This window comes from Eptesicus fuscus, chromosome 16, assembly GCF_027574615.1.
Source record: "Eptesicus fuscus isolate TK198812 chromosome 16, DD_ASM_mEF_20220401, whole genome shotgun sequence".
NCBI classification, from domain to species: domain Eukaryota; kingdom Metazoa; phylum Chordata; class Mammalia; order Chiroptera; family Vespertilionidae; genus Eptesicus; species Eptesicus fuscus.
Window position 1 is genome coordinate 14,071,481 of NC_072488.1, and position 71,026 is coordinate 14,142,506.

A 71,026-nucleotide genomic window follows, 5' to 3' on the forward strand; every position below is an offset into this window, starting at 1 on the left:
GCCCTTCCCTGACGTCAATCACAACTTCATTCTTTGTCGAGATAGTGATGCTCCAGAAAGATTGGGCTCAGGCTGATGAGAGAGAGAATAGGGTTTGAGACCCAAGACCCAGGTGCTATTCCTGGCTTGGGGACTTGCTCTGTCACCTTGAAATTTGCATCCAGGGAGGAATAACACTACCACCTCGGCTACAAAAGGCATTAATAAAAATGGATGAGTTTTTAAAAAATAAAACACAAACTGGTTTAGCTATAGATACAAGGGGAAATTTGGATCCAGCTCCTAGAGTAGATGAAAGACAGAATTCTCTCCTTCTTGTATGCATCCATCAAATATTTTTTGAACAATTGCTAGGATTGGAGGACACAAAGAGAGCAAGGCATAGGTCCCCGTCCTCATGGCCTCACAGTCTGGTGTGGAAGATGGAGTGTTGTAGGCTCACGAGCTCATGAGAGCCCTCAGTAGCTGTGATCCTGCTGAGAAGACCTGGGAGTTTCTGCAGCTGGAGACAGCAGGAAGGAAGTTCAAGGGAAGCCTTGTAGAGGAGGAAATTCTATGTCATCTTTTCACTGCCAGGTGTAAACAGTGATTCTGGCCTCCAGATTTCCAGGAAGGGTATCACAAATTATGGATTCACCTCCCATTCGTTCACAACACACGAAAGACCCTTTATCTCCTTCTTTGCCTTGTGCTTTCTTTAAAATGAGGTGCCCGGAAAACTTATGCCTGCATTAAAAACCTGCACACGGATGTTTATAGCAGTGTTATTCAGAATTGCTAAAACTCAGAAGCAATCATAATGTTTTTTGGTAGGCGAATGGCTAAGCTGTGGCACATCCAAACAATGGAATGTTATTCAGCATTAAGAAGAAATGAGCTATCATCAAGCCATGAAAAGACATGGAGGAGCCTTAACTCCATATTACTTAGTGAAAGCAGCCAATCTGAAAAGGCAACATCCTGCATGGTTTGGACTCTATGACTTTCTGGAAAAGGCAAAATGATGGAGACAGTAACAAGGACAGTGGTTGCCAGGGGTTAAGGTCGGGGAGAAGGATGAATAGGTGAAGCACGGAGGATTTTTAAGGCTGGGAAAATACTCTATGTCAGTGGTCGGCAAACTCATTAGTCAACAGAGCCAAATATCAACAGTACAACGATTGAAATTTCTTTTGAGAGCCAAATTTTTTAAACTTAAACTTCTTCTAATGCCACTTCTTCAAAATAGACTCGCCCAGGCCGTGGTATTTTGTGGAAGAGCCACACTCAAGGGGCCAAAGAGCGGTATGTGGCTCACGAGCCGCAGTTTGCCTACTACTGCTCTATGTGATATCTTTACAATAGATATGAGTCATTATGTGTTTGTCCAAACCCATAGAACACACCAAGAGTGAACCCTAAAGTAAACGGTGGACCCTGGGTGATAATGACGTGTCAAGGCAGGTTCATTGGTCGTAGCAGATGTACCACTTGGGGGAGGGCTGTTGATATGGGGGAGGCTATGCCTCTGTGGACAGAAGGATATGGGAAATCTCTGTACCTTCTGCTCATTTTTTTTAAATTTCTTTATTGATTAAGGTGTCACATATTTGTCCTCATCCCCCCATTCCCATCCCACATCCCTCCCCACGGATGCCCCAACCCCCTGTTGAACTTAGCCATTGGTTAGGCTCATATGCATGCACACAAGTCCTTTGGTTGGTCTCTCCCCCCTCCCCCCACCCCCCCCTATCCTCCCTCTGAGGCCCGATAGTCCGATCGATGCCTCCTTGTTTCTGGTTCTGTTCTTGTTCATCAGTCTATGTTGTTCATCATTTCCCCTAGATGAGCGAGATCATGTGTCACTAGAGATATACTTATAAGAACTGAATGTGAGAAGAGCAATAATAGTTATGCTGACAGGCAAATGAATCAGTCTAGTGAGTTTCTTTCTGGACCAACAGTTCTTTTGAGACCCAATATCAATGTCCACCAGTTCCTTATGTGTACATGTCGGCACTGACCCCTCAGCTCTGGATGGTGGACAAATGGTGGTAATGGAGGTCCGACTCCCTCTGGTTTGGTCTCGGCCGGACCCAGGAGCACGGCTTCACCCGGACTCAGGGGCGTGTGGCCTCACCCGGACCCGGGACCCAGCCTCACCCAGATCCAGGGGCACATGGCCTCACCCGGACCCAGGATCTAGCTTCACCCGGACCCAGGGGCACGTGGCCTCACCGGGACCCAGGGGTGCGTGGCCTCTCCCAGACCCAGGGTCCCTTCTGCTCATTTTTGCTGTGAACCTAAAACTACTCTAAAATTTATACTCTGTTTTTATTTTTGTGTGTGTGTTGTGTGTGTTTTCTTAATGAGATGCCAGCGCTCATCTCTCAATAAATTGAAAAACGCCTGTCCCGACCCTCCCTTCTCAGGTCACCAAACTGTTTCCTGTTCACAGTGGCCGTCGGGTGGGGCTGCAGTGAGGCCAGGTTAGGGAAAGAGCTGTCCACATAAGAGAGAAGAAATGCTGGCTGCCTTCCGGTGCTTGTTACCTTGAAATCACAGATAGGCTCTCCCTGTGTCTTGTTTGAGGAGGGGCCAGGAGGGGGCGCTTGTTAGCATGAGCACATATCACTGGATGCTTCCGTGAACTTATTTTTTAGCTGATCTGTGTCACTGTCACCCTGAAATGAAAGGGCCTGGATGGTGGCAGAACACCCTGCTGAGGGTAAAGGGGTCAGTAATTCAGGGCTGTGGGCTGGACAGCAAAGAGTGATGCAGAGAGGAGGGAGGGGAAACGTCGAGGTGGCCCCAGTGAACCAAACCCTGCGTCTTGGAGGTGGTAGCACCAGAGGAGGGAGGCAGCTGCGGCAGAGAAGGGTTGCTTCCTCTCCTCCCCACCTCCCCCACCTCCTCCTCGTCCTTTATGGGGCCGTGGCGCGCACTTCACGTGCATTTCTTAGTTTTTGACTCAGCCTGAAGATGACTCCACTCCTTTCTGGAGTTGTGGGGCCCTGAAATGGGGACAACTCAGCTTCGAGTGGGGCACGCTGCGCGTGGCTTCTGACCTTCTACTCCGCAGATCCCTCGGTCTCCTGGAGTTAGCAAACAGAGATGATCGGACCTCTTGCACACGGCTTGGGGGACATTTAAGGGGCTTAATAAAGAGCTTCCGTTTGATAGTCTGCGGCCATAACACCAGTGCTCTAACACACGCCATCTCACTTAACACCCAACACCCGACGACCACCTGTGAGAGGTTACACTCTTCCCATTTCATAATGAGGAAACTGGAGGGCAGAGAGGTTAGGTCTTCGAGTTCTCTCTTCCTGTCCTTTGGTAAGCACCAAGGTCCCAAGTTTGGTTCCATTCTTTTTCTGCCTCCTGGGACAACCCACTGTCCTTTGCCTGCCTGCCTCCTGTTCATTCAGAGCTCTACTGAGATCCCACCTCTGCCCCACCCCACAGCGTGCCTTTCCTTTCTCCACCTACCGCACTTAGTGCATTCTATGCCACCTGCTCTGGCTCTGGGCCTTGTACTCTTGCCCTCTTCGGGCCTCAGTTTCCTCCTTGTAACGGGGGAGGGAGAGTTGGTGAGCCCCGGGAAGCCCCTTCCAGCTCTGCCTTCCAATCTGTGATTCCACACGCACGGGTCTGGTGCCCCAACGAGGGTGTGAGCACATTGAAGGACAAGACCCAGGCTTTCTCTGGCAGGTGCCTCGGTTCCTCGTGCTCGGTCGGCATGTGGCAAACCCTTGCTAAATGTGTGTGCATGACTGTAAAGCACTCGATTCCTTACAACGAAGGTGCGTTTGTATAGATCTGAATCCCACTTGCTCTCTTGACATGATTCCTGTATCTTCCCAGTCATTAAATTCTAAGAAAACATCACTTTTAATGGGTATTGTTGTCCATTATAAAGCTACATCGTAATTTATTTAACCATTTCCCTATTGTTGAATATTTACGTTATTTTCAATTTTTTACTATCTTAAGTGGTGATATCATGAATGTCTGTATATAACTTTGTTTATATCCCTGGATCTGTTCTCAGAAAGATGAAACTACTGGTTAAAGAGCACCAACACTTAAAGTTTTACTCCCCAAAGAAACCATAACCCCAACATCTAGAACAAATATCCTAAAGGAAGAAAGTGCTTCGTTCTACTCTCAACCCCCAAGCCAGGAATGCATCCAATTTTGATTGTTTGGCTGCTATTGGGTAGGAAATGAATAGTTGCTCAGGTATACCCAGCTCTTCTCCTTAACTCAGTGGTCGGCAAACTCATTAGTCAACAGAGCCATATATCAACAGTACAATGATTAAAATTTCTTTTGAGAGCCAAATTTTTTAAACTTAAACTTCTTCTAACGCCACTTCTTCAAAATAGACCCGCCCAGGCCATGGTATTTTGTGGAAGAGCCACACTCAAGGGGCCAAAGAGCCGCATGTGGCTCGCGAGCTGCAGTTTGCCGACGACGGTGTTAACTAATTCAGGCAGGGCCCAGGCGGTGATGAGCGCCTGGCGTAGGGTGACGGGGGACTCTGGCTCAGGGCCACTGGCTACGGAATTGCTCCCAGCCCTCCCCTACTGTGCACAACATGTCGTTTCCCCACTGTGGGGAGAACACCTCATGGCAGAGCACGGGGACTGCTCTAGGCCTGGCTCCCAGCACCCTCCTCCCAGGAGCCCTCCAGGCTGGGAGCACTGCCAGGGGCCGAGGAGCGATCGATGTTCCTGCGGCCAGTGCATCTGAGGTTTTCTCTTGGCCGGAATTCAGAGCAGGGAGAAGGAACTGCATCTGGGCCAAGGTGAGCCTGTCTGGTTGGAAGTCCCTGGGCCTCCAGGAGGAGAAGGGCACACAGAGCTGCCAGCAGGTGTGGTGGTGGAGGAGAGAGGAGCTATACCTGCTGACCACATGGAACGCTGCCCTCTGCCTGAGGTGCCCTTCAATCCGAGATAGTAGCCCTGGCCCGAGGACGGTCAGTCACACAGCCTTCAACCTCCACGGTCTGCTCCTCAAGTGCCAAGGCCACCCCTTCATTGGAAAAGGAAGAGGAAAGAAAACCAGTTTCCCCCGGAGGAGTTGCTGTGTGCCGTGCTCTTTACAACACATGGGAGACTTGTTAATATTCCCCTTGTTACAAATGAGAGCACCAAGGCCAAGAGAAACAAGAGGCCTTGCTTAAGGTGACCGGGCCAATAAATTAAAGAGTCTGGACTAGAGCTGGCTGCCTTTCAATCCCGGCTTCAGAGGCAGGTGCCGTAGGGGAAGGTCACAGGCCGTGGGCTCCCATTCAGCTCTGCTCTGCATCAATTCTTTGAACCTAGGGCTGATGCCACGTTCCCCGAGCTTCGGCTTTCCTCCTCTGTGAACGGGGCTACCTGCCTCGTATGGCTCCTCCTCCTGGAGGCACAGCGATAAGGCTCGCAAGGCCCTGGTGTCATGTTGGGCCCACAGGAGGAGCTCGCTACCGCCAGTTACAAATTCACCTCCTTGGCTCCGCCACCTCTGCTGCAGGCCCTGCTGGGGAAGCCCATCCAGGTAAGGAGCCTGGGGATCAGTCTCTGAGACTATGCCCTCGCTCCCCAACACTAAGTGGCTTCCAAGGGCTCACCAACCCTCTCTTCCCCCATTACAAAGAGGAGACTGGGCCCCACATTTGCCCCCAGCCCGGCACCCCGGCTGTGGGACTACTTAGCAGCGTTTTGGCTTTTCTCTTAGAGCCGTGGTCAGCAAACTGCGGCTCATGAGCCACATGCGGCTCTTTGGCCACTTGAGTGTGGCTCTTCCACAAAATACCACGGCCTGGGCAAGTCTACTTTGAAGAAGTGGCGTTAGAAGAAGTTTAAGTTCAAAAAATTTGGCTCTCAAAAGAAATTTCAATCGTTGTACTGTTGATAATTGGCTCTGTTGACTAATGAGTTTGCCAACCACTGTCTTAGAGCAACACCTTGACAGGAAGACCAGAGAGAAGGCTCGGGACTGTGCACAACTCTCCTGCTTCCCAGATACACCTGATCCCAGATGAAGGAAGGACAAGGCGCTGGCTCAGAGTCAGGGTGAGGAGGAGGTAACTGGACGTGTCCTTCACCCGGGTGACAGTCCATCCTACTCCTTCTTAGGGATCTCCAGAGAGCGCAAGAGCTGACGGTGCCCAGCTCCGCTGGTACCCAGGCCTTCTCGGACCCAGGAGTGTGGCTGAGCACGCCCACCGCTCCATGGTGTCAGCCCTGGGGTTCCCTTTAAAAACTCTGGATTGAGCACAGCCACCTCGGATAGGACCACATCACGGAGGAGCAGCCAAGCCCTGAGAGCCGCTTCCCAGCCCGCCTGGGCAATGTTTCTTTTTCTATTTGCAGAATCACAGATGTTGACTTTTGATCTCTTCCTCTCCCTCTGGGCCTCCCATCAGTGATGATAGCGACTTCATTTCTTTTTTTCTTTCCCCTATAAAGCGGGAAAGCCAGGAGCGCTCAGCAAGGCTGTTAAGAGATCGGAAGGGTTATTACACACTGGCTCCTGGGTGACAATAAAGACCTAGCCCTCGCCGTGGGAAGCTGGCGGCAGTCATCAGGAGGCCGAGCGGGGCACCCTTTAACGCAGTGTTTCCTCCTCTTTCGTGTGTTTGTAAACCGTCCCAGGATCCTGTGACCAGGCAGATTCAGATTCAGTAGGTCCAAGGAGCCCCCAGGTGAGGACCACACCTAGAGAAGCAGGTGCGGAGGTTCTTCCTGTCTGCCTTGCTCCAGTCCTGAAGTGCTCTGATCGATCACTCCTTCATGCAGCTGGATCTGTGTAGGCAAGATGCTGCCAAGCAAGCTTCTCTTAGCAGACACTTGAATGGAATTAAAACCCACACTCAGATTGTTATCACTCCTGCTCTGTTGAAACCAGAGGACATTCAGATATGCACAGATTTCCAAAGAAGGTGTCTTTGAACCAGAATCTGTCCCAACAGGGCACCAGAAGACTCTTATTGGAGTGGGTGGGTTTGGGGGGCGGGGTTCTTCCTTCTCTCACTCCATTTCATCCCTTCAGCTCATTTGTGTGTGTGTGTGTGTGTGTGTGTGTGTTTTAATGAAATTCAGCCCAATCATTGTGATATGATAATTTTTTTTTTTTGCCATTCCACGGATGGGCAAGTCTCTGAATACCCAATGAAACGTACTTTTTTCCTTATATATATTTCTAGTTATTTTTAAAATTAAGTTCTATTTATTTCATGTACATGGGCTTAACTTTAAGAAAATGCATTACATGATAATTCAAACATAAGACAGTAGATAATTATCATGCATTAGAAAATAATCTCTGGTTTATAAAAGGATTCACTGTAACATGGCTTCAGGTGATGAGCTCTTTCTGGGCATTTAACTATGAAAATCTTGCTATCAGAGATTCTGATGTGATTGGTCTGAGGAGGGACGAGGGCACTAATTTTTTTCTAAAGCTCCCAAGATGATTCTAATGCACTTCCGGATGTGAGAACTACTGGACTAAATGATGTCACGTTTCCCACGTTGAACTATTCAGATGACTTGCTCATTTAACATCAACACCCATGTTTGCACCCCGTTGTATGCCAGGTACCATGTGAGGCTCCAGAGACAGGAGGAAATCAGCCCCAGTTCCTATCTTGAAGGCTCCCACAGTCTAGCAAGGGAGATAAAACGTGCAGCATTCATTTCCTCTGGAGGCCCCACAACCAGTGAAACGGAAATGTTGCCTGGATCTTACAAATAAAAGGGGAGGCAGAGGCAGGCATGCAGGAACCTGTGTCTATCTCCTCCCTCACCATTACTTCCCCTCTCCCTTCCCCTCAGAGGGAGTAGGACCCGGATCAAATAGAAACACAGTGGTGTGGCAGGGCGGCCGCCTGGCTCTCAGATTGGAATTCTGGGGGGAATGGGGAGGGCTCTTGGGGGCTGCGGTGTGGCCTTCCAGATGAGGTGAATATTGGTGCAGGAATGCACACCCTTCTCACAAGTTGCAAAGGCTGAGCTGGGATGATTTTCAGCAGCTCCACTGCCACACTGTCAAGTAACTGAAGTCACCTTCTGCACCCTCCTCCCACCTCTTCTTCTGAACACTTCTCCAGCCCCCACCTTTGGGTGCGCTTCCCAGATGGCCTCAGCTGGTCCCCTCACTACTCTATGTCCTTCACCCCATCTAGGCTTGACTGTCCCCACATTACCTCTCACCAATGGTGGTTTTGACTGTGCTGCAGGCAACAGTGAGCTGGGCTGGACTCCATGTGGAGGGAGGAATGGCCAAGAGACCTGCTCCACAGCACTTTAGACCTCTGTTCCTACAAAAGCCAGGGGGATCCAAGAATGAGATATTTTAATCAATGCAAAGCCAGGCAGCCCCAACTTAAATGGATGCACTAAAGAGAATCTGGTAAATAAGATTTTGGCAAAAAACAGCATATGCCCTAAGTCTGCCCTTGACCTCGATTCTGGGCCTCAGCAAGTGTGGTCAAGTGGGGGGGGGGGGTCCTCTCCCCACTGCACCCAGCAGAGATGGCCAAAGAGGAGCTGGACTGCTTCATGAGATGGTGTTTTGGCACTGGAACCCTTTTGTAAGGATGTAAAGTGAGGTGTGAGAGCAGGACTATTTGAACAATGGATAGGGTGTTGGACACTTTGAAAGTGCCTTACAGGGAACCTCTAAAACCCATGTTGTGACCTGCTTTTAACTGCCTTGCAATTTCACAGTTCTTTGAAGTATTTGGATTGAATTCAGGAGGTCTCCTGCAAGGGGAGGAGCAATGATAATCCTGCAAAACAGTAAGTATGAACAAACGTTAACTAGAACTGTCCTCAAATCCTCTCTGGGACACAAGCACTCCAAGAGTTAGACATTATACCTGTTTTACCAATACGGAAACTGGGGCTCAAAGAAGATGAATGTCCCACAAAAGGTAAGTGGTTCGAGCCCAGGTTTCCAGGCTCTGCGTATGATGCTCATAGTACAATATCATGATTTGTATTCTGTTCGGACACTCTTATGAGTATTTATCTTCAAGAAAGAAAATGATCTCAAAGAAGAAAGGGGGAATTGAATGGGTGAGTTAGCTGTCAGGGCAGTGCTCTTGAGTCACCAGGAGGGGGCAGGAGTCTGCCTTTTTACTAGTAGATGCTTACATCCTTTGAAGGCCATCCCTTTCACTGAGAGGGAGCCCAGAGAAAGCAGGGAAATGCCAGTGTGGACTGTGCTGGAGGCCGGCTTCAGGCAGCGTGCATCTGAGAGCCAGGTGCATGGAAGAAAAGCCCTCCGCTTGGGGCCTGCACCCAGAAGGCCAACAGCAGCACACCACATGAGCAAGCACAGGATTTAAACACACAAAAAAGCCAAGATTTGGGTACTCCATCGGCCATTGTCTAGCCTGTGTCATTTTCTCTCTCTGATTCTCTTCTGCATCCATGAAAAGAAGATAATAACAATTGCCTCGCAGGAGTATTGGAATAACCAGGTAAAAGCACTTTACAAACTATGAGATATGCCCACAGGTTAGTTGAGGTGCGTTTGAATGCTGCCCCCCCCCCCCCCCCCCCCCCCCCGTGTCTCTCAGTAGCACATGAGTTGGTGACAAGGTGGCCAAGTGCAGCCTATGCTGGGAGGCTGGGGGATGGGGGAGAGGCTTGGGCTGGCACTGAGGTGGTACGCTAGGAAGAGGGAGATGCCACTGCCCCCACTCTCTGGTCAGGGTCACCTGACCTCAGGACCTCAGGACGCTCCATCCCAGTGTGGTGTGCTTCAAGTAGACTGCCTGCCCCCTGGGGTCCCATGTCCTCCAAGGAGAGCCCTAAACGCAGGAGCTGAGAGCCCGAGTTTTAGCAACGTGACCCAGCTCCCTCAGCCCCAGGGATCATGGTCAGAGTTCCTTCCCAGCTGGATGGCTCAGAATGAAATGCTGCTGGTGAGGCTCAGCAAGAGAGTCCGCATACCCCACCCACACATACCACTTGTTACAGTAACAGCAGTTTGCAGTTCTGCCCAGGAGCACAGCTTTCTGTCCCATTCGTGGTTTGGTTCATCAGACCAACAATTCTGAGAGGCAGGTAAAACAAATACAGCTTTATCCTCCCTCCCCCACCTCCCCACCCCGCCTTTTTTTCTTTTTTTTTTTTTTTAAGATGAAGAAGTCAGCAAGCTTAACTGATTTTCCCAAAGTCACAGTGGTTAAAAACAAAACAAACTAAAACTCAGAACCCAGTTTGTGGCTTTAAAACATCACCTTGCAGTAATGTTTTCACCAACAGAGATTTTCCATCTCTCTCTCTCTTTAAACTTCTCAGATAGATATATAAAGTCATCACTTTCAATTTAGGATACATTGTCATTATTGAAGCTATGCAAAGACCCTCTCTTGTTTTGTTTGATTTAATTTTATTTCATTTTTTCTATTATTCCCAATTTGTATTTCTACTCCTCTATACACCTACCCCCCCCCCCTCACAAATGGGTTCTCCCTCCAATTTGGTTGGTTGGCTAGTTCATTCATTTGTTCATTCATTCATTCATTCATTCGATCAGAGGCTTGAGACAGATAACATTTCTGACCAATAATGTGTTTATGATTTTTTTTAAACAAGTATTTTTTGTTATTGCTGTTCACAACTCCTGAGACCTCTGGTAATTTCCCATCTTATATTTATATGCTGTCTCCCACTCTTGCCATTCCTAAATATATTACTTGCTACTTATGCTTACTTTGTTTTATTTTATTGGCTTCTAACTTGTTTTATATTATTCTAGACTTTAATGATCACCTTGGAGCTTGTTTCCCTGCTTGTTTTGTATTATTTGTTTATCTACTGTACATGCTTTTGAGTCCTTCATCCAAGTCGGTGACAATGATGTCCAGAATTAATCATTTTAGGTCAGTTCTCAACCGGCACATAGAACTCCTTATAAAGCTGCCAGTAAATCATCGATACTCTTGCTTTGATCTGGATCCTCTGACAACTTTCACATACTCTAATAGTTGAATGATGAAGCAGTGGTGTCCAACAGAACTTCCGCCGAATGGAAACGCTTTATTTTTTTGTGGCAACCACTAGCAAAATGTGCGTGGCAACCACTAGCAAAATGTGCTACTGAGAAGTTGCCATGCAGCTTGTGTGACTGAGGAGCTAACTTGTTAAAATTAAATTTATTGGGGCCTTGGCCAGTGTGGCTCAGTTGGTTGAGGGTTGTCCTATGCACCAAAAGGTTGTTGGTTCCATTCCTGGTCAGGGCACCTACCCAGGTTGTAGGTTCAATCCCCATTTGGGGTTCATACAGGAGGCAACTCATCTCTCTCTCTTTCCCTCTCCCTTCATCTCTAAAATCAGTAAAAACATATTTAAGAAAAAAAATTAAATTTATTGGGGTGGCATTGGTTAATAAGATTATATAGGTTTCAAGTGTTAGGTTTCTGTGAAATATGATCTGTATATCGCATTGTGTGCCCACCACCCAAAGTCAAATCATCTTCCATCACCAAATATTTGGCTCTCTTTACCTTTTACCACTCTCCACCTCCCTTCCCTCTGGTAGCCGCCATGTTGGTGTCAGTGTCATGAGTTTCAGGTTCCTATCCCACATATGAGTGAAATCATATGGTTCTTAGCTTTTTTAAAAAGTTTAATTAAGTAAAACTTAATGCTTTAAAAAAATCTTGAGGTACTCATGAAAATTATTTTTCAGTTCATTAATGGTAAAATTTATTTTCTCACATTAAACTTTCCCATATTCTAAAATAAGCCTTATTTGGTCACATGTTTTTAAATACACTGTTGGATACAGTTAGCTAATATTTTATTTATAATTTTTTATACCTATATTCAAACATGAAATAGCCTTATAGTGTGTTTTTTTAACCATTCTTATCTGACTTTGTAATAAAGTTTACACCAATCTTATAACAAAGAAGAAACTGATTTCTGTTTTCCAGAACAATTTATACCTATCAGGGCATTATCTTTTCCTTGCAAGTGGGTGGAACTTATCTATAAAACCATATGACATGTGAGCCTAGGGCTTTTCAGGAAGTGTGGGTCTTGGATTATATTGTAATTTTTAATTAAACTAGGTTTGCCATTCTTCCAATTTTGCAATTCCATATTTTTCCAGAATTCCATCAATTTTAGTAAGTCTCCAAATTACAATTCTTCATCATATTGTTAGTTTAAAACTTTTTGTTGTGTTTGTTTCTTTCCATATTAATTGCATGTTTACGTCTTCTCTTTCTTCCTTTCCTCCATTTGTCCTGTATTTGTATGTTTTATAACCTTTAAAAACACCCAGATTGTTTAATGTCTTATTGCTGTACTCTATTTCTCTACTGAAGAATTCAATTTAAGGGTCTCCTGGAGGATAGATGATTTGGGCTTACTCCTCATACGTTATATATATATTTTTTCAATAGGGCACCCACAGTCTTACTTCAAAGGAGCACCAGTGGTGGAAATGCCAGGTTCCTTTGCAGCCTGGTGTCAGGGAGGGGCAAGGAGATGTTCTAAGCCCTTCATACAGCCCAGTGAAGCAGTGATGTAGACTCTTGAGAAATACTCCCTTGGTTTCCAAGGTGCAGACATTTTCCTGGATGAGATTCTTGTGGATGGAGGCTATCAACTCTCACTTTTAGAACCACCCCTCATTTTCAGCCTTTCTTAATGGCCACTCCCAGTGACCTTTGAACCTTTATTGAGTCATGCTTTTTCTACCATCTCCTCAGTTTTATTTTTTTAAAGTAGATCGCATGCCCTCTCAATATTCCTGACTTCCTGATCTTCTTTCATAAAAGTCTTCCTTTTCTATAGCATTTTTGTTTGTTTGTTTGTTTGTTTGTTTTCAGAGCTTTTTTAAAAAGAGGTTTCAAGCATGAGGTGGGAGATCGGATTGGGTTACCTTGGGCACCATCCTACCCTGAACTCATTGGTTCTATGAAATTTAAAACGTGGTTAACACTAAACTAGCTCCATTGAGGATCACTAATGATTAAACCTTCAACTATGTGGGTGATGCCCTTTTGCCTAATGAGAAGATAAAGCACTAACCAGCAAGTTCTTAGGTGGTGTTAAGATTAGGGATTTACTCTGACATCATCTAGTTTGAACATTGCCAGCGTGCCACGAAAATCCTATCTTAGTAATGACAGGGATAGATAACATGCAATATACCAGCTACTGTCCCAAGTACTTTACATACATTAACTTATTAATTTCTCACAGTAATGCTATGAGATAATTAATATTTTCATCCCTACATTACAGAAGGGAAAACTGAGTCACAGAGAGTTTAAGTAATTTGCCCTGAATTGGAGTTGATAAATGATAGAGCTGGAATTCAAACTCGGCAGTCTGGCCTCTTAACCACTCTCCATACTACCTCCTGAAGCTCAGCAAAGATTATTGTGTATCCCCCAACCCCCATATAGAATTATGCTGTCATAGCTCCTCACAGGAGACTACCAAACCTTCTCCCTTATCTCATTATCATTATAACTTGTGTCTTGGTTTTATCTTTTGCACACCGACAAGAGTTGGATTTAGGAGACCTTAGGATTTAGGATTTAGGAGATAATTACTCCTGCATGCCCCCCACCCCCTCCCCGGCCCCCAATGGGGATCAAGCCCACAACCCAGGCATGTACTCTGACTGGGAATCGAACCATGACCTCCTGGTTCATGCATCGACGCTCAATCACTGAGCCACGCTGGCTAGGCAATAAAAATATATTTAAAAAAAGAAAGAAAGACTGAGATAACTACTATCAGTAAAGAAACTGAAGGCTCTCTCCTGGGAGCATGCCTGCATCTTTCCCTTCTTCCCTTCTTCTCCCACAGGCATGCCCTAAACTCTAAGGGACCCCATGAGACTTGCCACCAAGGGAGCAAAGGGCAGCAGCAGCTCATCCAGGCTAACCCCCTAAACCTGTCCCCAAGGCCCCCTTTTCTCTGACTCCCCCGTGAGCCGACAGCAGCCTCTCCGAGGCTCACTTCTTTCCCATAACATAGCTAAAGAGCCAAAGCAGCCCCGCCTAGGCTCTTTCCTATTGCTGCTTCTATTCTAGGTCCTTCCTTGTTTCACTGTCCTCAGCTTTAATAAACATACTCTCAAAACAAAATATTTTTTTAAAAGAAAAGAAACTGAAGCCACAATAAAAAAAAAAAAAAAGGAAGTAAGCAATGTTTGAGTCAAAGTACTAGTAAGTAAGGTTGGCGAGGAGAGCAAAGGAGGAAATGAGGGTCTTATGGAGGGCTTGGAAATATATGTGCATGCCATACAAAAGGAAAGGAATAGAATGAAACATTCAAAATCATAAAGATGTCAATTTTATCTATAGAATTTTAATGGAAGTCCAACAGGGTGTTGTGTTTGGTTTTATTTGGTTTGGAACTAGACCATCTGATCTCAAAATTGATTTGGAAAGGCAAAGGGCCAAGAAAAACTGAGAAGCAATCTTGAAAAAGTACAAGGTGGAAGAACTTGCCCTGTCAGGACTTATTATGAAAATATTTAGTAGTGAAGACAATAGGGTTAGGGCAAGAGGATAGATCAATAGAGCAGAACAGAGAGTTGAGCCACTGCTCACCCATGCTTTGGAACACACAAGGCAGAGATGATGTTACAAAGCAGGGTGACAGGGTGGCTGTTTAATAAATGAGTCCTAGGAACAACTTTTATCCATATGGAAAATACGAAATCAGATTTCTACCTTAAATATGGTAGATTTAATCCAGGTGGATTAAAGAGCTAAAAGCAAAAAGCAAAACTTTGAAACACAAGATGAAAATAAAGAAAAATTCTTTATGACTTTAAGATGAAGGAGTGCTTTTAAAACACACACACAAAATGGAAACCATAAAAATTGATCATTTTGACTACATTAAAATTAGCTTCTACACCACAAAAGTCTATAACAAGGTGAAAAACAAGCCATAGCCTGGGATGAATATAACATGTAAAGAAATCACTCAAGTTAATTTTAAAAAGATAGCACAACAGGGAGATGGACAGAGAACATAAACTATTGATTCATAGAAGAGGAACCCCAGAAACTCAATAGAAGTACAGAAACATGCTAGCTCTCACTATTAATCACAGAAACACAAATCAAAATAATAATAAAATACCATTCACACCCACCAGATCTGCAGAAATTTATGTCAGCCAATGCCAATGTTAGCAAAGATCTGGTTAATCACAGAGCCTCGTTCACTGCTGGTGGGACTGTAAGTTGATACCAGTACTTTGGAGAGCAATTTAGCAATAACTAATAAACCCGTAGGTGGTCAGGTCCAGAAATTGTACTCTGAAGCATATATCCTTGTATATGTGCACAGGAAACATGGATTGAGATTGTTTGCTGCAGCATGGAAACAACCTAAATGTCCATTGACAAGAGAGTGAATGCCTAAATTGTGTTATATAATGAAATGCCACAAGCATGTGTTAGCACAGATAAATATCTCATCATTGCAATGCTGAAGAGGAAATGCTCATTACTGAAGATTTTAATACTATATATACACTTATAGTTTAAAAGCCAGCATAATAATACTTTAAGCTGTTTATGGATACATATCCTATCTAATAAAGATGGAATATGCAAATTGACCATAGCTCAGCGACAAAGATGGCAGCACCCACAGCCAATAAGGAGGGAATATGCAAATTGACGTGACAAGACGAGAGGCAGAAGGCGGCTCTGGGCCAGAGCAAAGGTGGAAAAGCAGCTCTGGGCTAGAGTGAAGGCGGAAAGGCGGCTCCAGCCGGAGCGAGGGTGGTGCCGGCAGCCAGGGGAAGGAAGGCCTATTCTTGCATGACTCTTCGTGCATCGGGCATCTAGTCTATATATATAAAAGCCTAAGCGACCAGCCAACTGGCTGACTGGCTGATAGCTATGATGTACACTGACCACCAGGGGGCAGATGCTCAATGCAGGAGCAGAAACCACAGGCATAGAAACATGGAACAGACTGATGAATCTCAGACGGAAGGGGGGAGGAAAGAGGGTGGGAAGAGATTAACCGAAGATCTTATATGCATACTAGAGGCCCAGTGCATGGATTTGTGCACTGGTGGGGTCCCTCGGCCTGGTCTGTGGGGATAGGGCCAAAACTGGCTCTCTGACATCCCCCGAGGGGTCCTGGATTGCAAGAGGGTGCAGGCCAGGACAAGGGACCCCACCGGTGCATGAATCTGTGCACCGGGCCTCTAATACATTTATAAAGATATATAAAAACATTCATAAGAATGATGGACACTGAGTTCAAAACAGTACTTATCTATGGGAAATGAGGGAGGAGTATGGGATAGGGAGGAATACAGGGAGAAACCCAGTTGTATCTTTAATATTTACTCTCTTTAAAGTAGAAAGACCTGAAGCAAATAAGACAATCTGCTAATATTTGCCCGTGGTAGGATTGCATTTTCCATCCATTTTGAAATTAGGGGTGGCCTAGAGATTTACTTTGGCCATTGAACTGGAATGGAAGGGACTTATGTTTCTGGCCTCATGAGCCAGTGCACAAGAGTTTTGGTCAACATGGCAGTGCAGAGACAGAGCTTTGTCCTCCAGTCCCTGAGCAGGCACACTATCCCCAGGCAACCCATAGAGGACAGGTAGATGAATGAGAAATGAACCTTTGTTGCTTTAAGCTACTGAAATTTGGGGATGTTTGTTACCACAGCACAACCAAGTTCATCCTGACTGATACACCTGGAAGTGAGTCCTCAAGGGTCCACTGTATTAGTCTGTGGTTTTTATCTACGTGTTAAGATATTACAAATAAAATTTTAAAACAGTTTTAAAATTGTACTGGCTTAATCACATTTCTCAGTTCATGGCACATTATCTTCACTGGTCTGTGCAAGGGCCCCCTCTTATTTTATTAATTCTTATTTTTTTTTAATAAGTACTTTAGACTTGGGATGGAAGCAAAGCTGAACTACAGGACATCTTCATCAGAGGAATGAATGATGAGTTCACACTCCCAGCATGAGAGTTGAGTTCACACTCCCAGGTTTCCTCCGCGGCTCTCTGCTAGCCATTAGCTTGTGGCAGCCAGAAGAAACCCAATTGTAAAGTCTTAGCTCTTCTTCAGAGAAATGCAAACAAGAATTGTGAGAAATGCAATGGCCCCGACGATTGCTGACCCTTTGTATGGCTTTTAGAAAAATTGTTTCCCCCTTTGCTCCCAATTCTCTGATGTGTCTGAGAGCAGTAGGCTTGTCCCCAGGGAGCCCCTTCCCTGCCCCCTTGGAGCCAGCACCTGCCCTCCACCAGGAACTGTTTCCCCAGATTTAAGTCACCTTTGTAAGAAATGCTAATAAAACTTTCCCACACCTCTTGCATTCCAGGTTCCTTTTTTGGGGGGGCTGCTTGCAAAACCCTTGGGGAGTAAAACCCCCCAGGAAGAGTGAGGGGAGAGGGGCAGAGTGCTGGGAGAAGGAAGAGGAACTCCTTGCTCTTGGCCAGTTCTGTTCCGTACTGTGCAGCGAAACACAAGCGGTGCCTTAAGTCACCGTGAAATGCGATGCCTTTGAGAAGTTCCGTGGAAAGAATGACATCATGACCAACCACTCCCCCACCCCACCTTTTTTCCAGTGGGAGTGAGAAATAAATAGACTGACACATTTTCCAGTCAGGGAGCAATTCTGGAGAGCAAGTTTACCTTGGCACCGGCACTCAGGTGGGGCTGTGAGAAACCTTATCTGTACTTGCCCAGTAAACAAGGAGCCTTCAATCTCCCTGGAGCCTTGGCCACTGAGCAGGTGACCGCAGGAGGCAGGTGAGCAGGGTGAGCTGAGGGCTGCCAGAGCCACTGCAGAGCCAGCCTGGCCCAGGAGCAGGCTGTTTGGGGGTAAATATCGCCTAAAGTTGATCGGCTGACTCGTTTACCGACGGTTGGTTGCCAAGAGAAATGCCATCAGATCTACCAGATTCACAGGTAAAGTTGCCATCCCTTCATTCGATGATTCTCAGACTGCATATGGTCACCTGGGGATCTCGTTAAAACGCAGCTTCTGACTCAGGAGACTGGGCCAGGGTGGAGAAATTGCATTTCTAGCAAGCTGCCTGGTGATGCCGATGAAGCGTGGTCCAAGGACCACACTGTGAGCTAGCAAAATCTTAGTGCTCAGATGACCGTGTGCACTTTACGCAGTTGAAATAGTTACCGCGTAAGGGTCTCCATCTGCCTCTGTGACAGGTGCTGTACCAGGTGTTTTCTGTCATCTAGCTCTTGTACCCTTCACACCAACTCTGCAAGGTGGGCGTTCTTGTCCCTGCCCTCTCCTTGGCAGGCAAGGAAATGGAAGCTAAGAGAGGTTAATTTGTGCTACGTATGTGCCATTTCCAAGAGATGTTATTACTACCTTTCCTTCCCTTCCCAGTGATCTGAAATAACCCAAAGACAAAGGATAATAAACACCCCATGATAGGGCTGGGTATTGTCTGCTTGTGGCAATTGGCCCTCTTGACACCTGAGGATGAGTAATTCCTTTTGTACAGAATTATCAGGTCCAAGCACAGGAATTCAGGAATCCTAGAATCAGCGTTTGACCTAGTAAGCCCCAGCCTCAACAGGTTCTCAGAAAGGTGGACAAGTGTGGCTTTCAAACCCCTCCAGTGCTGATGTGTTCATCTGTAGGACATGCTGCTTGAGGTTCCTTTTTAAAAATATATATATTTTATTAATATTTTACAGAGAGGAAGGTAGAGGGATAGAGAGTTAGAAACATCAATGAGAGAGAAACATCGATCAGCTGCCTCCTGCACACTCCCAACTGGGTATGTGCCTGCAACCAAGGTACATGCCCTTGACCGGAATCGAACCTGGGACCCTTGAGTCTGCAGGCCGATGCTCTATCCACTGAGCCAAACCCGTTAGGGCTCGTTTGAGGTTCTTCATACCAGGAGGAGATGCTTTGATGAGTCAGCTTGGAAAGAATGCCCCTTAAGGGCCATTCAGGACTGCAGGAGGGGGGGAAATGCCCCAGCTTGTGGAAACACCAAAGTGAAGGCGATTATAACCCACTGACCCACCCAGGGATAAATAATTAAATGCCTCGGAGAACCGCGATGTGCCCTTGCAAAACCCAGACAGCTTCCAGGTATGAACTTGCATCATGTCTGGATCTCAAGGAGCAAGGTGGCCCGACTGGCTGTACACTGCACTCAGGGCCACGTGGGGAAAGCCCAGGAGTTGCCCCTGAGACCCTGGAAGACCTGGGTTGTGGTGACCATTCTACATGTCAGGACTCCATTCGCACTAGAACCTCATTCACAGTGGTTCCAAGATGAGACCGTGATTTGCACAGCGGGAGAGGAAGGACCAGGCCCTCCTGGAGTCCCATCACAACTCCCTCCCGGGATGTTGTGACACAGAAGAACCTGCTCAGAGAGGCAAGTCCCAAGACAAACTGAAGACCTGCAAAGATGTCATGTTATTTACATATTACATCGTTCTAGAAAGTATTTGAGGGAGTTTACAGAAACCACATAAATAGAGCAAGGTAAAAGACTAAGAAGAGAGCCTGGCCGTGTGGCTCAGTGGTTGAATGTCAACCTATGAACCAGGAAGTCACGATTTGATTCCCAGTCAGGGCACCTGCCCGGGTTGTGGGCTCAATCCCCAGTGGGGGTTGGGAGTGTGTGCAAGAGGCAGCTGATCAATGATTCTCTCTTATCATTGATGTTTCTACTTCTCTCTCCCTCTCCCTTCCTCTCTGAAATCAATAAAAATACATTTTTAACAAATAAGAAAAGATTGAGAGGAGGGTAAATAAAAGGTGAAAGAGAACAAAGTCTGATGTGGTCAGAATCTTCTCAAATATGGTAAGGTCCATGCACTTGGACTAAGGTACCTTCAACTCAAGCCCCGACTTCTTAACCTAAAAACGAAAAGTGCAAGAAAAGCACATACAGTGCTCCCTGTACCTCTGATGTAAAAGAATGAAGCAGCTGCTTCAGAGAAGCACATCCGTTCCTGACGTGGAGCCCGCCCTGGGCCTCAAAGGGGCAAGCAGAGGACACCGTGGAATGTCATGGAGTGTCCTCGGCACCCGCTCTGTGGGCACCCTCAGAGGTCGTCTCATGGGGAGGTTTCCTATAACACCCCCATGCATGCCGGTGGCCATGCCAATGCCTCGCCCATCAAGAGAAATCATGGAAGACTCCAGAATGACCCCTGCTGAGCTGACTTAGTCCCAGGCTAGAAACCAGAGGCAGGGAACTGCTTTGGTAATCCGCCGATTTCTAAGCACCCCATCCTGCCCTTTCTCTCTGGGAATCTGAATTTAGTCTTCTCCCCAGGCCTGGTGCACCCCCACTCAGTGCATGAATCCCTGGCACCCGCAGCAAAACTGAAGACGTTGAAGGGCAAGACAAGAGGACACAGCATGGAGCCCCTTTACAGCCTGGGAGCAATGATCTTCCCACTGTGACATGTGGCTCACGTAGCCATCTTCTCCCTTAGGGCAAGTGCAGGCCGGCCAGCCGGAGGGCCAAGCGCTGGCCCTGAGTTCACCACTCACTGTCAGACCTGAGAAAAGGCAACCCCTCTCTCTGGACCCTAATGTTGTTGCCCGCGAAATGGGGAAGATGGACCAGCCTCTAATCTGTCCCTTCCCTGCGGGTCCCCCCAGCTGCACCCTCTGCGATGCATGGCAAACGGAAGAGAGGCCATGAAGGAGCCTTGTGGACTTGGAGGTCTGTGATGGGAATAAAAACGTGTCCCCTGGAGCCCCTTTCAGCGGAGGACCTGCTGCCCAGCTGTGGTGAGTGGGGTCAGCAAACGGCCTCCAGCTGTCAGCTCCTTCCAGGTCGGCCTCTGTGGCAAAGAGCCCCTCTCCCAAGCCATGCCCTTCCCCAGGACAGCCCACGGGTAAGACTGAGAGAGGCAGGGGAACAAAGGCCCAGGCATTTTGTCGCGATGCAGGACCCTTTGGAGCAATATTTGCTCCAAAGCTGCGCAGAGGCTTGGCTGGGATTTGTGGAGCCCTCATCTCAATTAGACTTCTCTCTCGGCCCAGCCTGCGACTCCCCTCTTCCTTCTATCCATGCTGGTCCCAAACCCCATCTCCGCATCTGCCACCGAAGAACCCAATCTGCAACAGGGCCTGGCACCCAGGGCTCCGAGGCTACCCGCACCCAAACAGCTGCTACTAGTAAGTTCTGAAGCCTCATCTTCGCATCGCCCCCCCACATCATCCACTCTTCCCACGGACACTGCCTCCCTGGTGGGCCATGGCAGCAGCCCCTTGCTGACCCCCCTCTCTCCCGTTCACCCCTCCTCTCTTACTATCAGGTTATCCTCGCGGATGCCTCCCGCGGCTCCCTGCCATTGCTCTGAGAAGGAGGGGAAGGCCGGGCATCCTGGAATCGCACCCGTCCCTCACACCTGTTTCCCCTGAAGTCACTGGGAGGTGTTCGTTGCTGCTTGTGACAAATCCCCAAACACAAACAAAGGTGGTAAAACAAAGCGAATGGGACGAGAGGCTTCTGTTTCTATTTGGATTGAGGTCAGTGTTAGTTCCCCAACTTGGATCCAGAAAACAGAGCACTTGTTCAGCTGCCGCGACGGCCCTGGCACGCAAGGGAATGTGCTTGTGTGGACACGCGGAGGTCCCGAGGACAAAAGGCCGGGCGACTTGCTGGCAGCCGCCACCACGCTGTTTCTTAATGTTCCTTGTTGCACAAATAGCTTTAAGATGCCCGTGTCCCCACGTGTGGAAGGGCGGGCTGTGAAGGTGGGAGACGGCGAGCCTGCCCGTGAGGGCTAGCGTAACCATCCTGGGCAGCCACCGAGGGCGGCCACTCTCACACCTGCGTGCTTCCAGCCAAGGCCTTGGCTGGTGTGAGACCCGGTGCAAATGCTCTAAAAATGTGCTGCAAACAGGGAGCGTCGGGATAGCAATCATGTCTGGCATCCTTCTCTCCTGAGATAACTGGCTTGGCCTCTCTTTCTCAGCAAACAAGAGGGGGTTGCTGACTCTGCTAAGTTTTCCTGTTAACCAGCTGAAATGAAATCGTTGATGTGGCTTTCATTTTCCCTTCTTTACTGTTCATCTTCAAGCAGATCCAACGGAGGATAATTTGATACCGCCCCTTTCTGCCAAGGCGGACCAGCGCTTGCCACTGTGGCTCCCCTATTGAGCGAGGAGCTGAGGGCAGGGATGTCAGGCCCATTTTACAGAAGAGTAAACTGAGGCCGGACCAGTGAAGAGACCCGTTTGTTCTCTTATGACGCATGTCAGACGACATTATATGTGGTGTATAATTCACCAGTGTTTATATTTTCTTCTTTTTACATGGCGACGAGGCAATGCCATGAGAATGACCCTGGTGCGTTTGTGGGAAGGGGGCCCTGTCTAGCGTGGAACTGGGAGTGAGTGAGCCAGGACTTTGATTGGTGCGCTCTCCCACCAGCCCCAAATGAAAGAGAGCATGTGGCCAGGAGTGGGGAACGCCACCCCAAAGACTCAAACACACAAAATGCTCTGGCTTTTTTCAATAGTGACATCAAGGAATTAAAGAATTAACGTGGAAAACAGTCTCAGGAGAATTGCCTTCCACCTTTCTGGTTTCCTTTCCTGAGCTGAGGCCTGGCTACGAAGGAACAAGACAGCCGGGCGCTGGCTGAGAGGCCGCTGGGGAGTCCTCAGGCTCCAGGAGTCGGGGCAGAAGGGGCGGGAAGCCAGCTGCCCTGCGGTCCTCAGTAGCTGACAGACAGTCACATCACTGGCTCTCCAGGCCTGTCATGTGCCACCCTGTCGCTCACTGGGCTTAGACACCCTTCAGGAAAGCCCCACTGCCCGCCGGCCTCGTTAAGCCGGTGAAAAGGCATTTGGCCTCTCTTACCATCACTTGTCATCGGCTTTGCTCCGGCTGGCGCAGGACCTCGCCGTGGGTCAGGGCTACCTCTCCGGTGCACACCTGGACTTCCGGGCCTGGCCTGGCCTGGGCAAGGGCACTGGGTGCCCGGGGCCCACTTGTAGGAGTCCCCTTCAGCCTGAAGCTCTGTCCCTTCTTAAGCAGGGAGGAAGAAAAGGGTCTGCTGAGACCATTTTTACTCCCTTCCCATGGGTCACTGCAGGTAATTCATTAAAATGTTGGCGCCATATCCCAGCTGAGGGCAAGGATTCTAACCAGATCCTCCACAGGGCTGTGACCAATAGGGAAAGCCATTCTAGATGGGTGCCCACTGCTTGCACCCAGCCAGCCCTTCCGAGGGATTCACTTCCTTCTCCGTCTTACCCTGGCTTGGTTTCCCCTCAGACTTGGTACATTAGCCATTAACCATTGGTTGCCTCGGAGACCACAGAGATCTTGCCTCTCACTCACCCACCCCGCCTGAATGCCGCTATTTGACCCAGGCCTGAGAGGTATTAGGAGCTGGTCATTCTCACCATAGTGTGAATTGATTTGTCAGATCAAGTTCTCTTGCCTGGCAGCTGCCTGAGATTATGGAGCTGAAGGGTGAACAGAGGAGCGTGTCAATGGAAAAGAAAAGGATGGTTTTGGAGTTGGGGAAGCTGTAATGTTGTTGTTGTTTTTGAGAGCAGTGGGTGCGTGGGGCGGGCCGAAGAGAAGTGTGAAACAAGAGGGAATGGAAAGGGGAAGTCTCAGAACACACATTTCACATAAACCCAATTTGACCTATTTAACACTTCTGCTTGGGCCCCACCCACCACAGAAGACATGCTGATATTCGCTCAAATAATGCACAGGTGACGGAAACTGGATTGGTTTGGCTAATAGAAGTGACAGAAGTGTTTGCCTGCTAGACATTCTGTGCACGGTCCATTCTGCAGAGCACACGGCCCTTGACTAACAAATAAGAATTCCAGTTAGCATGCGGACTGGAAGTGGTGGGGACTCCAGTGCCCCCTCCCACGATCTAGATTCTTTTGCTCACTTCCCAGCACACCCCTGGCACTTCCTCAACCCTGTGCCTTTGTTTGTGGTGTTCCTGTTGCTAGGATGGCCCTTCTCTGGCTCCTACTCATCCTCTGAGGCCAGCTCGGTGGCATCCTTTCCCTTGAGCTTCTCCTGATGCCATTCATTCGTTCATTCAACAAACGTTTCCTGAGTGCCTACTATGTGCCAGGCACTCTCCCAGGTGATGGAGGTACAGCAGTAAAGAAGACAGACTCAATCCTTACCTTTCCAGAGTTTATAATCTGGTGGTCAGCACCCTCTCCCCAAGACGAGAGTAATCACAGGACCCCTCCCCCCCAACAAGGTCACATGCCTCTACTGCTGCAGTTATCATAGGTCGATCTTACAGGAGGCTGGCCTCTGGTCCTTCCAGTCTCCCCAGTGACTGACACCATGCCCTGCTCCAGAGGCAGCTCCTGATTTATTTAGAAAAGGAACTTGGGAGCAGCAAATCTGGAAGGAAGGATGGAGACTCGGGGTGCCCTAACCGGTTTGGCTCAGTGGATAAAGTGTCGGTCTGCAGACTGAAAGGTCCTAGGTTCGATTCCAGTCAAGGGCATGTACCTTGGTTGCTGGCACATTCCCAGTAGGAGGTGTGCAGGAGGCAGCTGATCGATGTTTCTAACTCCCTATCCCTCTCCCTTCCTTTCTGTAAAAAAAAAAAATCAATAAAATATATATTTTTAAAAAGCTGTGTTGGCCTATCAGCATGTGTGTTGTTTGGAATGGTTGGGGGTGATGGAGACGGGAGGGAACAGAAGTCCTCCTAAAGCGATTCTTGGAAGCACCACCTCTGGTCCGTACTGGGTGCTTACTACCCGCCAGGTGAATTGTTGAAAGGGCACGAAGGTGTAACAGGGACCCAGCTATCTGATCTCAAGGTTGGGCGCCGTGTGGGTGTGAAGCACACCTGGAACTCCAGCGAGCCGGGTGGGAGCTCGGGTTGCAGGCCGGGGAGCTGGCAGAGGCACTCAGAGGAGCTGCTCCTCGCTGCATAATTCACGCGGGCTCCTCTGAGGAGGAGCAGTGGGCGTGAAATCGGCAGGGACACAGCCGCCCTGGAGGAAGCTAGCCGACATCCTGTCGATTTGAAAAGAAAACTGAAAGTGCTTTTCTTCACAAGAAACTATTGTAAGTGTATTCCTCTTTTTCCATCGCCGCCCCTCCCTGCCCCCCCCGCCCCCCCCTCCAGGTACAGTGGAGTTTCTCGGGCCCAGAGCTGTGGGTGAAATGTCATGGGGGTGGGGTGGAGGGGCCGAGAGGAATGAGGGAAATGTGGATTGTTCCGTGGCCCGTGCTCTTTGTCTAATCTGGGGAAGGTATCTGCCCGCGGGAGCCCGCCCCAGGAGCCCGGCTATATGACATGTGTCCTGGCGATAGCAACCTCTCCTCTGGCTGTTGGCGTGCATTCCTGGGGAGCTGTGGCGAGAGAGAAAGCATGCTCGGGTCAGAGCTGGGACAGGAATGTGAGTATTTCCTTAATTGGACACGAGAGCCTTGAACTGGTTCCAGGTTTAGTGTTTTCTTTTAAGAGCCTGGACCCTAAAGATTCCATAGAGTTTTCTTTCTCTGAAAAATCCCTTTGGTTCAAAGGCCCCTTGAGAGACATAAAGAAAAAGCCAGGGCTCAAGCTCTTTGATATTTGGGAAGGCAAGAGTTCATGAGCTGCCAGATCCCAGGCTTCTTCTGGGGGCGAGAGCGTCCTGGGTTGAAAGAAGGAGGCTCCCGCTGAGGTGGCACATGGCGGGGGTACCCACGGGCTTTATATTGGGCCGCAGAGCTCTGATGATAGGCTGCAAAGCACTTTCCTCTGGAGCATTTATAGAAGCAATTTCTCTCAGCCTTATTAGCACCCCCGGAGCTAAAAAGAGACGTCTATTGCCTGCTTTATTGCTTTAGGAGTCTGAGACACTGAGGTCCCGCAACTCGCCTGAGGACGTCCAGCAAAGCCAATGAAAGGCTGGAGGGTTTTGTGCGGCGGGTTTGGGTTGCTCTGTGCTGTGGACTACTAATTCCCTAACAGCCAAGATGGGAACGCATGCTCACACCCTCAGGCCTCGCCCCTCCATCCTGTGTCCAGAACCCAGCTGGACACTTGCTGGGAGGCACCAAAGACTGGAGGAACTTGGAGGGGGTGCTAGGGGAAGGTGCTGGGACACCAGGACCACAGCAGTGCCCATCAGGCAAAGCTTCACTATTGGCCTCTGTCCCCCCAAAGCTGGAAACTTCAGTCAAGGGGCTGCAGGGGAAAATGGGGCGGTCTGTGGTTAAAATGAGTGAAAATCTGAAGCAGATGCAATCATCTCTGCTGAACCCCCTCTTTCCCCCCAAACACCTTAAAAACAAGCTATGTGTCTGCTCAGTGCTTTCCAACTCACCAAGTGTTTTCATAACATTATCTCATTTCAGCCTCACATCAACCCACACACATTCTTGCCTTTCAGATTTCTTATGTACTCAAACAAGTTTCACCGAAAAATTGGCTAGAAACTCCCCTTCTCCTAATCACCTTCTTCTTCTTCTTCTTCTTCTTCTTCTTCTTCTTCTTCTTCTTCTTCTTCTTCAACCCCAGGCCTTTGACTGATATCTTTAAGAAGCTCCCAGATTCCCCGGGTGGGAAATTTGTTTAGTATTTTGCTAGCTGGTCCCCAATAATGGACACCAGTAGTTCTGGAATTTGCTATTGGAACCCACACTTTTGTATCTAGTTTATAGTTCAGCCGTTAAAACAAACAAATAAAACCACAGAGGCCAGAGTCAAATACTGGTTCAGCCATTTGAGAGCCTTGCAGTCTTGCCCAAGTTACTTAACATCTCAGAGCCTCTCTTCCTCCATCTGTAAAATGGGGCAATGGTGCTTATGTCTTCAAGTTGTCGTCAGGCATAAATATGCTAACAGCTATAGGTGTGCCTCACTCAGCAAACAGTTACTCAGTGAAGTTCCTTATAGCTAGCCAAAGGACCAGTTGCCCCACGACTCGGCAAATTAAATGCAATGCTGTCTTTTTGCAAGGCAGAGGGGAGAAAAGGTGTGGGGATATGTTGCTAAATGAATTTTAATGGGGACATTTTTACTCGAGGAATAATTAGCTACACGTCCTGCATACATGGCACAGTGGCACCAGAGATAACTCTAATCCTATACAATAAAAGGCTAATATGAAAATGACCGAATGGTGGAATGACCGGTCACTATGATGCGCACTGACCACCAGGGGGCAGACACTCAGTGCAGGAGCTGCCCCCTGATGGTCAGTGTGGTCCCACAGGGGGAGCGCTGCTCAGCCATAAGCCGGGTTCACAGCTGGCAAGCATAGCAGCAGTGGTGGGAGCCTCTCCTGCCTCCATGGCAATGCCAAGGATGTCCGACTGACAGCTTAGGCCCACTAAGCCGTCAGTCGGACATTCCCCCAGGGCTCCCGGACTGTGAGAGGGGGCAGGCCAGGCTGAGTAATTAGCTACACTAGGTGGCACATGGCGGGGGTACCCACGGGCTTTATATTGGGCCGCAGAGCTCTGATGATAGGCTGCAAAGCACTTTCCTCTGGAGCATTTATATGCTAACAGCTTGGAAACCCCCAAGTGCATGAATTTCGTGCACCAGGCCTCTAGTAAGACATAAAGCTCGGTACCTTTATTATTTTTTAAATCCTAATTTTAGGTGTTGGAAAACAAAGCAGTTCTGATTACACTTGGGTTTTTTATTGAAGCAGAATTGCAATTCAACCCTTTAGTTCCTGGGACAAAGGTGGGAGGCAGGAGGGGGTGCAGAGGGCTTTAGCTGAGTATTTAGTTCATTGATCTGCACATAGTAGATGCTCATTAATTGTTGGTGGTTGGCTGAGGTGGTTGAGAGAGTCCAGATCGTGTACTTGACTTCTGCTGCTGACTTCTTGGCAAGTGCAATGCGAGATGTAGGGTGGTGGTGGAAAGAACATTTGACCATCCCCGTGAAGGCCTGCGTTCAGGTTCCATCTACACCACTTAATAGCCTGGTGACCTTGGACCTGCCATTTAATCTCTCAGGTGTGTCTTCTCGCCTGTAAAATGAGGAAACTGGATTAGGTGATTTGGAAGGTCTCTTTCAGCTCTAAGTTTCTGGGGCTCTAAGTAACTTCATTCCCTTGTGTTTCTTTTTCTTCATTTATTCAAAGGCAGTGGGATAGGAACCCATCTCAGAGGATGTTAAGAAGAAATGGTCACTCTGCATGACCAATACCCCTATCTTTAAAAATCTGAAGGAAATGCAGTAACCCAGAACAACGTAACAGAGTAGCTCTGTGATCTTTGGCAAATCCCCTAATTTATTTCAGCCTCAGTTTGAATATTTGTAAACTGGGGGGCTGTTAGTTGTGCTATGTTACTCTTACTATGTTCATTAGAGAGCTGAGTTTAAGAAAATGCTTTGAAAAAACCGCAGGGTACTATATAAAGTATTATGATTGAGAAATGGCATACTTGCTATAGTTGTATCCAAGTTCAGCCCCATGCCTCCCGTGTTTTCAAATGAATGGATGTGTCACTGTGGTCTCAGAAGGGAAACAGAAAGTGTAGATTTAGGGGTCACAGCCTAAAGCTTGGTTTCTACTCCAACTTACTGACAGAGGTGAAATTTACTTAAAATGGGCATTAACACAACATTTCCCTCAGGGTAGGCACCTCAGTGTTCTCCAATATAGGGACTTTTTCCAGAGGCCAGATATCTGCTGATGGAGGTCTTACTTCCCACCCTCTGCTCCAATAGGAGGCCATTCCGACACTTCAAGGGTATATGTGTGTGTGAGGATGGGTCTCTTTCTGAGTTTTGAAAGTTTCACAAAGCAATAATCACAAATATATAATGCGGAGCTGTTGGTACGTAAAAGTCGTGAGATAAGTCCTTTCATCCAGGTCTTGCCAGGGGTTGCTGCTGGGGAGAAATGGCAAGAGGCATCAGTGCTGCTTGCCCAGGACCTAGCTCAGGGCTCCCAATGTCCCAGCCTAGAAACCATTGGCTTCTCCTGTGGTTACCTGCGTGAATGACAACGTCATTCCCAGCCTGTGAGAAGCTTCCCCATCCTATGCAAAAGGCACGAACAGCCAGGCCCCAGCAGTAAGCCCATCCCTGGAGCACCCCCCCCATCAGCTCCTGTCCATAGAAGCATTGCCCCCCACTAGGACACCTCGTCCAGAGGAGCAGAATGGGGGTGGTACCTGGCAGGACAAGTCAATTTCTGATTTAACTCTTGGGTGGTGGGTGGGGAGACGCTCCTGAATTTCACTGCGGGGAGGGAGCAACTAGGGGGTTTGTCTGGAAGCTGCATTTTCCTAGAAAGTACAGTTTTTACTCAGATTGTGTATATGAATGACTAAAAATAGCAAAAATTATTTTTAATTTTTCTTATCCATTCTTTTTTATGTACAAAATCAATACTCATCCATTCTTATAGATTAGGTGGGCTGATGAAAATTACACCTCTGTTACGCCCTCACCACTAAGCCTATCATCCTTTACTTGAGATAGGATTATTCATTTCCACCTTTAAGTGCACATAAATGGATTCAGTACATTCACTACCTTTCAAAGAGCTGGCTGACTTCAAAGCACATTTTAATTTGCCAAGTTTTTGATACCCCCTCCCCCCCCCCCCCACACACACACACGTCCTCCAAGTACACACATAGGTCAGGGTTATAAAGCCATGTTACACGAGTGTTTGGAGCAGAGGTATGAAGCAGTGCACTCCAGCCACAGAGGGGCAGACTCCCATCCCGGCTCTGGGGCTGTGCAGACTGCCTGCCTGGACAGACCCTTGGAGTTGCAATTCCTGGGCCGTGTGGAGGGGTCCCGCCGAAGCTCTTTGTTTCTTCTCCTTGGAGCAGATCTGGGAGCCAAGGCTAGTGAGGTGTGCCGAGCAGCTCCCACCCGCACCCCTCCTCCCCCCGACCCCGTCACCGCGCCGCTGCTGTGTGCGTGTGCGTGTGCGCGCGCGTTTCTGTGTGTGTGTCCAATGGAAAAACCCTAAGACGACACCACTTCCTTTCTCACACAAACAAGACACTCCATGGATCTCAGGACTAGCCCCTCGAAAGCTAACGCGACCCCCTCGGGCTCTCGGTTGCCCCAGCTCCGCGTCCCCTCCCACCTCCCAATGTTTCTTTAAGCGCTGTTCTCATTTCCACGCAGCTTGCCAGGGATAGAGGGGCCGCAGCTATGGAGGGGCCGCAGGCGAGGATGCCAAGGAGAGGCCTAGTTTGGGGGATGGACGCTGAAGCAGGGTCCCGAGGTGTGGGCTGGGGAGGGCGAGTGAGTGCAAAGGAGAGCGATGGTCCCAGGCGGCCAGGATCCAGGGATGGCGCCCTCCCTCAGCGCAGCGTGGTCGCCAAGCGGTCACGTCCGGAGGAGCGGGCCCAGCGCCCTCCTCAGGCCCAGGGTCCTCGCGCCCCCAAGTCCGTAGGGGTGAGTGCAGGGAGGGGTCACCTACGCGGGCTGGTTTGTAAGCTCGAGGCGGCATTGACATTGAACTCCAGCCCCGGTTCGTTCGTGCGTGAGTGTGTGCGCGCGCGCGCGCGTATCCACGCGCGTGTCTGCGTGTAAGAGTCGTGGGCAGGGGGGGGCGGACTAGAAGCTGCAGCAAACACGGCCCTCGAGGAGCAGAGCCGAGCGCGCCCCCGAGCTGCGGTCCGCAGGATCTGCAAGCACCGAAGCCATTCATGATTTTGGTGACGTTATTCCAGGAGTGGGCGAGGGAGGGCGGGGCCTCTCGGGGTCGGGCCCCGCCTCCGCCCCTATAAATACGACTTCCCGGGCTCTTTGTGGGGCCGCGAGCTCGGTGGAGAACCCTGAGCTCCGTCCGCTCTGCCGAGGCAGCTGGCAGTGGGGCTGTCTCCGGAAGAGGGACCGCGGACGCCCAGTGCCCGCACTCCGCCGCCTGCCCCCCGCCTGCCGTGCCTGTCTGCGCCCGTGCCATCCTTACTCGGGACGCAGTGACCGTTTTTAAATCACAAGGGCGTGGGTCAGCCTCCCCTAGGACTTCATGTCTGTATATTTCCCCATTCATTGGTGAGTATCCTGCGCCCTCGGCGGGCATCCACCTCGCGGCCGTGGCTACGGGGTCCGGGCGCCTACTCGTGCCAGCTCGGGTGCCAGTGGAGCCGGCGGCGGCGTGGCAGTAACCCGCCGCCCAAGCCCGTGCAGGAGTCAACGTCAAGGTTGCAAAGATGGGGGTGGGGGGAGGTGGTGCTGAGAGCATTCTAGACAAAGGAAGTGAACTCAAAGCCCTCACTTAAGGGGCGTCTGGGAAGGTGTAGATATGCTGGTGATGGGGTGGGGGGGAGAACCAGGGGTCACGTCTGAACCCTGCTAATAAAACTCCCTGTGGGGAGGGCTGCCGGAGCCTGGCCCTGTTCTGGGGGGGCTGCTGCTCTTCTCGAGCCCCTCCCCTTTTTCTTTTTGTTTGCTTTCAAGTCTGAGCGTCGAGGCCGGGGCAGCGGGGCTGAGCTGGTGCAGGCGGCGTTTGCCGAGCTCGGAGCGGTGCGGGGAAACGCTCTCCCGTCTCGGAAGGGTTGGGGGGAAAATGTAACCCGTCCGAAGCTACCAGCAGCAGCCCCAGCGCACGCTGCACCTTCCCAACCCCTTCCCTCTCCATAGCCCTTAAAAACCGACGCGCTTTTGTGGGGGCTCGGGCTGGGGAGGAGCCGCCCTCCCCGGCCCGGCTAGAAGGAGCCGGGGCCAGGCAGGGGGCAGCGGAGGTTTGCACTCCACCGGGGATTGGGCTGGAAGGGATGCGCAGATTGCGGAGCGAGGCCCCGGGCCGCTGGGACTTGCGCCTGCTGCTGCTTCCTTCCTTCCTGCTCCGTGGAAGAGGAGGAGCGGCCGGGGTGCGAGCGCTGGCGGCTGCGGAGCGTGCTCTCAGGTGCGGGCGCAGAGAGCCCGGCCCCGCAGACCAGCTCGGCGCGTTCCTGCTCAGCCCAGGCGCCCTCCAGAAAGTTCGTGCTTCTCACTTCAACTTTCCCGGCCGGCGCGAGGAGCGAGCGCCCCTACGCCGGGCGAAGAGCCTGGCGAGAGCCCTGTGCGCTCTCGCTCTTCGGGCCGAGTTCTTTAGGGGCGGCGAGGAAGGGGGGGCGGCAGTCTTTCCATGACCCAGGAGGAAAATGCCCTTGGAGTCCCCGCTCCTGACCCGAAACTTGCCCCCAATCCCAGCATCTTCTCTTAGACCCCTCTCCTTCGGGGCTCCCCTTCCCTACCACCTCCGTGGGTGTAAGCAGCCAGGTGCCATATGGGTGAGACTGAAGGCTAGTGGAGGCTTTGTGCCCGTGGCCACTAAAACTTGCCAAGGCTCTGACCCCTTGGAGCTCACCGGGGTTATTATCCCCGGAGAAGTTAAGATTTGGGGTTATTTTATAGTTGATTGGCGCTTCCCATCCCCCCCTGCCCTCCAGATGAGCTCTTCAGCATAACTGTGAGATAGGCATTATTAGCATCTCGGTAACGGACACACAGGGCACCTGTGGCTCAGAGAAGTTATACGACTTGTTCAAAATCACACAGCTTTTGAGTGGCAGAGACTGGACCAGAACCTACTGTGTTCTCAGATCCAACGTCGTTTCTATTCTGTAGTATCCATAAAATGAAGAAGCGTTTGGGACCCCTGTTTCCTTAGACATAATCTCTCTACAGCCCGTTCCATTTTTAATTTTTTTTAAAAAACCACGTGTAAAGGCCTGACAATATTGGGTGTTGTGTAGTGAGTACATTGACTCTGGTACCACTTGGCACCATGCTTTCGGGACCCCGTATGTGCCCGTGGCGTGTGTGAGGATAATGGAATGTTTGTATCCTGCTTACAGAGTACAAAGCACTTTCACATGTCTGCCATTGGTGGGCCAGCTTGGCCCCTCTGGAAATTTCCTTTGCGATCAGAGTCCGGGCATCCTTAAGGCTTTTTTTTTTTTTTTTTTTATCCAGGGATGTTTTTCAAGCTGCGAGCTTGCAGCTGCTGTGGCTGTGGCTAGAGAAGGGGGTTGGATGGCAGATGCGAAGCTTGCAGAAAGCTGACCCCTTGGGGCTTTAAGTGGGACATTTTGGGGAAAAAAAAAAAAAAAGCAACACCAGAGAGGAATTTAAGAAGGCAGTATTATTGGACTTGGTTTCCCTGAGGTTGACCTGTTATTATGATGTCACAATAATATGCAGTTCCCCAGGAGAAGGGTTGAATTGGTTTTCATATAGACAGATGGGCTCAGCTACCTACTGTTTAGGTTTCTTTCTAGTTCTGTCACTTAGAAGAAAACCCATCCCTCTGTGCCAGTGGAGACTAGTTAGCACAGGAGAGGAGGGAAGAGGAGGTTTGCCAGAGAGGTTTTCAGACAATGGGCTTTGTTGATCAAGTTGAGAGCCCCATGCTCTGGCCTTGTAAGGCACTTCCTCGGGGTGTGAGCTTGTTTTTCTGTGAGTTTTGTTTTGAACACCTCTCATCCTGCCTCCAGACACTCCCTTGATCTAGCAGCAGAGTGCACCAAGAGGACGAATGTGAAAGTGTGTGTTTGTTGACTTCTGGTCTGGGTTTCTTGGCAGCCCTGACTATCTGAGATCGGCCGAGATGACTGAGGTGATGATGAGCACCCCATCCATGGAGGAGATTGGCCTCAGCCCCCAAAAGGATGGCCTTTCCTATCAGGTGAGTTCAGTGTTGGGTTCCTTCTAGCTCTGCAGAGCCCAGTGGCTTTTGCTGGGCCTGGTGGCAGACTTGGTTCTGCATCCCAGTGCCACTAATAGCTGTGTGACCTTGGGAAAGTCCCCGAATGCCAGTAAGCCTCAGTTTCTTTGTCTGTAAAATGGGGCAACCATAGTCTTCACCTCATAGAATTGTGGGGAAGATTCCCCATGATGATAGAATGTGTATAAGGCACACATAGAACCTGGGACACAGTAAGGATTCAGCAAACACGAGCCGATGCTATTAATTAGTCATCCTGGCGGCTGTGGACTCTCCCAGTCAAGGCAGCTAAGGAGGAAGTGATTTTCGCCGTCAGTTCAGACAGAACTTCCCCTCCCAGCCTGGCCTTGGGCAGTGGGAGCATTGCTGTGAGGGGCAGCTAATGGGGAAGGGTGGTGTGGTGGAGGAATAGCTGTGTCAAAGGCTGCTTTCTTCCACAGGACGGTGGTTGACCAACTGATTCCAACAGAGTTCATGTTCAAACTATTTAGAATTGAAGAGAGCTTTCCCCAAAGAGAGGCTCTCTCAGGGGCGCCATTGCTGGGATCTAGCTTAGAAATTGTCCTGTGTGGTGGATTTAAAAATACGATCTAAAGGACCAAAAATGTGGCGTAAGTAAGAGCTTTGGATCCTCAGCACAGCTCTTTCTTGGGGCTAGGGAAATTGTGTAGGGTGGCTGGCCCAGGGAAGAAAAATGGGGTGGGGGGTGGGGGTGGGGGGAAGGAGTGATGGGCCCATTCAGCAGATATTAACTGCATGTCTGCTGTGGGCCATGCACTGTACAGATGATAGTGAGAGAGGAAAGGAGAGAGAGAGAAACATTGATTTGTTGTTCCACTTATTTATGCATTCATTGGTTATTTCTTGTATGTGCCTTGACTGGAGATCGAACCCACAACCTTGGTGTATGGGGATGACACTCTAATCAACTGAACTACCCAGCCAGTGCCTCATTCCCTCTTGACCACAGCCCTGAGGGGGGAATTCTGGTTTTACGGATGAGGAAACAGGCTCAGACTGAGTAGGTGGCTTGGGTCTGGAACTACAAAGCCTTGCTCTTCTGATGGATCATGTGTTTGTGTCTCGAGTTGGTTCTTGACCAGGTTCCAGACTTGCTCCGGCTAACCATTCCTTAGAACCATCCCAGGGGCATTTATTTAGTAAAGGAAGAAACAAATAGAAAGCCAGGTGGGTGCAGTGGAGGGAGGGTGATCAAAGACTGCCTTGATGAAAGCTAAGGTTGGGTCAAGTAGATTGGCAGGTGACAGCGGAGTCACCCACAGGCATGCTGGGGAGGTTCAAGAAGACCCCTTTGCTTTGTCAATGTGGTCTACCCACTTTTTCTGGCTGGAAATAAATATTCAGGTGGCCTGAGGGGTTGTGGGGGGCGGGGAGAGGGGAATACCCTTTCCTGGGGGGGTTTATGTCCTCTACATCCAGAGTGGGTTTGAGCGAGACAATTGGCCCCACAGCCTGTAGGAGGGCAGAAGTTTCCTGGCTCACCAGCTGGGGTGTTTTCAAATACCAGTTTCCAAGCCACTGAATCAAACTGAATCCCTTTGTGGTTACAGGTGAGATTTTCTTTCAGTTCTGAGTTTTAGATTTCCATCACAGAACCTTTCCAAACACAGCCGTCGGTATGCGTGGTGTGTGCTTTTTATATTCTCCGTTTGAATGTGTCCCAGGATAAAAGGCCAGGTCCTACAGGGCACTTTTCTCAGGCCGTCGTGCTGGGTCTGAGGGAGAGGGCCGGTGACGATGGAGGACGGGGCTACTACACGGGGTGAGGAAGCCTGAGTTGGGGCTGCAACGGCAGGATGAAAATCAAATCACCTCTGGGCTCCTGAGATGTCTTGGTGCTGAAGAAAGGGCCCTCAACTCTTCCCTGTGGTGCTGGACTGAGGGCCACCATCCAGTTCTCACAGCCCTGTAGGAAACTTGTCGCTGCAGGGCGGCGGGCGGGGGAGGGGGCGGACTACTGTCCAGTTCCAAAATATCTTTCCTAGAACTTCAAAGCACTCTTTGAAAGTTTCACAAAATTTCAGAAAGGCCTTCTGGTTGTCTGGTGAAGAGAAAGCTTGTCATCTTTAACCAGGCAACATCTATTGGCCACTTGATAAGTGTAAGGCGCTGAGCTGGGCACCTGCACAGAGAGGGCTCAGGGCTCATGGGGGAAGCCAGCAGGTACATAACAATGGGAACACAGGCAGGCTCGTGGAGCAATGCAGAAGCCATGGTCAATCCAGGTATGGGTGGCAATGAGAAGGCTTGGATTAAGGTCAAACTGGGGCTGGCCTTGAAAGAAAATTAGGACTTTGAGAAGGCACCTCACTCTCCAATCGAATTTTGTTGCATCTCCAGATACCCCCTGGCGTGCCCCGTGGATGTCAGGTGCAGGACTCTGCAGAGAGCCGGCTTGACAATGGCTATCTGATGGGTATTCTCGGGCCCGCTCCAAGCTAGTGCCTTCCCATTAAACACATTCCCACCAGCCCTCTGGGGATTGGCTGGGACTGCACTTGGCCAGAGCCGTCCACTGTGCATGCTCAGGCTGGGCTCAGATCTGGGGGCGGAAGATCTCAGAGCTCTGTTCTTGGCATTCTGCCTGCGGGTAATAATAGTACACAGCTTTTCACTGAGACCTGCTTTTCCAAGGAACGGAAAGTGGGAAGGAGACATCAATCCCAACTTGGCAGATGAAATAGAATCTGAGGCTTGTGATTTGACCTTGAAACAAGGTCGTAAAGTAAATAGGCACACTGGGCTTTGTCAGTCATTCTCCCACCTTCCAGGCCTACCCAGCACGAAGCTTTCCTGATTTCTCCGCGCCATGGCTGACCTCTTTCAACACCTGTGGCACATTGTGCTTTGAAATGATGCTGCACTGGGTTTTGAGGATTTGGGTTCCACTTTACCTTCTCCCTGCTCAGATCTCTGAGGGCAGGGGGATGACTTCTTACCCTCTTGGTACCCATCAGCCATCACCCTTCTTACACCCCTCCCAAATGAAGGTGCCCACTGGCTCAGGGCCTCCACAGAGCAGGTGGTGGTGGTTTCAGTGCCACCCAGTCTCCTGGTTCTAAAGCCAGCCAGCCTCATTGCTGCCTCAGGATCTGTGAAGGGCCTCCTCGGTCTCATGCCGGTCCCAGCTTTACAGAAATGCCTTGGTATCCCCTGAAAGATTCAGGCAAGCCCGATCTTTTGGGATTAGGATGTTAGTGCTATTTTGTGAGCATTGTATAAAAATCGACAGAGCCAGTGCCTTGGTTTGTCTTAACATTTATTTAGAGAGTCATTATGAGAAATTCATGTCTGTGTACTCACTTGGCATGAATGACAACACCCACCAGTTGGGTGAGTAAATGGTTACTAGAAAGTCTGAGTACATTTCGGGCTGGCTGTGGGTGGCAGCCAGCTCACGGGGCTGAGTGGGAGGGTCTCGTTGAGGATATTTATGTCCCTGATGGCTGCAACTCCCCCCGCCCTCCACACACACTGCATCTGTGGGTCTCCCGAGGTCCTGCCCTGGGATAGAATTTACGCCGTCTACGGCCTTCTTCCTTTCCCTAATTCAAGGAGGCAGGTCAGGGCTGCTTTATACAGCCCTGGCTCCAGGGGCTCTAAGCATGTGGCATTTGGAATGCCTCTCTGATTGGGTCTCCTTCCATGTTGCCCACGATTGGCCTGGGTCCTGACTAGGGAGGGGTCCTGAGCATTTGCCTGGGGACACGGATGCTGCCACAACCCCAGGGCCCCCCAGCACAGCATGCTGAGCTTCTCCAGGTTTACTCCCTTGCTAAGTCCCTTCTAAAGCATCTGGACCAAGATCTGATGACTTTATCCTTCCCTAGGTTCTTTAAATTCCTCTCTGATGGGTACGCGTGGCCCTTACCGGAGGCCCTTTGTGTTCCTTCTGCTGGTCTTGGTCACGCACTCCTACCACCTGATGCCCATCCTCCAGTCACACAGGCGGCCGGCTCTCCCTCTCAGGGAAGCCAGGAGGATGTGCTGTCACCCAGAAGGAGTGAGGTCTTCACACACCACCATGCCCCGTGCCCGTGCCCTCCCTGGGATCCACAGAGCTCAGAGCTTCCCTGCATCTTCCCCTGATTTCCCACGAACGGAGGGAGGGACATCCTGGTGTTTCATATGGTAGGGAGGAGGGACGGGGGGGGGGGGGTGGTGACCTACTCTTGCCACAGCCCTGTCATTTGCTCCTGGCAGTCCGAGCACCTCTGTTCTAGCTCCGCATCAGAACGGGTCTAAAGCACTCTGCTGGCTGCGCTCACCTCTCCCTGGACCAAATTCCCAGCCTCTTCTAGCTCCCTGGCCCAACAGTAGCCGGCTCCTTTCTCCCCCTTCCTCACTGTTTATCAGAAGCAGCGAACAGGCTGGGTTTAGTCACTGAAGTCAGGCAGTGGTTAGAAATGCTGTCTTCACTCACATCTCCACGAGCCTGCCTTTCCCCGAGCCTCTCCCACCTGTTAAATGCACGTGTTGAAATATGTGATGGGTTGAGCTTCTTCTCTGAGTGAAGTTCTCAGAGAGGTTCCTGCTGCCTACCCCTGCCTCCGTCTCCCACAAGCCCCTGCTCATGAGTCTGTGCTGGGCATTACCTTTTCAACTACCTGCTTCCTTCTCCTCCTCGCCCCATGTCTTGTGGGTGACCCCCAGCTGTGGTACCCCGCACGTTCTGCTGTGCAGCCCCTTGGAAGCCCCGTGGTCACCAGGAAAGCATCTTTCACAACATCAGACTTAAAAAGGCCTCAGTCGTCCCTGGAGAGACATAAAGCTAACATTCCAAAGCACTTGGCAGGAGACATCCAGCCATGGACACGACACGTTAACTGGAATCGCAGCGCGTTTTCTTTCTCCTGCCCCGCCCCCCTCCACCCCAGCCCCTCCTTGGTACCGATCATAATCATGGGATGCAAGTCGGGCAGTGAGGGCCACAGGGCGCAGAAGCACAGGGAGTCTGGTGCTTTGGGCGGCGTTGTGTCTGCAGCCTGCTTCTTCTGGAGTCAGCACACGCTGTTCAGACCCAGCCCCCTTTCTACGCGGGGTCCGGCACCTTCCTTCCTAGGCCCGAAGCCTGGACACAAACGTAGTGTTCTCTGTTTGGAATGCCCCTGGGTGAGGGCCTGCAGAGGGCTAGAATTATTCCCGTGGGGGGCCCCCCCTCCCCTCTACCTCTCCCCCCACCCCCCTGCTCACACACACCGTGATCACAACAGTGAGTCTGTAGCCCGTCCAGGGAGAGAACAAGCTCTCTTCACTTTCCGAGCCAACGTGGTGCACACTAGAACCATACAGCCGGCCTCCTCTCAAAGGGCCTGTGTTAGGCCCGACGCCTCTCAAGTGCTGGCGTGTTCATCGCGCCTGGAGCCGGGTCCGTGTCTTAGGCTCTGCTTTGTTCCTGCGGTGCTCCAGGCAGGGTCCTCCAGTAGCTGCTAACCCAGGGCTGAGGGGCTGGCTGGGCCCTTCCCCCCTCCCTTCCCTGCACTGAGGACAATCCCTCTACCTTGGCCGCCCCATGGCGTAGACTTTTGTAGGATCAGCATTTTCTCTATGCCGCCCCGGTCTCCCAAGTTGGGTAGAAAGGAGGACTGTACCATTAGGGAAAGGGATGAGTTTGGGTGGCGAATCTTGTGACTAAGAGCCAAGAGCTATTCCTGGTGTCTAGTGAATGTCCTGAAATGATCTCCCAGGCCCGAGTCCTAAAATAATCCTCGGAGGGTATGAAGACAGCCCCTCATTCACACGGGGCTCAGAGCCGACGGGACGCCACTCCTTCCCAGTCTGCCAGACCCGTGCCACCTCTGCCGCCTGTCGCCTCGCCACCTGTCCTCCCCCTGCCCCCCAGCCCACCTCAGGAGGAGGCTTTACCCGCAAATCCGAGCCTGTGGCTGCGGCTTCACGCCTCCGCCGGGCAGGGCCCCTTCTTGCACAGACCTGTCTTAGAGAAGAACCGCCGTCAGCCAAAAGTTTCTCCAGCTGCCGTCCAGCGAGCACTTGGACCAAGGGGGTGTTTGAGACGCCCTCGGCCCCTCCCGCTGGAGTTCATTCCCCTGCGCCGTCAGAAGCTCCTTTTCAGTAAACTGGACAGAAGAGGCGCCCAAGCACTTAGCTGAAGCAGCAGCAGCGACAGCTTGCTTCTCGAGCAGGAATTTTATTGGAGCCAATGGAGAGGAAGGGCCTGGGTTTCTCAGTCAAAGTAGGATTGGCCTGAGCCACGAGGGTGTTCACAAACCTCAGTCCAGAGGTGGTTGGTCTCTGTTACCAGAATACCTTGAATTTAATAGTTGTCCCCAGGCAGAATTAATAGTACACCTTCTTACTGGGCCCGTCCTGGATTTGAGAGGCATCTTGGGGTGTGTGTGTGTGTGTGTGTGTGTGTGTGTGTGTGTGTGTTATATTAGAAAGGTAATATTCATTCCTTTTAGAAATGTAGGAAAAAATGTAGAGAAGTATAAAGAAAAGAACACCCATATTCTTATTTACTGAACCATTTTGGGTATGTTTCCTTCCGGTATATTAATATGCACTTACATTTTTTAAAAAACTGACATAATACTGTCTCTGCTATGCTGAATCTTTTTGTTCACGTGCTATAATACTGTGACTGTGTTCCAGTAATGTGGTTTTCTTTGTAAAATGGCATTTCATTCTGTTATGTACCACTTCTTATCGCTGAAAACTTAGGTGGTGGCGTGTTTTGTTCTTATAAAGAGCACTGCTCCAAGCCTCATTTTACGTAAATCTCTGCCTAGTTCTGATTCGTTTCCTTGGAATAAATTCCTGGAAGTGGAGTTACTGATTCAAAGAGATTCAACATTATTAAGCCTCTTGATTACCTTAAAAACAGAAAACAAATCAAAGAGTTTATCCAAACATAAGCGCCTGGCATTGAAAGCTCTAGCAAAGAGGATCTCCCGGGTGTCAAATCTGAAGGGATGGAATAATGGAGGAGCTTTGTGGATTGACTCAGAAAGGTGCTTGGTTATTTTGAAGTGGTTAGGAGATGTTGTACATCTTCCTCTAGTTTGTTAATTGCTTATTTTGAGCAGAGATGATAGCAGTTGATGATGTTAGGCAATTAGCCAGCATTGCAAAATAGCTGGTGATCATATTCTTGTCCCACAGTGGGTGTGTGGACAAAATTACACAAGTATATTTGTACAGGCCCTACTTATCTCCTTTATTCTATTAATGACATCAGAGTGCCCTGTGACCTTAAGGAGGACCAGTGACGTTGCCTCAGCCTGGCGTCCCATGAAACTTGGACAGATGGATGCTCCGTCCCCTGAGCCATCTTGGTATTTCTGGGGTCCCAGGTCTGGCTCATGAATGGTCATGGTTGAGAAATATTGCTTCCCTGAAGTCAAGCATGGACTGTGCTTTTAGAAGTAGATCTGAACATAATGGAGACTTGGGCCCAGGTTGGTCCCTCTGCCCAACCCTGCAGGCACCAGGTGCTTTGCAGCGAGTAAGCAGCGTTGGCCATGGTCCAGGGTCCACATACTCCTGATGGTTCAAAAAGTTCATTTAGGTGTTACACAGACAAACTTTAAAAATGCCAGTGTAACTGTACGGTTGCTACCTATAATAAGCAATACTAGTTTCCCATTTGTGTGGTGATAGTTTTATTTTTTAAACAATGAGTAAAGTAGAAATAGAATTGAGCCATATGTGTGCATGGGCGGGAAGGGATAGGGCTTCCTGAGGCTGACATCACTGTTGTCACCACGAAGGAATTTTTTTCTTCTTCAAGAGTTGAATGTAATCCTCTTAGTTGGAAGCATTCTTAAAGGTTCGCTAGTCCTCAGTGATGAATTCTGTATTCCTTTGGTCATTTGCCCCCTTGGATAAAAACAGTTAAAGGTCAGATCCTTCCTAGCTGTTGTCCTTGGCATCCTAATATTGGAGTTTTCACGCCAGATTACTTTTTAGTACATAGAATGTTCTATGTATATATTACTTCATGTTTTAACAAAGTGTTAAAACGGGAGGACAGCTGCCCCTGGGGTTCACAGAAACTTTCCAAGGGATATGACAGCAGAGAGCATTTTCGGAAAATCAATTTCCACATCTTCAACTTCCTTCTGTTGCTTTTCTAAAATTGCATTTCCTGGAGACGGGCTTCGTCAGTTTTCTCTTCCTACCTTTCCTATCACAATTGCCCGCCTCCCCCTTATAAGAGAAGGACCTGCTCCTCTCCCTCCCCAATATTTTAAGGTGCTTTCCTCCTGGATATAGAAACACTGGCAGCATCAAACAAATGAATCATTCAGAATGTTACTGTCTAGGAAGCTCCATAAATCTTCCTATCTATCACATTAAGAAACCAATCTAAATAATGTATCATTGTGCTTAATAACTATTTATGGTATGTTTACTGATCAGTTATATACTAATAGCCGAAATAAGCCAATTCAGAATTTTTTAAAATTAGTAAGCCTTAGGGTCATGAGATATAAAACCTTAAGTCATTTTATATACACAAATACATCTTTTTATCACAGTGAAGTATGAAAAGCTAATGACTTAAAACTCTCAAACATAAAAATATATTAAGGAAAGTCCTATAGGGAAGTAGACTGGAAATAGAGTTTCAAGTGGAGAAAGGAATAAGATTTGACTTGTTTATGAGTTGGTTTTTTTTTTAAATAGGTGATTGTTGATATCAAATTGCTGTGGCTATCTGAGTGCATTGAAAAGAGTGGCATAAAAGTTTTATTTTAAAATGTTAAGATTTATAATATGTCAGAAGTTTTAGGTGTCAGTTTAGAAACACATGAAAGAAGACACAGTTTTTCAAAATTCTTTTAGGAGGGACCCAAACAAGATTGTGGATGTACACACTGTTCTTAGAATCAGAACTGTGGCACAATAGTCTCACGGGGTGGGAGGGCACCTGTGCGATTGTGCCAGTCTCCTATCAGATAGAGGGATGCACACAGTAGCATGGCGTTGGGTCACGTAGGAGCTCTTTGGATGCTGCCAGTGCCGTGGCGCCCAGACACTCTCGGCACAGAGGGATTATGGACTACGAGTCTGGGTAGCTGGTCTCTAATCTTGGCTTTGCCACTATCTGTGTCAGCTCGGGCAACTCGCATCACCTCGTTGGGCCTTGACTCCTCTGTCTTTAGGGGAGGGTGGATTGTATCACTTTTGTTATTAGAACACTGTGTAGTGAGGTGAAATCCACCATCCTGATCCTAGATCAGCCCTGGAGTTAAAAAATCATCTCTCTTCCTTATGTCAGCCTTTCTGATACTGAAGGCAGCTTTTGGGTTCCCTTTAAAGGTTTTCCAGTTTTAAAATGTATTGACCTTCAACCTTGACTTATAGGATCCTCCTCCTGAGGGTTCTCTAGGCCAACGGTTCTCACACTCTGGTCTCAGTCCCTTTCACATTCCTAGAAATGATTGAGGGCCCCATGGATATTTGTTCATGTGCGTTATATATTCTGATGATGTCTTCTGTGGATTATGTCTTTTTAAGTTGTATTTATTAATTCCTTTAAAATAATAAAACCATTACATGTTAAACATAAATACGTTTATAATAAAAACAAACCTATTTTCCAAAATAAGAAAAGTTTCGTGAAAAGAAAAGCATTGTTTTTCATTTTAGTAAATTTGTTTGGTGTCTGTCTTGATAGAAGATAGCTGGATTCTCATAACTGTTTCTGCCTCAATCTGTTGTCATATGTGTTATAGTAAATAAAGAAAATCTGGCTTATGCAAATATGTAGTTATAAAAAGAAGAAATATTTTAATAGCCTTTTAATATGTTTTTCTTTGCTATTTCACCTAGACTCAACCAGTGATGGTTTCTTAAAGGTTAGTGGCCAAGTGGAATCTGAAACCTTCACAAATGAACATTAAAGATCTTCCAAACATTGACACATTTCATTATATAGTGTAAAAAAAATCATATTTGTTAATGTCTCCACTGGCTTCATCAGAAGTCCTTCAAGTATTAGGAAACTGTCAAGCTTACAGTGGCTGATACATGTTTTCCAAAATTCTGATTTTTGTTTGAAAGCTCAATTTTTATCACTGGTAACAAAGACCATCAATCATTTTCTTTGAAGTGAGAGGCTCATTTTATTCATTTTTGAGAACATGTCTGCTAAATAATCAAGTCTGGATAACCATAGTTCGTTGGTCATTTTCTCAAGTAAAAATAGTATTCCATGGAAAAAGTGGCTAGTTCAGCTTACAACTCAATCACATAAGTGCTTTTTTTCTCCTTGAGACAACCATTGTGCTTTGCTATGCAGCAAAAGTATTTTATGCTGACTTTCCATTTCATCACATAGAATATTTAAAAAACAACAACATGCACTTAAGAGTCAATATTTAATAAAATTTCTGCTCTGTTGCAAACATTTTTTTAAAAATTGTGAGCATGAGATGGCAAAAATATAGAATGACTACAAGTATAGTTAATATCACTGCATTCATTAATCCTTGCTAAGGGGCAGCAATTTCACCCACCATTGTTTTTCATACCACTAGTACAAGTGTCAACCCAAGAGAAAAGGCAAGTAACATCTTAGTATTGTTAAGAAAATATGTAACTCCATGGACACTCCCTCTCTGAAAGAACGTAGGGAATTGAGCTTTGAGAACCACTGCTCTAAACTGAACAGAATATGTCTGACCAGAGGACAGCAGGGCCTTCGCCTTCCTGTGAGTGTGGACAGCCTCCGTGAGAGGAGTGGACCGCTGGGAATATAGCCCTGTTTACTTCAGGTTTTTTTTTTAGCATCAATACTGCAGTTATGACCAACTGAAATGTCCAGGCCTCTTTTACAGGACCTACTATCAAGCAAGGCTTCCTGTTTGGGAAGAGAAAAAAAAAAAAGTTTTAACTTAAAGACACGGAAATCAGCTGATGACCTCAATGTGGGACAAGGTGGATTGGAGGTGATGGATATCATCTGAGTGGAGATGTTTCACAGAGCGTGGGAAGGTGGAAATGTAGCTGTGGACTGGGAAACCAGCAGCCTAAGATGGACAGGCGAAGCCAGGAAGCTGCCTGAGGGTGGAGAAATCCTAGAATGACCCCGAGTCCAGGGAGGCACGGGGAAGATGAGGTTGGACAGGTCAGGTGAACCTGGGCAGGGTCATGAGAATCAGGAGAGTGTACGGCCCAAAGCAGGCTGGCTGGCCAGGTCATGTGCTGCAGAGGTGGTGCCGACTGAGGCTGAGTGAAGGCTGTGGGCAGGGCGGTAACGAGGTCCTAGAGACTAGAAAGAGTTGTTCCCATACAAGGGTGGGTTGGTAGGGGTTAGGAAGGGACCCTAGACAACGATGGGAAGGCTGTGGGACCAGGCCAGGTCTTCAAGATTTTTGTCTCCAAAATGAAGAATGAGGGAATCGTTGGAAATGGCAGCCACATCAATCTGGGCTTTCTGAGAGAAGGGGGTGGGGCTGTGGGACATTTGGGTAGCACCAAAGGAGAAAGAAGGAAAGGGATCTATCATTCTGCAGAGGCCCAGAGGTGACGGGGAGGCGTGTCTTCTTTCCAAAGGGCAATGATAGTATAGTTGATAGGATGTGGGAATTTTCAATCATCTAAGCCAGAGAGCTTCAGTCTTTTCTCATCGCCCTGGAGAACTTGGAGAACGTTCTTTAACATTCCAAAAGCCCCATCAGCTCACCCGGCCCGCAGTAGAGTTAACAGTAGCAATTAGTGCTAATTAATTGGAATTTGGAACTCTCATCTTGCAGGATGGGTGTGTGTTGGAGAGATGTTTATGAAAGGTGGTGTTTATCCAGAGGATTTCCTTTTCTTTTAAGTCAAGGCTAGAGGCTTAAGCATCTTTAATTCAAAGGAAGGAGATCCAACAGTTGTTATTTAGCCTCAAATCTCTGTTGGAGTCTCCTGTAGGATTAGAAACACCAGAGCAGGGTAGGAGAGGGTGAGGTGGCTGTTCCATAGCCGCAGTCCAGGCGAGATCTGAGCCAGGTGAGAGTCTCAAGGATGGAGGAGGTGACTTGCATCTTAATGGAAACTGGAGAATGTTCTTCCCTCCCTGAATCTAGGCAATAGCCACTCTGCCCCTTCGCTGTAATTTTTCTGTTCTTACCAGCCACAGTTCACTTTGAAAAGTCAGTAAAATATAAATAATAATGATGACGGTGATGATAAAATGGCAGGAGGGAAGTATTTCAAAGAACATATTTCTTGCCTTCACTTATTGTTAGGGGGCAAAAAGCAGGGTGTACTTTTCATTTTAATTAGTTGCTGCTGCTCATTCATTCAGCCCTTGGAGAGCAGGATACTGGTAGAGATCTGCCCGGTGTGAGAAACCAGCCCCTCCTAGGAAGGAATAAACACACAGAGCCAATACGCTGTTGTTCTGCAGGAGAAATAAGAAACCCAGACTCTGGGGATCCGAGGGGCAGGAGGGGCCTGACTTACCCATGCAGTAGGCTGAGGGAGAGGCTCAGAATGGAAAGACCTCCAGCTCTAGGACTTCCACCGAGAGACCAGGATCTGGACAAGCCAGTGGCTTCCATCCCAGTGGGCGAACCCAGGCCCTAGGGAAACGGGGGCTGGGAGGGAAGCAATGAGGTCAAACCATTTCTCCCAAGAACCTGGCCTAGAGTTTGTGAGCACAAGCCCAGGAGTGCTCCTGTCCTAAGCCATAGCTATTGATTTCCCAGCCCCTCCCTTTGAACCAGTGGTTCCCAAGGTGGGGCACACGCCCCCCGAGGGGCAATTTGATTTTTAAGGGGGGCAATTTGAGAATGAGTTATTAACAGTGAATTTTTTTGCATTTCTTATGGTTCTAGGGGCCTCGTATACAGTATATAAAATATATATTGTGACATATTTATGCATTTCAGTTCTCTGTTATATGTTTTGAAATTTATTTGATATTTTTTCATATCGCTTTATATTATTATTCCTTAAACAATTTCTTAGTGATTTTTTTCCTCAGTACTTCAACTGTCCTTTCGTTCTTTTATTTTTCTCTTTCATGGATGCCATGTTCTTTGGAAGGTTGTTTAGACCAAGTTAATGGCCTCTTAGTCTTCCTCCACATGAATAGGAGTTCACTTTTTGAGTAATAAGAATTATATGTCCCCAGGGTGGGGGGGTTGTGTATCAGGATTTTAGAGATGCTTAGGTGGGGCACGGCCAAAAAAGGTTGAGAACCACTGCTCTAAATGGTCCCTGGAGACCCCAATTTTACCTAATAAGAACCATCGTTAGGAATTTAAAGTTTACAGAACATGTTCACAGACCCCTGTATTTTATTTAGTCTTTCCAAAGCCCCATAAAATGGGAATTAGCATTAACCCCAATTTATAGAGGAAGGGCTGGGGGGGTGGGTCTCCACTTCTTTGAGCCTGACAGGTACCATGATGGCGCTCAACATGCAGCATCGTGGAAATCTTGCAACAGTACTGTAACATGGAACTTCCCTCCTCATTTTACTCAGGAGGCAGCTGAGGCTCAGAGAAGTTAAAGTGATGTGACCATGGTCATGGAGACAATATGCCTTGGGGCCAGGTCACAGCCAGGTTTTCAGACTCCCGCGGGAGTGGCCATTGCCCATAGCAGGTCGGAGGTGACGTTTCCCCCTCTGGAACCAGAGAGGGGAGAGGCATACACAGAAGCAGATCGCTCTCAGTTCCTGGGGGAGCTACCTGATTCTTCATCTCAGGCCCTCTGCCCTACCTCCCCTTTCCACCCACCCCGGCAAAGAGGAGCAGGGTGTTGAAGCTCCCGCGGTCTCAGCTTGCAGAGCTGGTAATTAGCCCTTTGTGTCCAGCGAGCCACCTTTCATCCCCTCTACCTGCCGGTGTCCGCTTTCCCCGTGAGCATCTCTCAGCTCTTTGCCGAACCCTCCGCCCTCTTTGTGGCCAGCTCAGGCCGTTTGTCAGGGGTGATGGCTGAGGGACGCACACATGCAACACAGCGGGGAGGGCTGGTCCAACCAGAGTCACTCACATTTTCCATCCCAGGTGCCAGACATCTCTCTCCTCTCTCTGCCCCAGAGACCGCCAGGGTTAGGTCACCTGGCTTCGAGGCAGACAGTTGATAGCTAGGCCCCCAAATTTCAGGCCTTTGGAGCCTCGGTATTGCCTTTCAGGTCCCCTCCATGGCTGAAACGGGAGCTGACTGACTGGCGACTTTTATACTTCAGCCAAAAGCCTGCCGACCAGCTCCTCCTCTCCAGGGCTCGCCCTTAACCCCAGACTTCTCTGCTCCGAGGCCACCTGTGTTGGTCCACCAGCCAAACATCCCGAATTTGCCTGGACAGTCCTGCTTTCATTGTCCTCCTATTTACACGCTTATGTTTGTGCTGTCCAGTGCAGTTGCCACGGGCATAAACATAATATATTTAAATATATCCTATACATTTATGCTAATAAAAACGAAAGAAAATTAACATTTTTAGCCTTGCTTCAAGCACTCAGAGGCCACATGTGACTAGTGGCTACTGTTGGGCAGCGCAGGTAGGAAACGTTTCCATTATCACAGAAAGTTCTGTCAGACAGCTCCGATCTACACAGCCAGAAATTCTAGTGTCCCCGCATCCAAACCACATCTCACAGGCCATTTCCTCCTCCTGGAAGGGCCTAAAGTTCCCTTGACCTTTCGACTGAACCCATTTGAGTTCCCAAAACGTCAAGGCCTCCTGGCATCAGAGGTCACCTGGCAAAGGATGCCCCAAAGACGTGTCTCCCATAAAATTCACCAGGACCATGGTATCTGTGTGCCCCCTGTTTCTACACAGCGGGATACCTGGGGCCCGGGGTATTCTTGATGTGTTTGATCTTCAACACATCACTTCATTTATAAAAGAGGGAACTTGGTGTCTATGAGTTTAACCCAGACCATCAGCCCCGACAGCCGAGGGTGACAGCTGGATTGTGGAATTGTCACCCTGAGAGAACCACAGCCTGCCCCATCCCTGCCCCCAGGCCTTCACCACCCCATTGTCGGTGTCCATGTATATATGCAAACCAGTTCTTTGGTTGATCTCTTCCTGCCCATTTCTTTTTTTTTTCTTTTTCTTTTGCTTTTCCTTGTCCAGAGAGAAGGGGCGCTTTGGGGTAAGCGGTTTAACCAGAAGCAGTTTCTTTTTGGAACAAGGGCAGTTCCTTATTCCCTGCCAGTTCCTGCAGGCAAACGGCATGCCGGGCTGGCCTGCCGCCTCGACCCTACCTGTCATGTGCTTGGCAAGGCCGACTTGAGTCCTTTTTTTTCCACTGCCTTCCCCACCCCGTCAAATAGCAGTGGCAACCTCTCATTTTTCTGCTGCCCAGATGATTAAAAAGCATGACTTAGTGGAAAAATCTTGACCTCCTTAGGGTCAGCCTCTTCAGCAGCTGTCGGAGATAAGAGTGCACTGGCGAGATCCTGCTCTCCGCAAGGCTTTCTGTCCGTGTGCAGGGAAACGAGGAGCTGTTGGTTTCTGGGTGCCTCTTGTGTGTCTTTGGAGAGAGCTACAATTTTCAGGGTCATAAATTGGTATTATCTACTAATAAAATAAAATCTCTGATGGAAGGGTTAGATTATCATAGTGATTTCTTAAAATGGAATTAACAGGCTTTGTAAAAAAAAGTTTTATATTGTGTGTGTTGTTTTTTATGGCGCCTGCTTTGAACAATTCAGGGAGCAAAGTTCTCTGGCAGCTAAGCAGTATCAGAAGTTCACTGCTCAGACTTCCCCCAAGGACGTCAGAGACTTAATTGTGCAGCTGCTGGTATGAAAGGCATTGTGTGGAGTTATGTTAATTGCTGCGTTAGCATGGCTGCCTCTTGTTTGCAGATTGAACACTTACGGAGTTGAGTTGAAACTGCTCCAGAAAGGACATTCAAATTAGACTTGAGCATGTGTCCTCAAAGCCTTTTATTATATTTGTATTTGCCAAGCACTTGTACCCATCTAGTGAGATACGGAAGGTCACTTTGCTTCTCAAAAGGAGAAACTGAGGAATGGGTGATTGAGTGGACTTGGTTGGGGTTATACAAGTGATGTCAAGGACATAATGAGAATCTGGGTTCTTTGGCGGGACACTGAGTTATCCAAGGAACACATTACTTGAAGTCCTTTAGGTCTGAGTGTGGGTCCCGGATCCGCTACTTCCTAGCTCCGTGGCCTTGAGGAAGTCGCTTGCCCTCTCTGTACTTCAGTTTCCTCATCTATAATACAGGGATCACACCGCTGCTTACTTCAGAGGACTATTGCGAAGACGGAGAATCTGATCTGGGATGTGCAGATACGCCTGGCATGTCTCCTATCATCATCATTATTTTAACAAACCCCCCCGCCCCCCGCCTATTTTAGCTAAAGACCTGCTTCCAGCTTAAAACTTCCATGTTCTCCACCCTTATTACCCTCCTCCTCCTCCTTCTTGTCCCTGTCACTCTTGCTCAGAGGGGTGATCACAGTTTCATATGGGAGTCACAGGGTGGGCACAGCCCTGGGCTTGCCGACAGAGGGTCGAGGTAGGGGGCCAAGTCTGTCCTGGGCCAGGTGTCCATCTCCTCTTGATATTTCCAGCTCTTTCTCATGTCCTGTAGATTTAGAACAACTGTCTGGACTGGGAAGCTCAGCTGCCCGGAGGGTCATCATGGGGCCCCCAACAGCTGAATGAGCCATGGAAACCCGTAGTCTTGCCCACCCTCCCTGGTCAGTTTTCTGTCTGTAAAATTGGCATGTTCACCCAGGGGCATCCATTCATTCTTCAGAAGGTACAGGCATTGCAAACAGAAGATCTGGGTTTGAATCCTGGCTCTTCCATGTGGCCCTCAGAGCCTCAGGGTCTCACTGCTCTTGGGGGTGGTGAGGCTGAAAGGAGGTGATGTCTGAAAGCTTCGTAGACGGTAGCATGCTTTCCTCTTGTTGGGGCTACCCTCACTCCACTCTGAGCTTGTGTTTGGAAGAGCGCCTTGTATCGTCACACACGGGGAGGGGCTCCCGCTGCACATGAAGAGAAGTGAGGAGCAGTCCAGAGAGGCCCTTGACCCTCTCCCGGCTCAGCACCGGCGGGTCTGTGTGCACAGCACAGTCCAGCACAGTCCGCGGGCAGGATTGCACCGCTGGCCACATCAGGAGGAGAAGGCCTGCAGTCGGGTCAACCTGCCCCGTGCTTTCTTCCAGCCCCACTCCCCCAGCCCCTCCCTTGCCTTGTTTTCCTCCTGGCTGCCATTAGGGTACTTTTTATAAGGCTTGTTAAGTCTTTAATGATGCCTGGTTGTGCAGCTGGCTTAAGGCTTAATCCCCAGCAATAGGGCTTTATTGGATAAATGGTTAATAATCACTTGTCTGCAGGGATTGGGGACGTTTCAGTGAGGCCCATGACTCCCGCCCGGCAGCCCCGTGTGACCTGTGACATGTTGGTGACTTGACTGGGACAGCATTGCTTGACGTTGGGGTGCAGGAAGATGGGGCACCCTCATAGCACCACAGAAGGCCTGCGATTGTAGGAGAGCATTTCTGCCTCTGGGGAATGGAGGCCACCTGTCTGTTGCCGTGGGCCTGTCGGGATCTGAGCCAGGCATCTCTTCAGATGTGTGTTTCTAACCCACTCCTGGTTTTGCCTTTCTTTCTTTTGCTATTAACGAGCTCTATGACTTTGAGCAAGTCTCCTGAGCCTCAGTTTCCTCAGCTATCAAATAGAGGGGTTGGAAGAGATGGCCTTGAAGGTGCCGTGTGATTCTGAGAGCCCCAGGGTCCCAGACAGAGGCTCCTCTCTCCAGCTCTGGGATTCGTCACCGAGGACTGTGAATGGCAAGGGACCAGCAGCCCATCGGGATTAAGTACTTAAGCTGCTGGGCAAAGAATTGGGTCAGCTGTAGTCACAGGGCAGTGTATGCGAAGGGAATACACAGAGGCCTCGGTTTTATGGTCTGGTTTGGGGTTTCTCCCACTTCTGGGCAGGACACACAGTAGGCATTTTTAAAAAGCCTCGTTGATGGGCCTCTGGAGAGAGAAGTCAATGCTTTCAGGTGTGGAGCCATCCAGGAGCCAGGAATTGTTCACAGATGAAAAAGGAGCCTGGGGTTTTGTCCCCAGCCTGCCTGTGGCTGGGAGCCACACCTCAACCCTTACTTGGCCTTGACTGTTCAGTTGAAAGGAGATCAGGACCCATCTATTGGAGGAGCGGGGGTGGTACTGGGGCGCGGGCACACGAGTCAAACAGACCTGGGTCTGAAACTTCCACCACCCATTTCCAGGCGGCATGGCCTGGGCAGCCTCTTTCTCTAAGCCTGGGATTCTTGACGATAGTATCAAAAACACCTATTTGTCAGTATGACTATGTTAGTTCAAAATTATATATGTAAAGCACCTGGTAGCTGGCTCATACAAGATGTCAGTAATGATCCTGGGAGGAGTTGTGTGTTTTTTTTTAATTTAAAAATTGATTTGAGAAAGAGAGAGAGAGAAACACTGATCTGTTGTTCCACTTATGTATGCATTGATTGGTTGATTCTTGTATGTGCCCTGACCCGGATCGAACCCACACCCTTGGTGTATCAGGGCGACACTCTGACCAACTGAGCTACCGAATGAGACCTGTCAGACTGGCAGAGTGAAGTGCTTGCGGTAAACAGAGATGTGGCTTACTGAGGATGACATGGTTTTGAATTATTTTACCAGAAATAAAATAAAATAAATAGTGCAAACAGAGCTATCCCACCTTTTAGACTTGGTGGTGCTGCCCTGAAACCTTCCAGCTTCAAGCTGACGGATGCTTTCCCATGTTGCCCAGAATTCGCTTCCCGGTTGCTGTACCCCTGCTCAGCACAGTCCATGGCGTACCGCAGGTGCTCAGCCCTGCCCGCAGGTGTGAGGTGAAGGAAAGGAGTTGCACTTTTTAGATCTGTACGTGACCGGGCGCTCGCTCTGCTTTTATTTCAGATCTTCCCCGACCCGTCAGACTTTGACCGCTGCTGCAAACTGAAGGACCGCCTGCCCTCCATAGTGGTGGAACCCACAGAGGGGGAGGTGGAGAGCGGGGAGCTGCGGTGGCCCCCCGAGGAGTTCTTGGTCCAGGAGGATGAGCAGGACAACTGTGAAGAGACAGCGACAGAGAACAAGGAGCAGTAGATTCCCACCGACTCCCAGCGGGTCACACCAGACAGCATCTGTACCTGAACTGTGTTCTTTCCCATTGTGACGGATGAAGAGAGTGGGCCACCGTCGTTCTGAAACGTCAGACGAGGCTTCCGTTTTGCTCCTGCGAATCACTGAGCTGGTCTTCTTTCCCTTTCTTTTCTTTTGTTTTTTTTGAACTGTGTCGAGCCCTGGAGCCCTCCGGGGCACTTTGCAAGGCCTTCTGAGAAAGGAAGCTGCTTCGAGCAGGGGTTGGGGTGTGGGGAAGCTTTGGTTTTTGAGATCAGTATCTGAACTCAGCACCTAGAGGCAGCGGTGGGATTCCAGGGGGCTCTGCGGGTGAGGGGATGGGGCGTGCACAGCAAGCAAGGAACATTTGGGCTAAGAAAACGAACACGGGACAAAAGAGAAAACGCACGGTTTAAGGAAAACATTGAGCAGGGAGGTGCAGCCAGGAAGTACTTACTTTTCAGTGAGCGATCTCTCTGCTGCTGGGGCATCAGAAAACCAAGTCTTCATCTCTCTCCAGCTTCGCCCATCGCCAGCCTTTGCTTTCCTTTCAGGTGTGTTGCCTGTTACAGGGGAGGCGGGTGAAGGAGAGCAGTGCACCCTGGCTGCCTGCAAAGCCAGCTGGAGGTGATGCTCGGGAAAGGGAAAAGCCCCCCATTCCTTCTCCACGGCCCCTCTGCTCCAGGCTGTGGCAGGTTGACATACCTGCGGTAAGCTGGAGTGGTTATTTTCAAGAAGCAGTGCTTTTGAGCTTCTCTTCCCTTATTTATCCTTTTTGCTTTGCCCTCCCCCTCCACCCGCCTCCCCGCCCTTTTGGGAATAGTGAGAGTACTTCCTGCCCTTGTCGGAGGACTGATGTGGACAATTGGACATGAAAGTCCCCCCCACACTTGCTCTCAGTCTGAGCAGAGGCACAGAGCGAGTGCGGGGGGCTCTCCCAGGCCGGCCCTCCTCTCTCCTTACCATGCCCTCCCATCCCCTGGCCACAGCCCTGAGGCCCAGATGGCTCCCAGTCCTGCAGGGGGTTCCAGCCAGCCGAGTCAGCGGCAATACCCACTCCCGGGTGGGCTTGTGGCCTGCTTTCCTGGCGGGAGCTGCCTGGAGCATAGGAGACTTTTTTGTTTCTTGTTGGGGAGGTGAGCTAATTCGGTGTACATCCCGAGAGCTGGCAAAGCCCGGGAATTAATTGGATGGGTGAGAAGGCTTTTGTGCAGCAGCCTGGGGATCGAGTGTGACCCTGAAGGGTGTCATGAGATCCCCGGCTTCTCCCCTTGCGTCCCTGGATGCATGTGGGAGGACGGCGTGGTGAGGGAGCATTGAACGGTGGTCCTCCTCACTCCCCACCTCCCGCCTATCCCCTGCAAGGGCACAGCTACCCGAGAAAGTTAGCCTTGGACTTAGAGCTTCTTATCATAGTTCAGAACCACCAGGAGCCTCCCGATGCAGGACACTCTTCATCTCTATCTCGGAGCGGATGGCGCCGCCAAGAGGTGGGCTCAATGGGCTGAACTCTGCCCAGCGAGGCACCCAGGTGAGCCCTCCGGTGTCCTGTCAGTCCAGGTTGACCGGGTTTGGACTTGCATAAAGGTTGTATTTAATACCTCAAGGTTCGTGTGGCTCTGGGGAAGGTTGGGCAGGAGGACCAGGGTGTGCTGTTGATGCGCCAGCAGGGTTTGGTTCTGGGCAGCCGACACTCTCCCATCCCCCCTGCTCCCTTCCTCTGTTGACTGCTTGTGTTACTCACACCGATCGATGGCAATAACTTCTTCCGGCTCCTCGAGGAAGTGGGAGAGCCTGCAGCCTGCACTGGGGTGTCTCTCTCTAGCTCTCCCTTTCCTTCGGTTTTGGCTGCGGAGACCCTTCCCTCCCACTCTCATTCCCTCACAGCAGCATTTCTCATCCTGTGCCTCCCTTGTGGATGGGGTCTCGCCTTTTAAAATCCTGTGTTTCCATGTCCCCTTCCAATGTGCTCCCCTGTGTCATCTGTCCGTGTGATGGGAACGTGCTTGTAAACTGCATAACAGACCTACTTTGTGTACATGTGTGTTTATGGGGGTGGTTTATTATTTTTGCTGGTCGCTAGACCCCATTGTACGACCATGTGGAGTCTGAGCAGGCCAGATGCTGACAGCTAACGTCAGGACCCTCAGCGGTGAGCCTGTTGGGGGGGACCCAGTCACTCTTGGACAAGTGGCTGAGCTCCTGTCTGGCCTCCTCTTTTTTTTTTTTTTTTTAAAGTATCTTGTGTGTATTTCTAACTGATCGTATTGAAAAAACAAACAAACTAGTATTTCAGTAAACATGCCTGTTGTAAGATGAACCTCCTGTAACTTCTATCTGTTCTTTTTTGAGGCTCAGGGAGAAACTAGCTTTTTTTTTTTTTTTCCAAACTACTTTTTGTCACTGTGACAGTTGTAAATAAAGTTTGAACATGCTTTCCACTCTGGTCTGGTTTCCTTCTTTCCTTCCTGCTCCATTGCAGCGGAGAGAGTGCGAGAGAAACCAAGGTACAACTCTCAGAGGAGGCTGGGTAGGGGGGAGCCCTATGTGAGGTTCCTTACCTATCTCACCTGCTGGACCTTCCAGGTGAGCCCATCCATGTTTTTATTTTATAACTTGGCTGAATGCAGGAAGCCTGTTTTTCTGTGCCTGTGTTTCTCAACTCTGGATGCACATCAGAATCACCAAGAAATATTTTTTAAAAATATACAAATACCTGTACCCTACACCCTGGAGGTGGCTTTCAATAGGCCGGCATGAGGCTGAAGCATTAGTATATTTTAGAATTACCTGGGGAGATTTTAATACACAATTTCAAGCCACCATTCTAATGGAAGAGAAATACCCAAGATCCTATATAATAAAAGGCTAATATGCAAATCGACCGAACAGCAGAACGACCAGTCGCTATGACGCACACTGACCACCAGGGGGCAGACGCATTGCCCCCTGGTGCTCAGTGCGCTCCCACAGTGGGAGTGCCGCTCAGCCAGAAGCGGGGCTCACAGCTGGTGAGTGCAGCGGCCGTGGCGGAAGCCTCTCCTGCCTCCGCTGTAGTGCTAAGGATGTCTGACTGGTAGGGAGCAGGCCTAAGCCATCAGTTGGACATCCCCCGAGGTCTCCCAGACTGCAAGAGGGCATAGGCTGGGCTGAGGGACCCTCCTGAGTGCACATATTTCATGCACCAGGCCTCTAGTATATTATAAGTTTGTTCACAAAAGCTAGGGGTGAATGGAAGGGTGTGTATGTAGCTAAAGAAAGTGCCAGCACTCATTAAGACCATTTATTGAGTGCCTACCACTTATTGGGCATTTTGAGAGGTTTGGGCTAACCAAAATAGCAATGGTCCCAGCCTTCATGGCATTGCTTCAGTGTACATTTCAATGACAAGTATGGTGAGTACAAGGCAGGAAAAATAGGGTGCTCTGATAGGTCAGTTGGCTCTAAGATCAATATATTAAAAATTAACTGTATTTCTATATAATACCAATAAACAATTGGAAGTTGAAATTTAAAATACCACTTACATTAGCCTCAAAAAATATAAATTTTAGTGGTAGATCTTCAAAAGATGTGCAAAATCTCTTCAATGAAAATTACAAAACACTGCTGGGATAAATGAAATAAGACCTACATAAACAGAGAGGTATACTATGTTCATTGGTCTGAGAACATAATGTTAAGGTGTCATTTTCTCCAAGTTGTCCTATGGATTCAACACACTCAAAATCCCAGCAAGCTTTTAAAATTGACAATCTCTGAAGTCCATACGGAAATGCAAAGAACCTAGAATAGTTAAAACAATTTTGAAAAAGAACACAATTTGAAAAAGAACAAAGAATTCAATTTCAAACCTTATTACAAAGCTACAGTGATCCAAACAATGAGTAGCATCTAGGCAAACAAATAGATTCATGGAACAGAATAGAGAATCCAAAAATAAATGCACACATAAATGGTCAATTAATTTTGACGAAGGTGCCAAGGCAACTCAGTGGAGAAAGGTTAGTCTTTACAACAAACGGTGCTGGGACAATTGGCTATTCACCTGCAATAGTCCCAGGGGATAGGAACGTGTGTCTTCACTTCTGCTCCCATTGTTTTCATGTAATTTTCTAAATAGAAAAATTATGCATTTATAAATAAATTTCTTTTTCATGGTTGGCCAATAGCTTCAATACTGTCCCTATTCCACCCCAGGCTGCTTCCTCTCTCCCTAAAGGGGGAGCATTGGGTGGCAACTGGTGTTCTTGTTGTGTTATTCAGGCTGACTTGCATTCAAGCTCTGCTCTGCCCCTCCATGTGTCGTTGGGAGCCAGTTTCTTAATGTCCAGGATCCTCAGTGTCCTTTATGAAACAGACTAGTCCTCCTGTACAGGGGTGTGAAGGTGAGCACTCAGTAGGTGCTCCACAAGTCAGGATTTTTTCTCTCATTCCCTTGACGATCGGGTGTCTACGAAACTAGCTCCGGCCTTCTCGTCCCACTTCTTGCTCCGGGACATTTGTGCACAGCAGAGTCAAGGGAAACTTCAAGATGAAGACATCTCCCTGTTTGCAAACCCAACTCCCTTAGTCTTTACTGTGGGGGAGGAGGGGGGTGGCGAAAGCAGGGAAAAGAAGGGAACTTTAATGCCTTCTTCCCACCAAATTAGTGGGGAGGGAAGTGGGAGACACGACCCACTAAATAGGCCTGATCCCTGGCTCCTTTGTGATCCTTGGGCAGAGCTCTATTCGAAGTGATGGTTGAGCTTCGTGTATATTGTTGACTGGGGAGAGCTTTCAGGCAGGGATGACACCCAGTACAAAGGCTCCGCGGTAGAAATTGACCTTTTTGAGGAATATCTGTGAAGCTGGCATGGCTGGAGTACAGAGAAAGAGGAGTAGCTGAGGTCAGATACCACAGAGAATCACTATTGCCCACTGTGAGAAGCCCCCCCCCCGGGGGGGAAGGAAGCAGGCTCGCCAGGCATCCCAGCCCCTAAAAGTCTACTGGTCAGTCCATCCAAATGTACCTGGCTCGTGACATATGGCAGTCAGTATTGATGGACCTGAGGCACTACCACATCCTGAAGGGACTTCTGGGTCATCAAGGAAGAATTAAATGAGGTAGAATTCAGTTGGTTCATCTGTCCTCCGATTACTGAAGGGAGCTTGTGGCTAAGAGAATGGGCTCTGAGATCATACTCCCAGATCTGTAGCTCAGTCCTACCTCTTACTAGCTATGCCAAGTTACTTGGGAAAGTTACTTTTGTTTTCTGTGCCTCCCTTTCTTCATCTGTAAAACGGGTACATAGAGTGGTGGTGAAGTTTAAATGCATTATTACAGGTAACGTGCTTGGAATTGTACCAGGCACATAATAAGTGCTCAAGGAACAGTAGCTAGAATAATGGTGGACAGAATAATGCCCCCCCCCCCCAAAGATGCACATGTCCTAATCTCAGGAACCTGGATGTCACATTACATGGCAAGTGGGAATTAAGGTTGCTGAATCAGCTGGCCTTGATTCGGGGAGAGCTTGGATTATCCAGGTGAGCCCAATCTATCACAATTATCTTTACAATGAAAGGGGGAGGCAAAAGAGAAATTTGAAGATTTAACGCCGCTGCTTTTGAAGATGGAGGAAGGGGCTACTAGCCAAGCAATTTAGGTACGCCTAGAAGCTGGAAAAAGCCAGGAAATGATTCTCCCTAAAGTTCCCAGAAATACCTTGATTTTAGCCAAGTGACACTCATTCCGCACTTTGGACTTTGAGAAACGGTAAGATCATAAATTCATTATAAGTCATTAGTTTTATGGTAATTTGTTACAGACACAATTGGAAGTGAATACGGCCATTGTTATCATAGCTACAGTGATGATGATGATAATCACATAGACGTTTCCTGTGTGGCCTCACAGAGCTGGGTGGCAATGAACAGGAGGGGGTCCCAGGCCGGCCCGGGCCACTTCCCAGCAGTTGGGGCCCACACCTTCCTAAGGCTCAGCATCTTCTCTGGGCGTCACCGGGCAGAGGTGTCTGTCTGGTGGGGGGAGGGGGGCACTACCTCCCTGGGACTGGATAAATTTGAGGCTGTAAAGCCCTCATTCTGGAATTTTGAAAATTAGTCATGTGTGATATGTTCATCAGTAATAGTCTATGAATCAGAAGATTCCTAAGAATACTCCCTTCTCTCCATTTACCTTGTCCTACTTTGAAATGTGATTCATTTGGAATACTTTCTTTGCCATCTCCCTCAAAATATTCACTATTTTCAAATATTAGTTACCATTTACAGAGCATTGGCCTATAGGTTTACCTTCATTTCTTCTAATTCTCACAAGTTTTGCAAAGTGTGGGTTTTCATGTATAGCATTTTTTTCCCCAAAAAAACTGCATTTAGCAATGATGAAAATCATACAAGATGGTGAAATTTGGGGACTTCATCTTTCAAGCCCCATTACGGTAGCAATCAATTATTTGCATTTTTGTTTCTTGCCAGTCATCGTCCCTCTTACTTACCAGAATGTGCTCAATGAATATATTTTTTTCTATGAAGTAGGCATTTTACATGTTATTTTATAGATGAGGAAGCTGAGGTCAGAGGGCTTCAAAATACACCAACTCTGGAACCAGAAAGAGCCAGCTTAGAATCGGTGGTGTGCTGGTAAATGTGTAAAAGCTGGCTTCGCCATGCGGGGGACAATAGCCCTGATTTGTAGCGTTTGCCAATTTCTCTGGTGTAGACGCCCTCATCGTGGCTGATGCCATGGGCAAGCTACTCAGCCTGCTGCGCGTTAACTTCCTTTTCTGTAAAATGGATGTAACTCCAAAAACCAGGGCCGCGCCTAGTTCAGAGGCCTGTGTAAACGCTGGCACCCTTCCTTCATCCAGGAAAGAGAAATCCTCCAGAAAGAAATGTCTGGTACAGGATGTTTCAAACTGAACCACGAATCCTTACTGGGTTGTAGAATCGATTTATTTGTGGGTTGCAGCTATGGTTTTGTTTTTTTTTTTAAAGAGAAAAAAGAATAGGAAAAAAAAAATCTAGAAAAGAACAGAAAACAACTCGAGCGCAGAGGCGTGGGAAGAGTACGTGTTCTTCCCTGAAATCTTTGTTTTACTCCTACGTACGTACAGGTGTGTGTACTAGATCACGGTAAAGGTATTTTTCTGGCTGTAGGTTGAAGCCAGAACAGTTTGAATTCACTGAGTCAGTGAACCTAGCTTTCTAGAAAGCAGTGCTTTTACCTTATAGAGTGGTGAGGTGAGAGACAGGCTGGCATTTCCTTCTCGGCAGAGAAAAAGGGGGCTCCAAGGGCAGACCCTGGGTGGCCAGTGTATAATGTGTGTTTGGGGGACAGGGGGGTAGGCCCCAACACCCTTGGCCTCCGCCATGGCCAGGGTAGGCTCCAGGCAGCCCTCAGATTGCCTCACCAGCACCAGAGGAGGGAGGTAACCGTGCATGGGGGAGGAGGAGGAAGCTGCACAGGAAATCCTGGCTGCAAGCTCGCTGCTGCTGGGACCCACCACAGCAGCTACCAGACAACCAACAATAGTGCCGTTAGGTAAAAATAACCCCTGGGCTCTGTGGCTCTGCCATGCAGGGGCAGGGGCGTGCTGTCTAGAGCTGAAATGTCACCAGGCTACAGCTGGGGTCCTGCTGCTTGGCGCCAGGCTATGCCTTGATTTCCTGATTGCGAATTAGAGGGCAGTTTTCCAGGTGCAGGTCACTGGGGCTGGTGCCAGGGATGGGCCCCTTGGCCCAGGGTCCCGGCTCCCCTGCTCTCTTGCACAGGGAGGTATGCAAATGCACTCACGCTTTGACCTTACGTTCTGAATGCACCACCTCTCCCAGGTGGATTTTCATCTTAAAAGAGGGTCCCAGGAGGACCTCCCCAAAGCTCCTCTCACACAGGGGGATGTTGGGCACTGTGAGGACGGAGGCCTCCCTGGTAGCCCTCCAGGCCTCTCCTTGGCTATGGCAGGGTCTGACCCTGGGCTGAACCCAAAGCCCCTGTGTAGGCTGAAGAGAAAGGCTCCCGGGCCCCTCAGTGCCCACGCTCCGCCAGCTGTCCCTCCTCCAGCACTGAGGACTGGAGGGAGGAGGTGAAGGTCACACCAAATGTTACTTTACCACAACAAAGCCCAGGGAGGATCTGCAGCCAGCTCTGGGACACAGAGAGGGCGCCCCTGTTTGTTCTGGCCTTGAAGTGGGCTTACCGGCTGGTAATCTAGTGAGAGCCCTGCTTCTCAGCTTCCCCTGCCCATCCGAGAAGCACCCACATCTATCAAAGACTCACAGAATTCACCTGAACACTGTGCCCTCCGTTTGCAACACAAATACACACATTTGATCTTTCGTTCACCTAAGCGGCATTTTTCCAGCTGGGCACATGGGTAGAATTCAGGAGTGTGTGTGAATTTGGATGGGTTAAAAATGGCATCTATATTTTCATTAACCACCAAGTAATTTAGCATTCCCTGCTGCGAGGAAGGTAGGCAACCAGCCACAGTAGTGTCAGCACACCTTTATTGTCATCAGTAACAATCACGTGGCTTTTCATTCTCTCAGGACACCGTGGCAGCTATCATGAATTACCATCTGTAGGTATGGCCACTCAACATCACGCCTCCTGCCAGATCGAGTTAGGTAAAGCATTGATAAAGGAGGACACGTGATTTTATCACAAATGTGTTTTTAAGAAATCTTTTGATAGCTGTATTGCAGCATAATTGATTTTCTTTGCAACTCTCTGCATTTTATTTTATTCATTTAAAGCATTATTCTAAGAGGCTTAAAACTCCCTCAAGTTGCCAAAAGGATCCAGGACCCAAAAAGATTAAGAACCCCCTGAGGCACTGGTGCTGGGGCCTGAGCTGAGCTGGAGAGGAGTGTGCAAAAGTGAGGAAACCTCACCCAAACCCCAGGGGCTGGAAACCAAGAGAAAAACCCATGAGCAAACCAACAACTGCAGACTCGCCTGGGTGCTGGGCAGGCGGGGGTTACACAGACCGAGGTACACTTGGGGAATACCTGGGAAGGCCACTACCTCATTTCAGACTCTCGGGGGATGGGCAGCCACCTCTGACCAAAGAGGAGGGAGCCCATCGACCTACCCCATCCTGGGCTCCTCCTGAACATCTCAGGGACCCTGGGGGGATGGCCTGGGAGCACGCCCCTCTGCCTCTGCCTGAGACGTTTCTCAGAACTTTCGGTGCTAAAACCAGGAGTCCCGGGCAATCAGTATGGCGGTTGGTCACCCTGTTTGGACAACCGCACCCCCTTTTGACCTAGGGACTAATTCAACTGCCTGGAATTTGGGTCAGCTTATTCCCATAAGCACCTTTTCTGTCCGTTTGTCCATCTCTGTGTGTACCTCTCTGGCTCTGGCTCTCTTCCCTTCTGCCCTATTTCCCAAGTTGGTCAAAGTCCCCAGCTCCTGGCTGTCAAGTGCTTTGACTTCCAAGGGCCTGTAAAGCACCACACGCTCTTTGTTTTTAATTGAGGCATAATTTACATAAAGTGCTCAATTCCCATGTGAATAGCCCAGTGGAGGCTTACACACCCATAAAACCACCACCGAGGTCTAGATATAGAATGTTGTCACACCCCAGAAGGCTCCAGAGTGTGGCTTCACTGTCAATTACTCCTCCAAGGAGTGACCACTGCTGGGCCCCCACCACCTTCATGGAAATGGAATCACGCCCTCTGTACCGCGCAGGTACTGCCAGGGGTGCCAGTGGTGACAGCCTGGCTGGGAGGAGCCCATCTCAGTAGGATCATAAACAGGACTGGACAGAGAATGTAGGGAAACATTAGACCACGTGGCTGAAGGGAATAAATAGCCTCATTTTCAATTCAGGACTCCAGGACTCCAGGACTCTAGGACTCCTCAGAGAGGGACTAAGCTCAGGAAAACAGCCCATTTGGGGAAGCAGAATTGAGATTCAAATCCAGAATCCCAGGGCAACGACCTTCCTTTAAACCTTGCTGCCTCCTTAAACCTTGCAAAAGCCAGGGTTGAGTCCTGCCCGCTGGAGGTTTTTGCCTGGGAGAGGCTGAGTGGGCATCCTCTGTTTGCCCTGCTTCTCCTCCGCCCAGGTGCCCCTGGCGCCTGAAACTGCAGGGCTGCAGAGCTGTGGTGCTCAATGCTCGCTGCACATCAAAATCACGGGGGACCTTTAAATCATGCTCAGTGCTCAGGCCTCACCCAGACCAGTGAAATCAACGTCTCTGAGAGGAAGACCCAGGCGCCACTATTTCTTAAAACTCCACAGGCGGTTCCAACAGTCTCAGCCAAGTTTGTAAAGCAGAAGCACTTCTCAAACCTTACATGTGGGTCCATGGGGGCTCTTGTTACAAATGCAGGTGCGGGTGGGGCCTGGCATTCTGCATTTCTAACAAGCTGGTGCTGAGGCCAACCCTGCTGGTGAGGTCCAGGAAACACGCCTAGAGGAGCAAAGATATTCTGCCCCGTTCTTCCTGCCTCCCAATTCTTCTTCATATAAATTGGTATTTTGCATTGATTCATTTTCAGTTTGTCTCCTGAACATAAGGCTCACCCATCCACCCAAATAATTATATATTTACCTACCCTTCCTAGGGTAAGGGTACCATGATTTACCATGTGATCACTATGGGCCAGATGTTATCATCAACAATTTTGAGAGTAGGGAAATAAAGAGGTTTTAAAAATATGACTACATTGGGTGTGGGGGATGGAAAGAGATTAACCAAAGAGCTTATATGCATCCATGCACAGCCCATGGGCACAGACAATAGGGTGGTAAAGGCCTGGGATGGGGCGGGGGCTGGGTGGTGGGGGAGAAGAAAGGGGGAAATGGGACATCTATAATATTGTTAACAATTTAAAAATATATATGACAACATCGAGTAGAGACATAGGGAGCAGGACTAGAATACTTAATCACATCCGCTGGGGCTTCCAACAGAGATTAGAAAGAAAATAAAGGTGTACGATATTCAACAAGAAAATGGATGAGAATTTGTCATAAATGATTAAAAGCAACATTCCAAATATTTGAGAAGGCCGTTAAGTCTCCCCCAAAAGATAAACACACATCTAGACACAACAAACTAAAGTATAGAAAACCTAAGACAAGAAGGACATCCTAAAAGCAGCCAGAAAGAAAGACCATTGACTTCGGTGGAATTAACAGTAACGCGATTTCTGAAGGCCTCACCCCTCCCAAAAGGAAAACACTTTGAGATGTGACAGTCCCATTTTCATGATGAGAAACAGGAGCTCAGAGGCCCATAGTGCTGTTGGCAGCCTTAACTCCCAGGTATGAAGGCTCTCTTGGCTAAATCACCTGCCCCTCCCTATCCACCCCTCATAAAATTTGTGAGTACTGTATTAAACTTTTGGATCTAATTAAAAATTGACCTTGGAGGTCCAAATCTCACCTAGTCTTTAGTACAAACTCCTCTAGAAAAGGGTCCTTCCATCTTTCTAATCTCTGCCTCCAATCACGTGTTCACTTCTGAGCCCCCTGAGTCCTTGCCTGGCCCAGTCAGACTTTCACCAAGACTTCTTCCCAACCCCCCTTCTTTCCTCACCACTGCCACTGCCCACCCCTGCCCAGCCCACTGCCCCAGCCCAGGACTATGGCAGGGCTTCTCACCTAGAGCAGTGGTCAGCAAACTGCGGCTCGCTAGCCACATGCGGCTCTTTGGCCCCTTGAGTTTTCAGCAAAGGCCAGCTTAGGAGTACCCTAATTAAGTTAATAACAATGTACCTACCTATATAGTTTAAGTTTAAAAAATTTGGCTCTCAAAAGAAATTTCAATCGTTGTACTGTTGATATTTGCCTCTGTTGACTAACAAGTTTGCTGACCATTGACCTAGAGGGTTAGAAAGAGCTGTCCAGCTAGAATGCCCTTAAACAGCTCCCCTCAGAACACCACAGTCCCAGCTTGCCTCTCCGTCCTTTACCCAGCACCACCAGGTAGGTTGGGGTATGGGATACCCCAATAGTCCTGCCACCAATGAGAATTTCCCTATAGAGGTGAGGGCTATTTCCCCAGCATTGTCATAGCAATTTAAGAAGCCATCCTACTGTCCCTTCACCGAGGGCAGGACAGATGACAGCCGACAGCAGATAGCAGACAGCAATGATGCCCAGCAGGACTTCCCGGCTAGTTTTGCCCATTGTCATTTTCTAGCAGGTCTGTTAATAGGGACCAGCAATGAGTAGAACAGGTTCTCTTTGGAAACCTGTGTCTTTGTGGTTGGTGGGAGGGAACCATGCATGAACTCTCTGGGAGGTGTGACCAAATCACCACTGATGGGCATACAAGGCCATCATGGGCCAGCAAGGCCAGCTGTCCAGGGGGGCAGCCTTGTGTGGTAACAAGAGAATGGATTTTAGAGTTGGAAAGCCCCGAGTTCAAATCCCAATTCCCCCAGCACTCACTAACCGGCCCTATGACTTAATTCTCTGTGTTTTCATTTCCTTGCCTGTAATTTGGAGAAAGACAATAATAACTCAGTAGAGTAGTTATTGTAAAGATCAGGTATGTATCACGTGTGACATCTAGCATGCATCAGGTTTAAACAACTCTCTGCCGCCGCGAGGGTTGCAGGGACCAGTGCATGTGGAAGGGGTCAGTGAGCTGAGCCTGTGGCTCCCAGAAGGTGCTCACCAAATGTGGCCTGTCTTCTGTCCCTTTCTGGACAACCATCTCTCTAATGCAGACCAAGCCATTTCTCTGCTCTTCCTTTATCCCAGGTAACAAAGAGGTGTGTGGTGGGGCTGAGGTCAGGCTGCCAACCCCCCCTAAGGCCACCCTTCCTGGGAGCCTCCCTTGACCATTTGCAGCCTGCACCTTTGCTAAAATTCCTGGGGCCAAGGAACTTCTAACCCCATGTGTGCAGTGGTTCTCGTAGGTGAGAGAGAAGAATGTTGGCCTGTGGACTAGTTCACGGTGGCCCCAGCTCACAGGCTGCCAGGGATAATCACTGTTTATCAACTCAACTTGTTGGAAAAAATGACTACAATTACATTTTACACATCAACAGAAAGGGAAAAAAAAAAGCCCCATTGGAATATCTGAGTCACTCTTCAGAGCCTCTAAATTACCCATTCATTCGTCATGACCCTTCTCCTTCCCGCCTCCCCTCCTGTGCAGGGGAAAGTGCAGGGCACTGCACCCGGCTTTTGCCAGGTGCTTGTCAGCCTGGCCAGACGTCCCTGCAGATCACCTAAGATTTGTTTGGACCCTTTAAATAGCCGCCAAAGAATTAGTTATAAAGAGATCAGTGGGGCGTGGAGGGTCTTTTACCGGCTCAGTGCTCTGGTCTAATAGTGACTCAGGTGTATCACTTACACACAGGTACAAAAGCTGGGAGGAATCACGTGGAGAAGGAGGCTTGGGGTCAGCGTTTGTGCCAAGATGTAAACCTTCATTGTTTAAAAACCAATCGCTTCACTTAGAGAAAGGGTGAGAGGACTGAGAGGTGTCTCCTTCCCACCCCAAGCCTTGTACCTCTTCTGCCTCCAGAGGTGATCCATCTAATACATCATTTGAAACAATCCATATGCCCCCTAAAAACTGGGCATAAGTTAAACTCTGGTCTCTAAGATCACATGTAAAATGTACAGAAACAGTGATAGTAAGAGTATTTGGGGGGTCCCACACCCCTTCGAGGATCTAATGGAAGCTTTGATATAGACTTTCTCCCCATAAATACTACATATGGCACACACAGGGAGTTCACAAGTTGCCCTGAGAGGCAAGGTGTTGAGGAACCCAAATTGACCTGGACAGACACATTATCTGAAAAAACAAACAAACGAGGCGGTGAATTTGTTGTGAAGTGTCCTTCTGTTCTAGGAATCCCTCTCCGACTTTTCCCCTTTTGTGTGTTTTCTAAGACTTCTCCTCGACAAAGCAGGGCCTTTGCTTATAGAAAGAGAAGCAGCTTGGATACTGAGGCCTATGGGTACCTGTCCCAGGTCGTAACGCCCCCGGATCTCGCCTTTCAGCTCATTCAGATACCAGGACATTCTTTCCAAAGGAGGAAATCAGACCTGGTCAACCTCAGCACAAAGTGCCCACTGTCGGGGCCTGTGGCGTAGCCTGGCCTCTCCCAGGTCATTCCTTGTGCCCTGACAACAGGACTATCTCTCCACCAAGCCCATAGTCCCTGGTGCCCCAAAGGGAATGCTACTGAAGGGCAAGGCAAGACAGGTTTTCAGGATGAAAGTGCACACTGTGATCCCTAGTGCTGCCAGAGTCTTGGCTATTGTCCATTCATTCTTGGATTTGGTCATTAAATCTGTGGGCTGCAGTGGGCGGTGAGCAACAGGCCTGGGCTGGAGGAGGCTGTTTACGAAGCAGTTTTATGCCCGCCAGTCTGTCTGTGAACTTTGGACCGCTTGTCTACCGCCGCAACACCGTAATTATCAATAACGATAATAATGATTTATTTCTTACGTTTGTATGACATTTTACCTTGTGTAAAGTGCTCATGAATCTATTTTGATTGTGGTAAAATATACATAAAATATACCATTTTAACTGTTAAGGGTCCAATTCAGTGGCATTAAGTACATTTGTAATATTGTGCAACCATCATCACTATCCATTTCCAGAACTTTTTCATCATCCCACCCAGGAACTCTGAACCTCCTTGTCTCTATGAATTTGTCTGTTCTAGGTGCTTCATATAAGCGGGATCATATAACTCATATCCCTTTGTGTATGGTTTATTTCATTTAGCAAAAACGTTTTCAGATTTATCCATGTTGTAGAATTTCATTCCTCTTGATGGTTGAATAACATTCCATTGTATGTACTAGTATATGGTACTGCATTTTGTCTATTCATCGGCTGATGGACATTTGGGCTGTTTCCAGCTTTTGGCTGTTGTGAATAATGATGCTATGGATACGCGTGTGCGAATATCTGTCTGAGTCCCTCCTTTCAATTGTTTTGGGTATTCCCTAGGAGTGGATTTTCTGGGTCATATGGTGATTTTATTACATTTTTCTATTTATATTGCAAGAAACAACTCTTATTTGATTATAACCAATTAAACATGAAGATACTGAAGCTCAGAGAAGTGAAGGAAATGAAGTCACTCAGTGGAGGTTGCTACTCACCCCCACTTCACAAGACAATCATTTTACATTTCCTTCTCCAGCAAGAGAACATTTGGGAAGATGGGATATTTTTCTTGTTAATTAGTTCATTCAGCAAATCTTCATTGAGCACCTACTGTATGCTTAAGCTCTGGGGACACAGAAGTGAACAAAATAGCAGGAAGTCCCTGCCTTTGCGGAGCTAACATTCTAGAAAGAGGAGACAGAGTCCAGGCATCCTCAAACTACGGCCCGCAGGCCACATGCGGGTGTTTTTGCCGTTTTGTTTTTTTACTTCAAAATAAGATATGTGCAGTGTGCATAGGAATTTGTTCATAGTTTTTTTTTTTTTTTTAAACTATAGTCCGGCCCTCCAACGGTCTGAGGGACAGTGAACTGGGCCCCCTGTTTAAAAAGTCTGAGGACCCCTGAGACAGACAATCAAATAAATAAGTAACAAAATGTCTGGTGGGCCTGAGAGTGATGTGTAATGGGAGAGAATGAAGCAGGGGATAAGGAATGCTGAATGGGGCTGGGAGTGCCGTTGTAGATTGGGTGGTCATAAGAGTTCTCATAGGGAAGGGAACGTTTTAGCAAAGACCTGGAGAGTGTGAGAGAAGGAGCCCCAGGATATCTGGGAAGGGCATTCCAGAGAGAGAAAACTGCCAGTGCAAAGGCCCTGGGCCAGGAGTGTGCCTGGCCAGGTGAGTCACTCTCGTGGCCCTGGGGGGGTTGATTCTTCTGAACAGCATCAAGCAGTCTCTTAGACTTGCCACTGAAGATGCACGCTCTCAGGTCCCAGCTCACACTGACCCGCTTCTAGGAATCACAAGGGTGGCAGTTGTGTTTGCTCTTCCTTGGCCTGTCGGGTCCTGTTTTCCAGGAGACTTTGTTAATGGTCTGGTCTGTTCTCAGGCAGAGCTGTGATGTGGCCCCCTAGAGCCATGGGGTGGCCCCGTTTGCACTCCCCCCTCACCTAGACACACAGAAGCGGAGGAAACTGTTGAAGAGATGGCGAAGCGGATGCGCAGAAAGGGGAGAGGAAGGCCTGAAGCAGAGATCGATCAACATGATAGATAGACCAGAGGGACTGACACAAAGACAGGGGATGGGTGTTGGGAGAGAGCCTGCCTTTGGGGTTCCAATAGCTTCAGGTTCCTGTCTCTCCCTGCAGAGGCCGCACTGGGTTCCTCCCCTTGGATTTCACTAGCTACCCCATCTCCATAATTACTAGGACTCCCACCCGCCCCTTTGTTTCTCCTAAGTGAGCCCCAGAGCCCACCTTCTGGGATTCTTCTCCTTCTTGCTGCTCGTTCTTCATAGACCAGCAAGCACTCTCTCTTTGGCCATCTGTGTCCCTGGAGGAGTGGGACTCCAGGCCAGCACCCTGCTAGCTTTAGGCACCACAGTGAAACAAAGAGGACACTGGCCGGGACTCAGGTGCCCGCGTTCGCCCTCCAGCTTGGCCACGTACTAGCCACACAACCTTGAACAAATCATGTGAATTCCTTGAGACTCTCTCTTCGCGTCTAACGTGGAAGTGGGGGCTGTAACCACCCCCGCCCTGCCTGCCTCTCCACATTGCTGTGAAATGACTTAGAACCTATATGGACACGTTCTCCAGTTGTCAAGTGCTATGTAAATGCAAGTAGTTATGACCCTGCCCAGGTCGACCCTCTCTCCCCCCCGAGCCCCTCAGCCACAAGCTCAGGACTTAGCTGGCTTCCTTGGCCCAGTGCCCTGTCACTCAGCCCTGCGGCTGAGCCTCCACCTCAGTCCCACCCAGCCTGGGTTCCACCCAGCTTCTCTCTCCTTCCTGTTTCCTCCTTCTCGTACCTTTTAAGTTTTCCTGTTGAGTTGGTTACTCTGAATCAGTCCACCCTTCGCTGGCTTCTCAAAAATCTGCATTTTTTCCCTAAGCTCCTTTGCTCTATGAAAGTCCCCACCTTCCCTGAACGAAGGGGCCCATCTACAACCCCACCCACCCTCGCAGAGGCTCCCCACCATCTCTCTCCATCTGCCTCCTGCAAGCCTGGGCGTCCTGTCTGTTCTAGAATACACTCAGAGGCTCTGGACCCTGTGCTTTTTCCACTTCAGAACCGTCACACAGGCTGTTCCCTCTTCCTGGAATGCTTTGCCTGACTAATCCCACTCATCCTTCAAGAATCAGCTTAACTGTCTCTTCCTCAGGGAGGCCTTTCTTGATTCCCAGATCAAAAGGGCCCCTCTCTCGCCCCACTCATGCTCCTAGAGCTTCCTCTTCCCCTTCACAGACTTGGCATAGTTGTAAATAGAGTTACCCGTGTGATTTTTGTTTGTTTAATGTCTGATTTCCCACTAGAATGAGAGAAGGATCATGTCTGTCTTGTTATTTCTACCTAATTACCTACAACCTAATAGATTTTTAATAAAAATTTCAAAATGATAATAAACAAACACATGTTCCTTCATACCCCCTAGTTTGGTACATTTTTTTCCCATTTGCCTAGAATGCACCAACCCTGTCCACAGCCTCCATTCTTTCCCTCCTAGAAAACTCCTACTTATCCTCATGACCCAGTTAAAAAAGCCCATCTCCACCCTTCCTTCCTGGTTCCCTCAGGCAGAAATTAGTTTCCTCCTTCTCTGTAAGCTGATAGTCTTTTCCTTCTCGTGGTATTTTAGTGACTGGCTTGTGGACCTTCTTCCTACTGAAGCTGGACTCGACGGTCATGTCCCTTTCTTCCAGTGTTGTTCATCCTTTTGCTGGGTGATTAGACAAATAAGTGAGCTAACGTGAGCACATTACTTAGCTGTAATTTTAGAGTAATGAATGTACATATGAATTGCCCAATGTATGTGCTGAACTTGGGTCACCGTAAAGTTCTTATGCTGCGCTCCCTCTGGCCAGAGCTTTTGGGATCTTCCTCCTGTGCTTCTCTAGTTGGGTCTGGAGCAGGTCTTTGACACAGGCTACTGGGTGGGCTTCTTGAGTGGGGACGGCCACGGTATTCCCTGCTCCTGAGGAGTGGGAAGGGGAGGTGCCAGCCCCTTGTCCTCCCCGCCCCAATTACTGGTGAGCTGTTTTCCTGGGGGAGCCTGATTCTGCTTTAGGCCCCAGCTGGCAACCATGGAACTGTTCAAAGCCAGCAGGCCTTCGTTCCAGACTGCGGATGGGAGGTAGAGGCCAAGGCCAGGATGGAGCGAGGCGAGGGTCTGCACCAAGGATGAGG

The 71,026-nt window shown here is 48.9% G+C and overlaps 1 protein-coding gene across 2 annotated transcripts; it reads left to right on the plus strand.

The window, feature by feature from the left end:
- The first annotated feature begins 30,732 nt into the window (after window positions 1-30,732).
- Window positions 30,733-55,166, plus strand: LBH (LBH regulator of WNT signaling pathway). 2 transcript variants are annotated; one of them, XM_008162270.3, is made up of 3 exons: window positions 30,733-30,965; window positions 33,480-33,582; window positions 52,522-55,166. In XM_008162270.3, exons 1-3 carry the CDS (start codon window positions 30,940-30,942, stop codon window positions 52,708-52,710), a joined length of 318 nt encoding a protein of 105 aa, XP_008160492.1. In that variant the 5' UTR covers window positions 30,733-30,939; the 3' UTR covers window positions 52,711-55,166. The 2 variants fall into 2 exon arrangements, with proteins under 2 accessions (XP_008160492.1, XP_027995973.1); XM_028140172.2 differs by lacking the exon at window positions 30,733-30,965 and adding an exon at window positions 33,126-33,353.
- Window positions 55,167-71,026: the final 15,860 nt, after the last annotated feature.

Excerpts from the sequence above, each read along its gene's own strand:
- LBH (XM_008162270.3), top strand. The coding sequence starts at position 30,940 with ATGTCTGTATATTTCCCCATTCATTG. Across the intron at positions 30,966-33,479 it reads GTATATTTCCCCATTCATTG|CCCTGACTATCTGAGATCGG; the intron begins GTGAGTATCCTG and ends GTTTCTTGGCAG. Across the intron at positions 33,583-52,521 it reads AGGATGGCCTTTCCTATCAG|ATCTTCCCCGACCCGTCAGA; the intron begins GTGAGTTCAGTG and ends CTTTTATTTCAG.